Source organism: Euphorbia lathyris, chromosome 1 (assembly GCF_963576675.1).
Source record: "Euphorbia lathyris chromosome 1, ddEupLath1.1, whole genome shotgun sequence".
Lineage (NCBI taxonomy): Eukaryota > Viridiplantae > Streptophyta > Magnoliopsida > Malpighiales > Euphorbiaceae > Euphorbia > Euphorbia lathyris.
Window position 1 is genome coordinate 94,389,257 of NC_088910.1, and position 72,089 is coordinate 94,461,345.

A 72,089-nucleotide genomic window follows, 5' to 3' on the forward strand; every position below is an offset into this window, starting at 1 on the left:
GAGTCATTAGCGGCACTGGGAGCGTCATATGTCGAAATTTGGGGTGACTCAAAGTTAATCATCGAACAGGCACAAGGAAACTGGGAGGTAAGAGAAGAAAGACTACGTCCGTACCTCGATCAGCTAGAAGGGTTGGCACAAAGATTCTAAGAATGTCGTTTCTATCATATCCCTCGAGCACAGAACCAGGCGGCAGACGCTTTGGCCACTTTGGTGTCAGTTTGGGACAACCCCCGGAACCTTGCCTCGAAACCGTTGGTATTGAGGAGATCTCACAAACCATGCTACGAGGACGTGATGCTGTTAGGGGCAGATGAAAAACCGTGGTATTTTGATATCGTGAACTTCATGAAAAATGGAACATATCCGGCAGAGTCAGAACCTAGGGATCAAGCTGTGATTAGAAGGCTAGCTCGTCAGTTCGTCATCCACAACGACTTGCTTTACAAAAGGCACATTGATGGGTTACAACTAAGATGCTTGGATGCGGGAGAAGCCCGCGAGGCAATGGAATCAGTACATTCAGGAATTTGTGGAGCCCATATGGGGGGAGCAGTACTAGCTAAGAAAATTATTAGGCAAGGCTTCTATTGGCTCACCATGGAAAGAGATTGTAACGAGTATGCGAAGAAATGTCACGATTGTCAAATCCACGGCGATTGCAGTCATCTTCCGGCCATGGAATTACATGTGTTAGCACCTATTTGGCCATTCGCTGCCTGGGGCATTGACATCATCGGCGAAGTAAGGCCTAATGCTTTAAATGGACATAAGTTTATTGCAGTCACCATCGATTATTTCACCAAGTGGGTAGAAGCAGGGTCGTTTAGCAAACTGGGATCCAAGCAAATGAGAAAGTTCATTGAAAAACACTTGATCACCAGGTTTGGAGTGCCTCATCACATGATTACGGATAACGGGGTCTAGTTTCAGGGGGAAGTAAGGAATCTTTTCCGAGAATATGGCATTGAACATCACAGATCTTCTCCGTACCGGCCACAGGCTAATGGGGCAGTAGAAGCAGCTAAAAAGAACCTTAAAAGGATTCTCGTAAAGACGGTGGAATCACATCGGAACTGGCATGAGCACCTCCCACCCGCGTTGTGGGCTTATCGCACGACAATCAGAACCTCGACTGGGGCAACGCCATTCTCCTTGGTATACGGAACAGAAGCAGTCCTGCCGATTGAGATCGAAAAGCGATCGTTGAGAATCGCAGTGGAAGCAGAAATCCCCGAGACGGAATGGGTGAAGAGGCGATGTGAGCAGTTGGCTCTAGTTGACGAGAAAAGGATGGAAGCCCTTTACCACGTACAGTTATATCAAAGAAGGATGGCTCGGGCTTTCAATAAAAAAGTCAAGACCAGCCCTATCAAAGAAGGAGATTTGGTGCTGAAACAGATCCGTGTGACGCACACTGACCCGAGGGGGAAGTTCAGGCCTAACTGGGAAGGGCCATTCGTCGCGAAGAAGATACTAAGCAAAAGAGCGGTGAAGTTAACCACAATGGACGGCATGGAATTCTCCGAACCTACTAACCTGGATAGGCTTAAGAAATACTTTTCGTAAAAAAAAAAAAAAAAAAAAAAGAAAAAATTCCCGATAGGTTGAAAACCCGCAAAGGGCGACCTAGGCAACAACGAGGGAAATCCCAATGGGTGAAAACCCGAAAGGGCACTCATTTAAAAATTCCGAGATAGTAAAAGGAGAGGAGAAAAATCGCCGGGATCCGAAAACCGAAAGGCGGGTCCTGGTAACAATAGTTATGACTTGAGCAATTACAAAAACAATGTATAAGAGACTAAGTATTTCTGTTGTTTGTAAATAAATAAAGGCATGAATATATTTGATGAGAATGATTGGAATCATCATAATCTACTGAATGCATGGTAATACGAATCACGAGTTATACATTTCCTATCCTACTTTTCACAAAAAGCCTACCTACTATCCACCCCACTCCCTATACATCAGCTATACAGCGGGGAAACTCCAATAAAAGCTACAAAGCAATAATGAAAGCTACAAAGCAATACATAACGAGCCTAATACAGAGGGAAATCCCAATAGTCCTCAAAATCTCTCAAGTATGATGCCCGCTCCGCAGATAGTGCCTCCTCGGCAGCTCGCGCTCGCTCATCAGCAACTCGTGCTCTCTCATCGGCGACCCGTGCTCTCTCCTCGGCAGCGAGGCGTCCGATCTACTCATCGCGCGCCCTCTCCTCGATGGCAAGGCGACCCTCAGTCTCCCGTCGCATCATCCCTGACTAGTGGTCATTTCTCTCCTGATACACCTGACCGACCCCGGGCGTCGGCCTCCCACACCAACTCGCTCTGCCTCCGCTCGTGGGCATGCAGATCGCTCTAAAGCAAAAGAAAGGAAAAACAGAAAAAAATAAGAAGCAGCGTAGGCACGAACATAAATCATACATACATGCATACATTCCACTACACTAAAGTAAAATAATGATACATACCAGGTGATCGGTGCAGCGCAAGCTGAGGCGATCTCGTAGGTAACCAGACAGCCCCACGTAATCCGTACAAGTCTCCCTCGTGGTCAGAGAAGCGTCTGAGGGATCAAATGGGACCCTCGAGGAGAAGATAGGAGGAGCCGCCTCGAATCCCGCATAAGCTGCCCCGGACTCGTCATAGCAAATCGTGGCATAATCTCTCCCGTAGTCTGGTAGGGGCACGCCTAGGGAAGACCTCTCCGGTCGGGCAGCGCTGGAGGACTCGCCGACGTAGTAGGGCTGCTCGCACACAGGCGTCTGAGCTCGAGTACCGTCAAAGAAATCAGATAAATGGGCACTCCTCCAGGACCCCTCCTGCAAAAAAAACACACAATAAAAACCCCTAAACATCTCATGAATGAAAGGTAAAATAAGAAGGGGGTGGAACCACTTACCGGGACCTCCTCCTGACCGAAGACTGCCGCGACAGCCTCCCTCGAAAATACATCTGCCACCGGATCCACCTCCATCGCTGCCGCCGGGGCATCCCTCGTGCTCAGCAGAGTAGATAGGTAAGGCTCACGGCCCCCGGCGTGAATCCACACCGCTCTACCAACGAACCGATGGGTCAAGTCCCGACGAATGGTCGATAAGGGCATGGTCCGCACCGCGAACATAGAGACGGGGATCTCACCCGGTGTCCAGTGAGCGTCCCTAACTCCAGTGATGCCTCGATCCCCTAAATACCATGCCCGCATGCAGGGGCCGGTGAGCACACACTGCTGCTCCTGGATCATCGATACATATGTATAATCGGGGCCGAAGTCGAGGTCGTCCCACCTGAACTTAATCTAAAAAACTGCACAAAGAGAAAGTCAGAAAGACTCAAACAAAAACCGAGCATGATTAGGCAAAATCTACCTGTGTGAGGGTCAGCGAGTCGATCCAATCTAGGAGCCGTGGCACCGTCCGACTCCTTTCGGCGCTCAAGTCAAAATCCCTCCATCGAGTCATGAAAGGCGGCCTCGGTACTCTCGGTCGAGATCGAGACCGGATGGGAAGGATGTGCCTCTCATACGCCCACACCTGCGGTAAAAACAAGGACTAGGAGTGTGAAAAACGCGAAGAAGATAAGACAGGCAAGTCAAGAAGGCATCACGTACCAGCAGAGCAAAGGTGTAACCACCGAAATCCTTACGCTTCCGGCAAGTCAGATCCAAAAACTTGTAGAGAAAGGCTAAGCCTGCCCCCGCCCAATCGTAGGAAGCCGCTGCATCCAGATCGCTGAGCGCCTGAATGAGACCTGCGTGTACCTTTCTGCCCTTCGTGCGGAAAATCGTCTCACTCAGAGTATACACTAAGAAGCTGCGAACCGCCAAGTCGGTATCGTCTGTCTCGCAGAAATCTCGCCGACTCAAGAGGCTCGCTGTGGAAATAAACTTCGCTGGAGTAGATTTGGCGCATAGGCGAACTCCTGGTCCAATCAAGGCAGCGAGCCTAGCAAGGTCGACCCGTGGTCGCATCATACCGACATGGAAAGGAACGGGAGTGTTGCTCCCTCGCAACCCTGTTAGCAGCGAAAAATCTCGGGGTGAGATGGTCATCTCCCCAAAGGAAAGGTGGAAGGTGTGGGTCGAGTCAACCCAACGCTCACATAAGGCCCGTAGGCCAAAATGATCGCATACCCCGTTGGTGCGGGGCAGCGCTGCAATAAAAGGCTCGAAGCCCAACTCATGCACGTGGGCTCTCGCCGCGGCACCTAGCCTATCGTACCACGAGTGAATCTCGGCGGTGGTCCCCGAAATCTCAATGAACTAAAAAGAACAAGACAAGAAAATTTAAATACAGCTCCTAAAGCATGCAATTGATAAGAACGCGTTAAGACTAGGTATTCTTTCATAGAGACATCCGGTCAGTTAGGACCAATTTTCTGTAAAAATCTCTCATGTAGGGTCATTAACGTAGTGTTTAGTCAATTCTTTAATCCACCCTCGTCTGCGGGGACGAGGAGCATAGTTTAGGTTTTACTATTTACGTGCATTAGCTAAGTTTTTACTATTCACGTTTTACTATTCACGTGCATTAGTTAAGTTTTTACTATTCATGTGCACTATTCACGTTTTTACTATTCACGTGCATTAGTTAAGTTTTTACTATTCACGTGCATTATTCACGTTTTTACTATTCACGTGCACTATTCGCGTTTTCACTATTCACGTGCACTATTCACGTTTTACTATTCACGTGCACTATCCACGTCTTCACTATTCACGTTGTTTTTTACTATTAGCATGCATAAATTCGCAGTGTCACTATTCACATGCATATAACGCGCGTTCTTACAAAAATAAACAAGTGCTACTTGTAAATAAAGGAATTCACGTTTTCTAGCTAAAGTCCTCTAAGGCAGTCTAAGGGTTAGCATGCAAATCATGTTCGGATAGGAATGCTAAAGCCTAGAGTTCGAATCAAATAAAAGTGAGAAATTACTTACCTCGTTGCAGCATGTCCTGCTCAAATGCGTCGTAGGGTCGTGGAAGGTATCCACTCTATCCAGGTTTACGTAAACCTCATCCATGCCTCTAGTGCCATCCCATTCATCTAAATCCATCCCGAGAATAATCCAAATTGAAGTCTAGTGAGAGAAAGAAGAGAGAGAAGGTGTGGGGTTGAAATGAAACCCCACCACCTTATATAGGAAGAGGGAATGACATTCCCGTAAATACCGAAAAGGTACAATTTGACATAAAGGTAAAAAGTAAATAATTATTTACTAGATGCACAGACCTCCGATTTGCAGTCCGTTTCAGTCTGCATTTCTCCCAGACAACGACCAACATTGCCAAGATATGAACTCCAGACAACAGCTAATTTTTACAGAACAGTGACACCAGTCAAAATACAGACAACAGTCGACAGAAAAATAATCATTAGTCTATATCATTCCAGACCAAAACACGTTTCCATTAAACCTCCGAGACACTAGCTCCAGACAATGGTGTTTTAAAAGAATTCAGAATCGTTAGAAAGAACTTTTCTGCCCTTGAGCCATCTTACCTACGGTTCACGACCGAGGTAGCTTCTTAGCCCTCTTACCTACGGTTCACGACCGAGGTAGCTTTTTAGCCATCTTACCTACGGTTCACGACCGAGGTAGCTTTTTAGCCATCTTACCTACGGTTCACGACCGAGGTAGCTTTTTAGCCATCTTACCTACGATTCACGACCGAGGTAGCTCTTTAGCCATCTTACCTACGGTTCACGACCGAGGTAGCTTTTTAGCCATCTTACCTACGGTTCACGACCGAGGTAGCTTTTTAGCCATCTTACCTACGGTTCACGACCGAGGTAGCTTTTTAGCCATCTTACCTACGGTTCACAACCGAGGTAGCTTTTTAGCCATTTTACCTACGGTTCACGACCGAGGTAGCTCTTTAGCTATCTTACCTACGGTTCACGACCGAGGTAGCTCTTTAGCCATCTTACCTACGGTTCACGACCGAGGTAGCTTTTTAGCCATTTTACCTACGGTTCACGACCGATGTAGCTTTTTAGCCATCTTACCTACGGTCCACGACCGAGGTTGCTTTGAGCCATTCTTACCCATAGTCAACGTACGCTAGATTCCGAGAAAAGAACATTCATCGATGGCCACTCCGAAGATGACGATGGAAGGAATCAGCGGACGACACCGGAACGCGCAGCGCAAAGGTCAGGTATGCTTCCTCCTACTCTTTACGTGTCTTTTACTTTTATATGTTTTACATTGCATGTGTTATGTTAGCAAAAAACGTTTTCGACACACACACATCACTGTCAAAATAGAAAAGTAGGGGCAACTGTAGACACCGAGTCGGAGGACCTGTGACGAAAACCTGAAAACAAGACGGTTGAAGCGATTGATTCCGGAAGTTTTGAAAAAATATATAAAGAATAATAAGCGAAGGAAAATCGGCGGCACGGGGCGTGCGCTCGGCGTCCGTCGGACGCACCGCGAGTGGCACGCTCTCGACGTCCGAGCAATGTCCGGGTCCGGTGGCACGGTGCGCGCTCTCATGGGCCGCTGAGCTCACGCGCCCGGTAGCGCGAAGCGCGCGTTCGGCAGCCGCGACGTGTGAGCGTCCGACGGCGCGGAACGCGCGCTCGGCGGCCGCGGGGTGCGCACGCCCGACGGCGCGAGGCACGCTCCGAGGGTCGTCGGGCGGGCGCCCAACCACGTCGGGCGAACGCCCAACGACCGTTGGGCGAACGCCCGACGAAGGTTGGGCGCGGGCGCCCAACCTTGCGTTGGGCGATCGCCCTACAAATGTTGGGCGGCCGCCCAACAAGGTTGGGCGGTAGCCCAACACAAGGTTGGGCGGCCGCCCAACCCCAATGGGCGACGCCCAATTTCCTTTGGACGTCGCCCATTGGTCCGGGGACCCGTTTGCCTATAAAAGGCACGGATCCCTATGCATTTTGGAGGGAGGAGGATTTTTGGAGAGAGCTTTCTCACTCTAAACATTTTTAGAGAGAGAGAGTGAATTTTTTTGAGAAAAATATTTTTTTTCTCAAAAATTCCAAATTTCCTAAAGTTCAATTTTTACTAAAAAAATATAAAAAAACGGAAGATCGTGGTTCGTGGAATCAATCGGCTTCGACTATCAGATACCGAATTTAAGATATTATCCGAGGACTAGACTCTCTTTATTTTATTTTATTTATCTTCTTCTTCTATTTATTTTTATGTTATAGTTTTTATTTATTTAGTTATTCACTTATTTTGTCACGTTTTATTTAATTAGCGTATTTATTTAATTTTCGTTTCGTGTTGAATAAAATTCGATTTTGTGTTAAAATAAAAAACCTCGTTTTGATATCCCAATACGAACCGTGATCCGATAAAAAGGTAGTTCGGGTATCGAAAACGTTGTAATTATAAGTTTTTAATTTAAAAGAAATTTCTAAATAATGTTTTGAAATAAAAAATGTCGTTTAGAAACTTCCGTTTTCGACTATGATCCATCTTTGGTAGTTCGGAAATCCAAAACGATTGAATTAGATTTAATTTAAAGCTTTTGAATAAATCTGGAAACATTTAGGAGTGCTGCTGTAATTTACCTATTCTGTCACTAAATGCTGTTTACAGACGGATTTTCCGTCGGTAAATCTGCCAAAACGTAAAAAATGCCATTTCAGTCCCTTTTTCCTAACTTTTAAGCTTTTAATCTTTAATATATATATGTATAATTATGTAATATATGTTTTTCAAATTATTCTGGACCTTTAGCATATATAATTATTTGATAATATTTGTATACCATTTTTTATACTATTTTCTAAATATAAGTATAATTATGTATATGTATTTCCTTTTTATTAATTTAGGCTATGTTTTAAATGATAGTTATTTGATATTTTGAGAAATAATCGATAGATATTAGTATATGTTATTTTTTGGTATTTAAAACTATATTAGTTATGTATATATATATATAGTGTTGGGATATTTGGGTTATTTTGTTGATTATTGAATGAAATTATTTTTGGGTAAATGTTATTTTCTTATTCATAAGATTTACTTATTATTTTCACATTTTTTTTTGTATAAATGTATTGTACCTATTATTTTCATATACATATAGTTTCTTTTGTGTTAACTCTTATTTTCATATCTTCTTTTTTGATTTAAATGTATATATATATATATGTCTAAATTATTTTCTTTATTCTTTTGGCCCATTCATGGGTCCATGTGTCAAATGGGCTTTATTTGGGAGTGAATTTTGGTTCAAATATGTTTATTATTGTAATTATAATAAGTAGAGAATCCATTAAGGAAAGAGGGGGAAAATAAATCACAAAAAGAGAGCTTTCAATATAATTATTTAAACTAAAGTTTTTTTAGAAATTCTTAATGTAAATAAATAGAGTTTTCTTGACATTTCAAATCATTTCTCAAAACACCACGTCTTAAAACCTTAGTCCGTTCCAACGGCGGATTAAGCGCACATTATAATTAAAATCGTTTTCTTTGTGAATAATAGAGTTTTGAATCGTTTTCTTAAATGATTTGTACAAAATAAAATTGACTTGTATGTTTAACCACGTTTTCTTATCAAAGGTTTTTTATCTCAATGTTTTCAAACACTCGAGTCGTTCCAACGGCGATTCGGGTAAACTTCATCAAACGGGGTTTTAAAACGCACTTAAATCGTTCCAACGGCGATTAAGGTGCGAACCATGTAAATAAACTCGTTTTGGGGGAACAAGTTAGTGTAGAATAAACACACGGCATGACTTTTAAATACGGTTGTAAATAAATCACTTCTTTCTCCCCCATCTCTGTGTATGTATAACATAAATGAGTGATTCTTTACTAATGTGGCTTTTCAATAATATATGCTCAAAACGGTTTCAAAAAAAGAGAAAGAAAAGGGTTTCAAATGAATTTTAAACTTAAAGAAGAATACGATTAGTCCGTTATCGCCTAACATGCTGAGTAGGAGGCCGGTGGTTCATAACCGGGCGATGTCGGGGTGCCTAGTAGCCTTTCTCCGGAAAGGAGCTAGCCTTCTCGGCTCGTACCTAAGTTTCCCGAACCCACACCGGTCTCCCGCAAGGGATCGGTGTTCATTTTCCCATTCGTGGGTGGCGACTCTTCCATATCTCCGAGCTCCGGTCCTGCCGAGCAGCTTGATTCCACGATTGGTTGCTTTCGGCGCCAATCACCGCTTACGTCGCCATGAGGTTGTCCACCCCTCGGTCCGCCCGGGAGATTAGGCCGCGGCACCTCGTCTAACAGCAATCAAACAAGAGGACTCCTGATCCATAGCTAACAAAGCCTGCAAAATAGCATCAGTTAGATATTCAAATTGGAATATTTCCATATTGATGTTGGAAATATTCCAACACTCCTGGGCAAAGATGCAACCAACAAAGATATGGCAATCATGATCCACATCCACATGATAAAAAGGGCAATGAATAGGGACCGGCAACCCCTTAACTGCTAATCTGTACCTAGTAGGCAGGCAGCCCGCAGCTCACTTCCAAACAAACATTTTGATTTTTCCAGGGATATTCAATTTCCCTAACTTCTCCTAGCCCAGATTACCATTCCCCTCAACACCTTCCCCATTCAACACATGATAACCAGATTTGCAAGTATAGATCCCGTCTTTTGTGTAGTGCCACCTCCAACCATCCTCTACATCCCTAAAGGGGATCAACAAGTTACACACCTCCCTAGCATCCTCCTCCACCAAAAGATGCTCAATCTTCCCTCTATCCCACAACTTCCTCCCCGGAATGAAAAGTTCTTCAACTTTAATCTCCCTTTGCCCCATCCTAAGTCATTCCTGAACCATAAATGGTGTCCAAGTGTTCAACCAGGGATCTTTCCAAACCGAAATAAACTTCACATTCCCAATTCTCATCCTCAACCCCAACTTCAGTACTCTAATGGCCCGCCACACACTCCCCCAAACAAAACTAAGATTATTGCCTAATTTGGAAGAAAGGAAAGAAACTTTTGGAAAATATTTGGCTTTAAAAGCTTTCCCACCAAAGAATGCAGCGCAACCACTAACTTCCAACCATGTTTACCAAGTAAAGCAAGATTAATTAATTAATCAATTGATTAATTAGATTGCATAGGATAAATTATTAATTGAAACATAATGCAATTTAATTCTTTAGAGCCTTAATAATAATTGTGGAATAATTGAATTAGACCTAATTAATCCTAATTGAATTAAATATAATATGTAGGGTTATATTTATGATTAGGAATCAAGAATGGGCTAATTGAAAATTAACCACTTAACCTAAACCTAATTGGAAGAGGTATTAAGGCCTAGGTGAAAACAATTAATTTCTAAGCCTCAATCACTGAGAAAGTTCGACCCCCTATTGTTCTTGGTGTTCTTCGAGTTCTTCGTGTTCCATATCGATTTCGGCTAGCACCGGTCGGTGCACGAGACCATGGGAGATTCACTCGCCTTCGCCTTGTAGATTTCTTCAACCGTCTCTAGAAGAGACTAAACCCGTGAATTCCTATGTTCGTCTTTAAAATTATTTTAAGGTTCAATCTGTGGTAGTCTAACCCGATTCTTAACTGGATTATAGAAAATTTTAACGATAGATTTCCACTGCGCTTCGTTGATTTTCGATTATTAATCCCTAATAGTGGTATCAGAGCATAGGCTCGTTAGACTGTATGTTTTGGCCTCTGATTAAAAGGTTTAAAACTTAGATTAATCATATATATGTTTGTGTTTGATGTATTGATTTTCTGTTTTGAGAAGATTTATTAAAACAAAGTATATATGATTTTGGTTTAAATTTAAATCATCGAGGCTGATTTGATTTTATATCGAGGTCGGGGCTGATGTTTAAATTCGTGTTCTTCGTATGTATCACGAGATTATTAAAAAATAATTAAAATAATAGGGGTTGTTCAAAACATACCCTACTATAGCTGCGAGGCGACCGCCCCTGTGGGTGGTGGCTGCTGCTGCTGGGCGGCTGTCCACGATGGACAGTCATAGAGTCACGAGTTGTGGGCCTAGGGTTGGTGAATTTTGGGCTAGGTATTAGGTTTTAATTGATTTTAAAAGGTTTTAATTACCTAGAGTCAAATTTGCACCATATTAAAATGTTTATGGACTGAAAATGTTTAAATAAAGGGTAATTAATTTATTAGTCCCTATATTTTGACAAAACACACTGTTTAGTCCCTATATTTTTAAAAACACATGGTAAGGTCCTTAACCTTTTTCTTAGTGAACTGTTTAGTCCTTCCGTTTGTTTGTTAGTTTTTTTTACCGTTTATGACTTCGGAAATGACTAAATTACCCTTTATTATTTACCTTCAAACTTTAGAAGAGGAAATCCAATTTAGAAGACGACGCTATTTGTATGGAGAACAAGAAAAAGAACATACCCAATGCTTACGAATTTGAACAATTAAGAAGAAAATCAAGAAGAAGAACACTCAAAGTTGATTTCAGATGCATTAGAGTTTAAAGGAAAGGAAAATAAAGGAAAAGAAGAACGCAAATCCAAATTGACTAACAAAATCTTCATGAGAGACTAACGGCAGGGACTAAACAGTTCACCGAAAAAAACGTTAGGGACTAAACAGTTCATCGAGAAAAATGTTGGGGACTTTATCATGTGTTTTTGAAAATACAGGGACTAAACAGTGTGTTTTGTCAAAATATAGGGACTAATAAATTAATTACCCTTAAATAAATGATTAATATTGCAACACCCTTAGCTTCATATGCCAATCCTATTTTGGGTTCCGTCTAACCACCAAGCCACACAAATACATCCAGTTCTCTGAATCACGAGCCTAACACATTTGGACCAAAGCTCTAAAGAACTTTAGCTAATAAAAGGTGGGGATTTGATAACAAGCGATTAACTGAAGTGCATATCTGAACCAACGAACGTGCCTCGACTAGAGCATAATCGCTATTGACTTGTGGATCAACGGGAAAGAGCCTACAAACCACAAGATGTTAATCCCTATAATTACACCTATAATTATAAGATGACGGTTTTGTCTGCAAATCCCCTTATGCCCACTATAGGATATTATATAATGTCATCTCCACACATGTCCTGAGTCACTATTAGCGCGCAAAAACTGATAAACTGTCAAAATTACCCCTACACCTTTTAAATAAAAGGTAAATCACCACAATATCTTAGATTGCTACTATCCATCGTCTTCTTCCTCTAAAATTCTACAAAGAGCCCCTCTTTTTTAATTATTTTCCTCTCTCACTACAAGAAATTATCTTTTCCAATCACCACTCCTTATATTTTATCACATCAATAGATTATCATCTTGAGCCAACATAAGAAACATATAATTTTTTTTCTAATTTTTATTCTAATTTTTATTCAAATACCCCCAGTACACCCTTGTGGTGGGACCCCTCCCCGGACCCTCGCTCAGCGGGGACGCGTAGTGCGACCGGGCCGCCTTTTTTTTTTTTTTATTCAAATAATAGTTTTCATGTAGATAGTATATTTTCATTAAAAAATAATCCATTTTAACTTACTATAAATTATTTCTTTCAGAGTTCTTGATTAATGTTAATTTAGCAGAAAAAATAAAAAAAAACTCCTTATTTTTCATAGTAAGTTAGAGATTAATATGAATGAAAAAAATAGTAATAGATTATGTCAACCTGAATGAGCCTGAAAAATAGTAAAAGATTTGGAATAAAAAAGAAGCCCTGGTTCTCAGCCTAGAAATACTTCAACATAATACATATGACATATGACATGTGGTAAGTAAAGATTGGTTAGAGAGAAGTATAAATATTCATGAAAGCATGAGGTTTTTTCATCAATATAGCAAACAAAAAAAGAACTAATTACAATTGTTTTTGAATTAAAAAAAGTAAAGAAGATGAACAATTCTCAAGATGCTAGCTACCAGGCTGGACAAGCCAAGGGCCAAGCTCAGGTTTTTATTTATTTATTATTATTTTAACATTTCTCATTTTATTTTTTCAATAGAAATGTTATAATAATTATATATAAATATATTTATGATTTTATAGGAGAAATCAGGGCAGCTTATGGATAAGGCTGGCAATGCAGCTCAGTCTGCCAAGGAATCATGCCAAGAGGTTCTTTTTTTTCTTTTTCTTTCTAAAAATAAAATAGCATTTAATTAAATACTTGATTTTTATAGTTATTTTTATGTTTTTAACTCATTAATTAAAATTAAAATGCAGGCTGGGCAGCAAATTAAGGAAAAAGCACAGAGTGCTACTGAAACTGTAAAGGACAAAGTTGGAATTAACAATTGATTGAAGATATTATATTTTCCCTTTTCTTGTTATTATTTTTTGTTTATTTATTTTCTTGAAATTAATAAAATGGATTAATTTTTTCTTATTGTTTCTTTATAATTTCTTAATCCCAGTTTTGATTTTTTTTTTATATCAGAACTACTTGCCTTGCTTATTTCCGCATACAATTATCTATTATAAATAAGTTTAAGGTCTTGATTTGGGGTGTAACCGAGCCGAACCCTAAGTAGGCTCGGTATTGAGTCGTTAATATCTCGAGTCGAGCCTTCTCGAATCGAGCTTTGACGAGCTTTGACCGAATCTGACCGAGCTTTGACCGAGCTGAGGTTTTATCGAGCTTCTAACAAGGTTTAACGAATTTCATTATACATGTATAGAATAAGTAATGTAAAAAACAGAAAAACCTTATAACATACTCTATATGAGTTTAAAATATTTATAAAGAAAAACAATCATGTTTGTGTCATTTTTTTATGGGTTAAATCTTATTTGAGTTGTGAATTGGGATGAAAACTAATAATAACCAATGAAATATATATAGTAATTAAAAATAATTGAGCTTGCTCGCGAGCTTTCGAACCAAACTTAAGGAAATTCAGACTCAGCTTGTTAGTGCTCGAGCCGATCCCTAACTCGAGTCGAGTCCTATCGAGCCGAGCTTTGATCGAGCTTTCACCGAGCCGAGCTCGAATAGTTTGCGAACTACCAAGGCTCGTTTGCGCCCCTTGTCTTGATTCTATGTGATTGAATAGAAAAGCGATTCAGAGAAACTACTCAGAATGTTCAAATCTCTAAATATTAGAAACAGTAAAATTCACCGGTCATAAACAGTTTTGTTGACCTACTCTAATGACATGTTAAGGGTTAATCCTGCACCATCCATTTTCTAAATGGATTAACACGAAAGGATCTATTTTTGAAATAAATTGATACAAGTTGATTCGTTTAACCTGATTAACTAAAGTCAACTGCTAAATACCGCTCCCAAATTACTTATCACCACCTCTTTTGGACTTTTTTGCCCTTCTCATAATTTTGATCAAAAACTGAAAATTCTCTCTCCAAAATCATAAACCCAAACAATAATAATTGAAATTATGAAAATAATTGATGTGTGACAATCCGAACCCCGAAAATGGATGATTACGAGTCGGAAACATTAAGATTTACATGTTTTTTTTATCAAAGAACTCATGAAAATAATTGAATACTTCGGTAGAATATAGTCCTACCAATCCTGATGATTTTATGATTTAAGTTCAGGTATGTCTATTAATGATTCGGGAGAGATGTTTTTTTCCTTTGTTATATCCTTAATAGAGTACCTAAGAACTAGACAAAACACCTTATGAGTTGTGGAAAAGCTTTGTGCCTAATTTATGTTTTTTAAAGGTTTGAGGTTTTCTTGCTAAGGTTTCCTTATCGATGCTTAAAAGATCCAATATAGGATCTAAAACCTTTGATTGTCCTTTTATTAGTTATGTTCAAAATAGTCCTACTTATCATTCTATATCTTTGAGTGATTATTCTATTTGTGAATATGGAGATTCTGATTTTTTTTTTAAGAATATCTTCATTTGAAGAACGATCTTGTGTCTAATGATTTTGTGACATATTTTACTTCTTATGTTCTTATTTTTACCAACTACTTTTGGTTTTATTATGAATGAAAATGAGATTAGAAGTGAAATGAACTTTTGAGAAGTAAAAAAAGTAGAGAATAACTAGTAGTTTTTTAGATGATTTCATCATTGTCTTTATATTAGAAATCTCGATAGAATAAATGTTGAAATAATGTCATCTATCTTATAGAAGAAGATCCAAAAACATATGAAGAAACATTAACCTCTATCAATGACAATTTTTGGAAAGAGGCAACAAAAAGTGAACTTGATTCCATTATGCAAAATCATAATTGGGACTTAATAAACCTATCAAAAGGGACTAAATCTATAAAATGTAAATGGATCTTTAAAATAAATAGAATGCATGTTGGATCCCTTGAGAAGTTTAAATTTGGACTGGTTGCAGTATGTTATAGTAAAAATAAAGGAATTTGATTATTTTGATACTTATTCTCATGTTACTAAAATCTCTAGTATTAGAACTTTGATTGCTATTTGCAGCTATACGTAGTCTTGTATAGATCAAATGGATGTAAAAACTTCTTTTCTAAATGGTGATTGAGAAGAAGAGCCTTATGTTCTACAACACGAATGACGTGTTGCTCTTGGTCAAGAGAAAAAAGTATGCAAACTGAAAAAAGAGTCTATATATGACTTTAAACAAGCTTCCAAACAACAATATGAAAACATTATCAGAACTCTAGTATCTAAAGGTTGTAAATGGTTCTCATACTTGTGTTTATTGCAAATCCTTTGGATCCAATTATGTCATTATATTCTTATATGTGGATGACATGTTAATCTCGGGCACTAATATGGATATGATCAATAAGACCAAAAAAAATATCTTCTAATTTTAACATGAAAAATATGGGGAAAGCACATGTAATCCTTCACATAAAGATTAAAAGAACTAAAATGGGCCTTGCTTTAGTGTTATCACATTGTTTTAAAAAAATTCAATATATTTCATATGGTGCCTCCTAGAACACCTTATGATTATAACATATCACTTAAGAAATAAGTAATATAGTGTTTTACAAGAAGAATATGCTAAGATCATAAGAAGGCTTATGTTTTCAATGAACCATACTAGACTAGACATTGCATCTATAGTTAGTAGATTGAGTAGATGTAGTCATAATTCTAATAGTTAACATTATATTACATTTCATCGTTTACTTAAATATTTGAAAGGTATTATGATTTTGAGTTTGCACTTTAATCAATTTTCTATTATTTTAGAAGGTTTTTATGATGCAAATTGGGTATTTGAAAATGATGAATTGGGTCCTACTAGTGGCTCTGTCTTTCCCTTGGGTGGTGGAGCCATTTCGTGTCAATCGTCCCCAAAAAATGCATTGCACGTTCAACCATTGAATCTGAATTTATAGCTCTTGAATTTGCAAGTCAAGAAGCAGAATGGTTGAGAAGTTTGTTAGAAAAAAAAAACTCCATTATGGGGGAGGTGTTTTGTACCTGTTTCACTATATTATCACTCACCAATAGTCATATAAACTACTAAAAATAGTGTCTATAATGGAAAGAGAAGACACATACACATTAGACGTAATGCAACAAACAAAATCTTAAGGAATGGAGTAATTCGCTTAGAATATATGAGGTTTGAGCAGAATTTATGAGAACTTCTTACAAAAGGATTACCAAGAAGAGTTGTTCTTGAAACATCGAATGGGAGTGGGGATAAATCCCACAGATCAAGATAATGTGGTGGATGCCTTTACCGGTCATATAAAGTCATATTTATCTTTTTTTTTTGCACTATATTTCCATTCCTAAGATGTAAGAAATTACATGGTGTACCTATAACCCATTGTGTGGTGACTCATTATAATGAACTTGGTGCATTGTATGATGAGTTGTGAAAAATTCTAAATGATTTTGTTTTGAAATCACCTATGCAAGTGTGAAAGTATGTCGCTTTTTGTGAAAGACTTGGGATATTTTTCTAGAGCACTTATAAGACACAAGTTGTGTGCATGGCTGATGGGCGTAAGTTGTCTAGTGGTAAATATATGTGCATGTGTACTACTAGACGTTACTACTTAGGGGCAAGTGTACCTTGTCGTATCAAGTAATAATCTGGTTAAGACTGTGTATTGAATCTGCGGGATTTATAACCACAAGTATTAAACTACTCAGTTCTATTTGTTATCTAAGCGGTGAATACTTTAGGTTGGTTTGGGTGACGATTACGAACTATTCCTAAACTACGGTGAGACAGATTTATATAACCGAAACTCTAAAGAAGTGATACGGGTGGTGATAAGTTATAAATATAATAAACAAAGACTCTAAATATATACGATTGATTATTTACTCTTGCAAAGACGACTACGTGTAGACCGACCGACCCGTGAAGTGCTTAGACTACGTGATTCCTCCTAAAGGCGTGTCTAATACTGGGGATCAGAAACTGGGACCCGTAAGTTCCGTGGCTTGTCAATTCCTACGGTTTCCGGTGCGTCACTTCTGGTAGGGCAGCACCTATATGGTTCCCTAAAGATAACCCGAAAGGGCGTCGGTAATCGTCACTACACCATAGAATGCATATTGCAACGATGCTGATTCGTTATGTTAGGCACCCCTAATTGTTGCATTTTGGCAAAAAATGGACTAAGGCAACGATTTTGGTCAATATATTTTCGTTGGTTAATTCACGGTTGCCTTTTTTCTCAAAGGCAACGAAAACGCTCTCGAAAGCAACAACGAATATAACGTTGCATTTGTTTTCCTCAAGTGCAACGGTCGAATGACACAATTAAAAGGCAACGAAAAATGAATCCAAAAGCAACGAATTTACATTTATTAATTGCTGCCTTTAATAAGATTAGGCAACATTATTTCAAACACAGGCAACATTTTAATCCAATAGCAACACTAGTTGGGTTCAAAAGCAATGGTATTTTATAATAAGGGCAACGACTTTTTAACCATTAAAAACACTTCTGTTATACAAATGCAACGACTTTATATTTTTCTAAATCAAGGTTTTTGGTTAACTAAAGCAACACAGTTTTATAGCAAAGGCAACAAATTTAAATTTTAGCAACAATTTTACTCTACAATTTTTCTCTTATAAATGTAACAATATTTAGAACAGAAAGCAACGATATTTATAACATAAAGGCAACGCCTATTTAAATAAACATCCTCAAGCAACAACATCCAAAAGTACCTAAATATCAACATCCAAAAGTACGTACACAAGCATAAATAAATCAATCATCGCGTTCATTTGAACGAACAATAGGAAGAACACCATCCAAATTTAGACTGAGTGATGAGCTAATAGCTCATTCTTCGCTTCGTCTCGAATTTTAATTTTGAATTGCTCTATTGCATCTTCAGACATGGGGCTCTTACTCGTAGCAGCTGAAGATTCGACGCTCCTATAACCTTCTGTTTTCTTCATGGGACCCATCCTACCAACTAGCTATTCATGACCATGAGATAATGAGCCTCCGAGTACTTCATCAGTCTGCTCAATGTCTTCCCATCAGATGACAACTCTTCAATCCTTGACTGTAGAATGAAAACATGAAATCAAATAGAAGACAACCAACAAATATTATGGGCACAAGAAAACAACCGACAATAATATCAAACAAGATATAAAATAAAGTGCAGACAGTTAAACAAAAAAAATCCGATTTAAATAAAGCGCAGACAGTTAAACGAAAATGAATGCATACAATTAATATAGAGTGCTGGCAGAAATGAATGCCTAAGAAGTATGTTTAAATCATCTCATCACAAAAAATTCTGATTTAAATAAAGTGCAGACAGTTAAACAAAAAAAATTATGATTTAAATAAAGGCAGACAGTTAAACAAAAATGAATGCACACAATTAAAATAGAGTGCAGGCAGAAATGATGCCTAAGAAGTATATTTAGATCATCTCATCACACACAAATCTGATTTAAATAAAGTGTAAACAATTAAACAAAAAAATTCCGATTACATAAAGTGTAGACAGTTAAACAAAAATGGATGCAAACAGTTAAACATTTCTGCCAAGTCGTTTTCTCATAACATAATGTACAATGCTCAAATGTCCTGAAATTAAAGTATAGTTGCCAAATTGTGTAAAGTATAGAGGTCAAATTGTTAAGTCATTTTAAGATCATTTTTTTACAAGACACCTTAAGGCTAATAGTCACTCAACTTTGTTTATTGTTGCACTATAGTCACACTAAATTTCTGTGGTCGTTTCTCGCTTTCTACTTAACCCTATCTCCATTCCATAGTTAATAAAACACACCTAACAATTCAAAATCCAACACTTACCTTTGCTTATGATTAACATGATTCTCTTATCCTTTTTCATTCTCCGAAAAAGTAAAACTATAATAAATTTCCAGTCTTAAAAAACTTAATTTCCTGGTCAAGTAAATGTATATTCCCATTGAACAACAATGTTTAAGCTAATTTAAAAAGAGAGAAATGCCTCTAATTAATCACTTTTAAGTTAGATATTTTAATTGATAGAGAGGCCATTTAACTGGTTTGATCTCTTTATCTAAACCAGGAATGCAGAATACAGCCAAACTAATCCTATCCTTTCCTGAATTTGTCACCACCCTGTGTACTAGGCTCTTGAATATTCCATTTCTCATTATCTACATATTATTAACTATATATTAAACCATTTCAAAACATAAGTAAAAATAATAAGCCATTATAAATTAATAGGATAAGATGTAAAAATACCACTAACGTTTACAGACAGAGCAATTTTACTCTTAATGTCTAAAATGGTGCAATTTTACACTTAACGGTGGCAGCCAAAAGCAATTTTACCATTAACATTGGCAAGTTGAGTCAAATTCAAACATTATTATAAAACACGGATATTTTATTCCTTATTTTGTACCAATTGCACTTAAGCTAATTCTATATTTTTTGTGATTTAATAATATAATTGGAGATTAATATTTTTAAATTCGGTGAAATATTTGAATTTTTTTTATTCAACTCGTACAAAGTACAGTATATTTTTTAATTTAAAAAAATAAATAAAATCACAGTGAAGTGTAGATGACAAGATTTGTGACCGAGGAAAAAACTTGATGAATAATTTCTTCAATTAACCCAACTTGTCAATGTTAAGGGTAAAATTAGGGTATTTTTGCACCTTATCCCTAAATTAATTGATAAAGTAGTTGTTTGGATTTTCAACTATTGTGGAATTACCTCAAATTGATCACTAGCATTGATAAAAAAAAAAAGTGCTTATGGAATGATAGGAACCTTGAACCAGTGATTGCCTTTAAAAAACTGAAGACCTTCAACTTGTTTGTCTTGCAAGAGAATGGTAATTGCTGATGCATCTACATGTGGTTTCACCCTGAGAATTCGATTGGGCATCGAACATGGAGGATAATAGTAGTTAAATCTTGCGGTCATCAATGCTCCTTGTACTTCTCCATACTACTCCAAAAGGCAATTTTCCTCTAAATTTAATGAACTTTCCATGGCTTTCAAAACTATTTCATTTCTTTGCTGGGCCTTCACAAAATATTCTTCCAATGTTTCCCTGCAACAAACTTTTTATAATTAATGATCCATTTTTAGACTCATATATATGACCATAAAATGTCAATTTGATACAAGACTCAATTTGACTCAAATGTATTCTACAAGTCAAGTTTAAGGAGCAAATTGACCTTCATCCTAATGAATTAATACTCAACATTCATTTTAAACACTAAACTAAGAGAATGTTTGGTCTAACAGTTCGAATTTATTATTTGTTATTTCTGTTAACTATATACTTTCTGCTTGTTAATTATAATAAATGTATGAACAATAATGGTTCAAAAATGGAACTTTGTTGAAAAAAAAACATGTTAGCAACGGCGTCGGCTCGACTAGGTGAAACATTTGCACCGAGGAATAAGAACTTCGTGGCAAAACATTTCAATGCTAGTTAATCTATACCAAAATGGAAGAACACTGAACTGGGAAGTTTATTGAACAGAACATGTGATTGAAAGGGGATGAGGCAATATCTTTCCTTTCAAAAGTCAAAAAAGGACATTCGACCGGAATTGTTCCACAGAGATCATTATCAGATACACCACTGCAATCATATAACACGGAACTGAACCAAAAATGGAAACTGAAAAAGTAGAAAATCAAACAAATAGTAACAAGTTTTCCCTTCTTATCTCCTGTTTTAGAAAGGATCCTATAAACAGGATAGCAGTCTCCTATATTGAAGTAAAACGTACCACTCTGGAATCCTAAGATCCACGTCACTCATTTGGTCTGGGTAAAAAGGTTCAGTTCAGGCTCAAAAGCCGGACCAGATGATAATATTCAGTACATTGTCATATATGAATGAGACTCATTTCCTTTTCTCAGATTTTCATCCTTGTTCTGAAATGTACAACACATGATTACAAGAGACATGGACAAATACTTTGTCAAACTCATGATATCCCATTATCCTACTATCTTATGAACTTTCATAGGAAAATCGTCTAATTATCACACTACACATGTACTCTATCTAGAACTGTGTTGTTGAACAATGAATTGTATATTCTAGATACTGGTTTTGTTGAACATTCCTGTTAAAATTGATATCTCAAGTTTCCTTTACACTTTGCATAAAAAAAACTGTACAATGTAGGTGAAACCCATAGCTTCAGTTCAACACAAGCATCTTGTTGAACTTATTGGATATTATGAAGGTAGTCATCAACAATTACTTGTATATGACTATATCGCGAACGGAAACATAGGAAATTACCTCTATGGTAATCTAACTGCCCCTTTCCCTTTCCCTCACAGTCTATTTTCTTGAGGCGAAAAACGTTCTCATGTTTTACCTTGTTGTTAGATAGTGAAGGTTTACCTATTGGAAAGCTGGACATGAAGCAAAGGTTAACAATTACTTCAGTAGCTGCAAAAGGTATATATACACACTAGTTAATTAATGTTACTTCAAATTTTATTCCATACACTAAAATTTCAATTTCAGGCCTTGAGTATCATCACGGTATAGACCCTCCTATTCTGCACATGCATTTCAGAACAAGCAATGTTCTTTTGGGTGATAAGTTCCCAAAAGTCTCTGACCATGGAGTTCTTAATTTGGTAACGGAAGGAGATCATGCCAGTACGTCTTCAGCTGTTAATTTCTTGAATCTTCATGTAAAGGATACATATTTCACATACTGCCTAGCTTTTCAAAGTAACTAGATCCACAGTCTCTATCTGATCTATCTACTCTATTTTAGGTGGAAGCACCCTTTATGCTTCCTCTAATGACCGACTTTTGCTTCTACATTTACCAAACTTCTAGAATCATAGACAAAGGAATAATACAACTCATAAAGATATAGAATACATGTTCCCTGATACATGGCATCGCCTCAATGACAAGATCAAGAACATCAGAACACTGGATAACACGGAAGGCTCGATCAACAACATCAGAAAACATATTCAGATAGACAACGAATCCCTCCTGCAAGACTAAAGCCCATTACTAGGGAAAAACAAACTCCAAACTAGAGGAATCCAATATACTTGTCTGATAGATGGTAAGCCTCCCAACACGGGTGAAGAGTTGTTGCTCCCTCATCTATGTGTTTTCCCTTCTCAAGCCGAGTCATCCAATATAAAGCCTTCTTATGGTAGGGCCAAAGTTCACATTGAAGTGTGCTAGGAGGATTCATTTCCTAAATTATAACAAGTCTTAAGTAATTCCAAATTATGATTATCAGTTTCATAGGAAGAGCAAAAAAAATTCCCTAAAAGTAATGACCGAAGGAATAAGTCATTAGGGAATCTAAGAATGAAATTAGATGTATAGCGTAGATCTCAAATGGATGTGCAAAATATGCCCAGGTGAAAAATCTTATATGGAAAAAGAAGATTGAAACTGATAGCTGTTAACTATCAATTAAAACCCTACTGCTTAACATTAAAACATAGATCCTGAATTACCTGCATGAATCTCCAACATTTCCTCCACATTGATGGAACGATATAAGAGCTTGAAGTTTCAGTCCATGCTTTTGTACCGTCTGCACTAGATCAGCATAACCATCCAATTGAATTTTAACACTTGAGCACAACAGAAATCAACAATCATCTAAACTAAACAAATAAATGTACTCTTTGAAGAAAACATCAATAAATTTGAACTGATTCCCAATTAAAGTTTCTTGAATTCAAACATAAACTCCTAAGTCAAGTAAAAGAAATGCAATAGATAAACAGAGAGAAGGGGGAGATGAAGACCTGGAGACCAGCGAGCTAGGAGCAAGAAATTAGCTTATTTTGTCTCTGTCCTTGTTAATAGTGGATTTTTCTGTAAACAAGAAGAGCTTCATTCTCTAATTCGTTGAGCCTGATGAGAAACCTAGAAGTTGCTAATCGATTCAATAGGAAGAGGGCTATAGTGTGGAAACGCAGACAATGAGAGAAAGGGGAAAACGCAAGAGAAAGGGGTTACGACCGTGAGTGAAATTGAGATCGTGGAAAAGAGAAGGACCGGTGAGAGTGAAGGTAAGAAAAGGAGAAACAGCAGAACAGTGAGAAAGGGAAAATTACCAGTAGAATGAGAAAGGGAGAAAGAGCGGACAGTGAAAAATGTTCACTGTGAGAAAGTGAGAGTGGATGAGTGGGAAATTCAGAAAGTAATAAGTGACAAGTGAATGGGTGGGAATTGAAAATTGTATCAAATTATTGGAGGGAAGTGAAAATTGTGTGCAAGTGAAAATTGGAGGGAAGTAAAAATTGAGAGTAAAAATTGATGGTGGGAAATTGAAATATTAATTTGTAGGATTTTTAATTAATTAGAACATACTATTTTTTTGGTAGGGAATTAGAACAAACTACTAATATACTAAAGACTAAATTCTTAATATATTAATTAATTAGTATATAATATATTATTTTTAGTTGTCTTTTTATTTTTTTTTATGACTACCTAAGAAAAAGTATTACACTATTTTTAATCAATAAATTTAATTATTTACAGACTATATATATAAAGTCCTTAATTAAAGTGTTGAAATTAAATTTATCAAATTAATTAGATATAGTGATTGTATTTGTATTAAATGCAACGCTGGAATAGAAATTTTATATGGTACACCATTGCTTTATCTAATAATTGAGTTAAATAAGGTAACGACATGTCGTAAATATCATATTACTGTTGCCTTAGTTCAAATTGAACAATTAAAAATAAATCAAAAGTAACAATTCATACGTAATCGTTGCATTTGACTTACATACATTTGAGAAAAAATTTTTGCAAGACAATGCAATGGTTTACGGCAACGATTTGAGAAAATTGGTTGCTATAGGCAATCTATGGTGTAGTGCGTGTCCCCCTACACAATAATCAATTACGAATATCAAAACAAGTAATTAATATCAACACGTATAGAGAAACGGAAATTGCAAATCATATATTATAAATATGGAACGCGTAAATGTGGAATACAACCAAGCCTAGTACATAGGAAGAGTACAAGCTAATTAGCAAGTAGAAAGAGAAGAATCGGCCCTTGGAACTAGCTAACCGGACTCAATGCCGTCTCTTAGGACTTGGAGGTGGAACTCTCGAGCTTCGTGGAAGAGGATGGAACGGAACTTCGACGGAGTGACGGAATAAATGATCAAGCTCTCAAGGTGGTAGAGTTTGGTTACATAAAATCTGAATGAAGAAATGAGTGCTAATCACTCTTATTTATACACATCAAGTTCGGTGGTAAAATCATAAATACATAAGTTACAAGTAAGAATTCACATTTGCAATGCAGGTTTCACATGCCACACCCCGCGTGGATAGGAGGACGCCTCGCGTGTCTGGCATTTTACCCATTCCGTTGATAATTTCTCTTACGCGTGGATTGAATTCAGAGGAGTTGACTCAACCACGCTCCACGTAGACTGGAGTACGCCCCGCATGGTTGAGCTCCTGGAATAAATGTCACTATTTCACACCTTGCACGCCCCGCGTGCTTTGCTCTACGCCCCGCGTGGTAGGTGTTGACTGTGTGGGAACATGCAGGTTGACTGCCGTGACTTAGTGGGAATTGCTCTACGCCCCGCATGTAGTATTCCACGCCCCACGTACCTGCTGGATTGTCAATTGTACATTCTTAACCCATACCTGCAAAATACGACTTCCGAGAACCGAATTAGCTTGATGTTTTATTTTTCTGAAATTAATCAAAAGTAAAGGAAATTCATTAAAGCATAAGTTTTATTTTATTTTGTTATTTCATTGAAAACACACTTATTTTTATAATTAAACTTAACTATTAGCTCAAAATTAATCCGTAAATCATGCTAAAAGATAGGGACAAAACGTCCCTATCAATGGCCATTAAGAGCACTATATTTATTTTCATCGTGGAACAACAACATTTTCATAAGGGTTTTCTACGTGTTGTAGGGGTCTCATTTTCAGTTATTGAAGTTCAAGATTAATTCAATTCTTTAACTAAAATTATTGCCTCATTTCACTACTTATCAATTAAATCTAAAATCATTGATACTTAAGTTTAAAAGAACCTTTTCTTGCCAAGAAAAATGTCCTATTATTTTGTTTTTAAAAACAACAACGCCATTTGTTGGGGATTGTTAGAAAAATGGCGTGTCTAAAGGCGGGTTGGTTTTATGTTTTACTCCTTATCCCACATTACTAGTTCGGGAGCTTTTTACTCAAGTTTATAATGAGTTGGTTTTTAACAAGAATTTGAATTGTGTATGGCATGGCGTCAGTAAATGAGCCATATGAGTATGCATGCGCAACACCTATTTTGTTCTGGAATCAACGCGGGCCAAAGGTTTTATGAAATTCTCAATGCTTTTCCTATTTAAACTATTCTTCATCTAAAATTAATAAGAGAGAATCATTGGTGTTTTTATTGTTATAATAGTTGAAACGTTTATATTTAAACTCATAGTTAAATGCTAAAAAAATTTGCAATTTTAATTTCAAAAAACGACTGTAATTAATTTCTTCTATGTTAATTTCTTTATTCAAACTCTAGATATACTTCTCTTTTTTCATTCATTTTACATAGAAAAAAATCTTCCCCTTCTGTACTGCTTTTTCACTACAACCATTTCCATTTTGTTTTTGGGTAAACTTATTGTTGTTCCAAAGCTCTTACTTTGAGTGTATACATTGCGATCTTATTGTGTTAACCTTGGGGAGAAATTCGACATTTAAGACTTCACCTCCGTCTGTTGAAAATTACTTTCAAGGTTGTGGTAATTCCACGACCTAATATCATTTTCCAATTTCATCACTGTTTGTTTTACTCTTTCATTCAGAGTGTTCTTCCCATAAACGCTCTAATACCAAAGTCAATAACCTTGTCAAAGTTATTAAGAAACAATCCAATTTAACACTTTTAAACTGAGCATTATTTTTTAAACTAAAACTCTAAAATTTTAAGAATGAATTCGCTTTTAAAAACCTTTGTTATTATGATTTTGAAGTTCATCGATGGGTTTGTTCAATTTTTTTATATTGAGTCAGATATTCATTGAGTAGATTTTGTGATGATCTTGCCAATCTAAATACTAACAAAGCACGTTATGTAACATTTTGTTCTTGATGAGGTGGCATCGAGGTGGAAGGCCTAAGCAAGGAGCATCCCTAAACGATGGTGATTAGACATGAATGAACTTAATCCCACATAATGAAGAGGGGGTGACTGAGTTATATTTGTAAAGTGTTTTTCCAATATACTTATAAATGTATTTTAAATCCACGAGGCTCAATGAATGAGACCTCGGCTAGAATGAACAATGTGTATATGGTATTTAAACATGTTGTTACACATTATTTTTAGACTATTAAGATGATTAATGTCTTAGGATAATGTTTCCATAAAATAACAAAGATGTAAAGGAATATAGGATATTTTTAGCAAATTGAAACCGAGACCATGCCAGGGGTTTGGTGAAAATATTTGCCGATTAATCAACTGTGGAAATATATCACACAACAAGTGATTTTGATCGTAGTTTATCGCATGAAAAATAAAAGTCATCTCTAAATACTTTCTTTGATTCTGAAACATTGAATTAGCAATCAAATAAACAGGGCTAAGATTACCATACCAAAGGATCAGTGCGAGTTTCAAGGGAAACCCAATCTCACAAAGTAATATAGGGACCTAACTTAATTCAGAAACTACTGATGTAATTGAGTAATACTCAGCCTCTTTGAAAGAACGTGAAACTATGTTTGTTCTTAGACGACCAGAAAATGACATACCCACTTGTAGACTTCCTATCATCCTAACAATCTTTCCAATCTACGTCCAAGAAACATTTAACATGTAGTACCACAAACATAACACAAAATCCTCTTAACCTTACACAATTTCACCTCTGTAGGGCCATGCATTAAGTGTGACACTTTGTTAACTATAAAGCAATGTAGGGACATGTAATAATAAGGTATTGCAAAATACCAACCACTTGACGATAATTGGACAGGTCAGGCAAAGAATCCCCTTCTTTATGGTCAACTTCTCAACTCGATTTGTAGGACTCAAGACATACTTAAAACCCAACATATTCATACGTTCTAAAAAGGGCTTACATTATTTTAATTGATAACAATGAGAATATTGGGACACCACATTGCCTCTATATAAATATTTCTTCTAATAATATTTGTTTAGTAACTATACCATTCCTATTTACTATATATGTAGACTTATAATTAGTTAGAAATAAAAGGAATTCCTAACCTAATCAAAAAAGGCTTCCTAGTTTGCCTAACATTATTATTAAGGAAAGAAAACACTCTATATACCCCCTATTATATGAGAATTTTGGCTACCTTATAATTTGGTAGAGTGAGGATTTTACTAGACCCTAGCTAAAATAGCAGAGAATTTTTCTCCATTGTTCTTCATTCTTGGTTCGTGTGGATCACCATTGGAGGTGTTCTATACTTTCGTACTTTGACTGTTGATTAAAACATCTTATAAATCAAAGGTTATGCACTATAAGAGGTAAACATAAGCACACTTATTGTTTAAGATAGACTTTCTTATCAATTAACGGATATAACAGGATCCATGGGATTGGGAAAAGAAAATTTAAATTTTTTGACGTGCTTATATAGACTCTTTGCATGTTCTTTTCCCAACGTTTGTTGCACTTTAGTCTTACTAGATGACACTATAACTACTACAATCTTTTTCTCAAAGAAGCTACTAATTATCGACCTCCTAAATATTAGGCCAATATTTCATCTTCTTTCGCTTTGAAGGGCTTGATTGAACGGTTACCTTTGATCGAAAGGCCTTATTCTCTTGAACTTATTGTTGGACCTCTTGAGTTGATGGACCTTCTTGTTTTGAGACCTTTGGAAACACTATTGGCAATACAAGTGATGTAGTCAAGAAATTGATAGGTATAACTATGCTTCCAATTTTAATCTTCTGGATTACTTGTTTTGCCACCTTCTTTGCTCCCTTTTTAATTGAAGACTGACCTAGTACATTTTCTTCTATAAGGTCATAGCCTTCTTGGTGCTTTTAAGGGGCCTGTTTCGTTAAAGCATATTTTTTTTAGTTCTTATTAGAGGAAGTGGAAGCTTTTTGTGGCAGGCAAGATGATAGTGGTTGCTAAGTTCTTTAATTGGAGGAAGGAAAAATCGAGGTTGCTTTCTCTTTTAGACTTTATCACTTCTATTCTCGTGCCCCCTTCCAAGTCTTCTGTTATTATCTTTATAAACTTCTAGCTCTTGTTATTTTGTTTTTTAACCCAAAATTTATGGAGCCCTTCTCGATACTTTTCTTGAATGACTAAATCTTCTTTCTTTTGGCCTTCTATCTTTCAGCCCCTCTATGTTTCGAGGATTGTCTAAGATTGACATTGATGGTTTGGATTGAGGCTACAAAAGGAAATATTTGTTCATTTATCATCATGGCCTTGTCTAGAATTTTTGAAACTCCTATATTTGTTTGGTCTTGGACGAATTTCTCGAAGGACCAATATGAACTAGTCGAAAACCCGAGCAATGCACGGGATATGAAACTTTTATATAATTTAGATAAATAAATAAATTGACATATTTACCTTTAAGTAATTTTATATCATGCTATGAAATTTTTTTATATCATGTATATTTAAAATTAATATATATTTTTTATTGATAATTCAAATTAAATTAAATTAATTTTGAAAATAATTGATTAATTTTTTTATAGAATTTTAATTAAAGGTGAATGATTTATTTATTTCTACAAAATTCAATGATTTGTACCTTTTAATAATTTTAATACATTTTTATATTTTTTTATGATTGGAATTTTGTGAAACAATAATAATAAAATAGGAGATTAATTAAGAAATATATTAGAATATAATGAAAAAATAAAAATTGAATTAAACTACAATTAAAATTAAATATTATATTTATGATACAAAAGAATTGCAATCTATGTCAAACAAAAATTGAATTAAATTATAATTAAAATTAAATATTATATCTACGATACAAAAGAATTACAATATATGTTAAAATGGAAGCAACACCAATATATTATACTATAAAGTATTACAGTTAATACTTTTCTAATGTTGCACATGAAGAAACTTTATCAATTCAATATGTTACATATAAAAAAATAAAATTCATAAAAATTAGTCACAAATTCATCTTGATGATAATTATTTTACTTGATGGAATTTCAGGATCACCAAGTATTCAAATTCAATTATTCATTCTGCTACAATAACCCAATATATCCAATTAAATCAGCTTAAGGTGATGATTTCTCTTATTTTCATCTCGTAATATCTAATCAAGACATTCAATCAATTTGTTCTTAATTCTTTCAATGTATAGAATATCAGTCACGCTCGTAGATATCACTTATTTGACTTCATTAATATTTTCTAATAATTATATATTCTTGAATTTCGTAAGCAAGAAAGACAAACAAAAGAATAAAAAACAAAAATGAAGGGACAAAAATAACCAATCTTTAATAAAAAAAAAAGATAATTAGGAGAGAACTATTTTTTTCTCGTTTATTTTTTTTATCAATTTCTCGTTTATTTTTCAAAATAAGAGAAAATGTCAAGATATAAGCATATAAAGAGGAGAGTGGAAATATTTTTGCCCTTTAATTAAAATTTTTATTTTTTCTTAATGAACTATTAAGTCCATAAATTAATTTTAGTTAAATAGAATTAAATCGCAATTGTAACCACTCAGTACAAAAAAAAAACGTTTTACTTGTCCTATGATCATGTTTAATTTTCATATGTTAAAAACTCTTTAAATACTAACAATTTTGTACAAACCACAATATAATAGTTAAAAACTATATAAGTCAATGCTGCAAAAGCAATTATCTCAATATGCCATAATTAATTGAGTTCATATAAAGCCGAAAAATCTATCATGACTAATGAATATAATGGTGGAATACTATCTACCATGCTTTATATAGAAATTTATTTGTGACTTTTGGATTTACTTTACTTTGTGTTTTTTTTATCTTCATGTAACTCTTACTTTCTTTTATTATTTTAATTAATGGGCTAGTAATTGTATAATATATTATAAATTTAAATCTGTTATTTTTAATTAATTAAATCCTTTTAATTTTGATTTTTTTACTACGGTAACAACTCATCAAAAATGCCTCTAAAACACTTCTCATCATTTTTCTATGCTTCCGCTATTATATATAGTATAGATTAGTTGAGTGATTTTATGAGTCATGATAGTTGTTATGTGTGTTCTTTAGGATCCCTCCTTAAAAGGAAACTTATTATATGTAGACCAAGAAATGAAATTCTCCATAGGGAGAAAATTAATTATTCTCTAGTTATTGTCACATCGAAAGTAAATATGGAGCAATAATATTGCGTGACGTCTTATGATCTTCTTATGTGTTAGAAGTCTCAGTGAGTAGAAGACATACATGAACCCCCACATTCTTCAAATCTACCATGACTTTTGAATTATGGACCTCCTAAACGTAAGTTCCTAAATCTCAAAAGGTATTCATATTCACTAACTTTGATCGCCAATTCGTAAAAGTACCTAAACGGCATTTCCGAGAACTTCTTAGGCAACTCGATATCCAATCCCTTTTGGGCCATCTACATATATTGAATTAGCAATTTTACCCCTAACGTCTAAAATTGTGCAATTTTACCTTTAACATTGACATTCAAGAGCAATTTTACCATTAGCGTTGGCAAGTTTGGTTATTTGCAGACATCATTATAAAATACACATATTTTGTTCCTTATTCTGCACTCATTGAATATTCGTTGTTTCTAAAAAAAATCATACTTTTTGTGATTTAATAATTGAATTGGAGATTAATATTTTTAAATTCAGTGAAATATTTTTTTTTTGTCCAACTCGTACAAAATACAATATATTTTTTTATTTTATTTTTAATTTTTTCCATGTCTAATTTTATATTTGTGATATGTTACAAATTAGTAATAAAAATGACACACATATCGATGATCGAGAAGACAATTTGTGAATTATTTCTCAAATTGACCCGACTTATCGATGTTAGGGGTAAAATTGCTCTTGACTACCAATGTTAGGAGTAAAATTGTATCATTTTAGACGTTAGAGGCATTTTTGCACCTTATTATACCTATAATATATTTGAATTCGGTTTAATACGTTTGAATTTTTATGTTTATGAGGATTTTGATTTTTAAATTTAAAAATTAAGTTTATTAACAGATTGTGTAAAATGTAGATGGACTTGTGGATTTTACATTCATTTTATTTGATTTTATATAATAGATTAATGGGTCATGTTATTTTTTATTCATTTAATTAATCAGGTTAAACGAATCAACTCGTATCAATTTATTTAATAAATAGATCCTTTCGTGGTAATCCATTTTGAAAATGGATCGTTTCAAGATTAACCCTTAATAGGTCATCAGAGTAGGTCAACAAAACCGTTTATAATTGGTGAATTTATCTGTTTCTAATATTTAGAGATTTGAACATTCTGAGTAGTTTTTCTTAATCACTTTTCTATTCAATCACATGGAATCAAGACCTTAAACTTGTTTATAATAGATAATTGTAGGCGGAAGTAAACAAGGCAAGTAGCTCTCATAAAAAAATCAAAACTGGGATTAAGAAATTAATAAAGAAACAATAAGCAAAGATTAATCCATTTTCTTAATTTCAAGAAAATAAATAAACAAAAAATAATAACAAGAAAATGGAAAATATAATATCTTGAATCAATTGTTAATTCCAACTTTGTCCTTTACAGTTTCAGTAGCACTTTGTGCTTTTTCCTTAATTTGCTGCCCAGCCTGCATTTAATTGTAATTAATGAATTAAAAACATAAAAATAAAAAATAAAAATAAAGTATTTAATTAAATGCGAATTTATTTTCAGAAAGAAAAAGAAAAAAGAACCTCTTGGCATGATTCCTTGGCAGACTGAGCTGCATTGCCGGCCTTGTCCATAAGCTGTCCTGATTTCTCCTATAAATCATAAATATATTTATATATAATTATTATAACATTTCCACTGAAATAATAAAATCAGAAATGTTAAAATAATAATAAATAAATAAAAACCTGAGCTTGGCCCTTGGCTTGTCCAGCCTGGTAGCTAGCATCCTGAGAATTGTTCATCTTCTTATTTCTTTCTTTTTTAATTCAAAAACAATTGTAATTACTTTTTTTTGTTTGTTGTATTGATGAAAACCCTTGTGCTAACATTTATACTTCTCTCTAACCAATATTTACTTGCCACATGTCATATGTATAGTTTTGGAGCATTTCTAGGCCAAGAGCCAGGGCTTTTCTTTATTCCAAATCTTTTACTATTTTTTAGGTTTATTCAGGTTGACGCAATCTGTTACCATTTTTTCATTCATATTAACCTCTAACTTGAAAAATAGGGAGTTTTTTTTCTGCTGAATTAACATTAGTCAAGAACCCGGAAAGAAAATAATTTATAATAATTTAGAATGGATTATTTTTTAATGAAAATATACTATTTACATGAAAACTATTATTTGGATAAAAATTAGAAAAAAAAAATTTATATGTTTCTCATGTTGGGTCAAGATGATAATCTATTGATGTGATAAAATATAGGGTAAATTTCAAAAAATCCTTGTGGTTTCATGTTTTTCCAAAATAAATCATGTGGTTTGTTTTTACAACAAAAAAAAAGGATCGTGATATACGTCGTTACAAGAATTACGGAAAATGACTTAATACCATTTAACTTGATGATGTGGCAAAGGATAAAATGGTCCGAATTTCTTCTTCTTCTCCCACGCACAAGCTGCAAAATATGCTTCAATTCTATTCCCTCACATATAAGATCCTCTTCCCAAAAAGAAGCATATATTTTATCAGTATAATCAACATTCAAAAAAAGTTACTACAGAGTATAATCAACATTTAGAGATCAGAGGTTTGGTCCTCTAAATCCAAAACCAACCTTGTCAAATAACCGATGTTGTTGCTGAAGCCCTATGTATCAATATTGAAGATTGGTTTGAAGATGCCTCTCCCAAAATCCAGTCTAGATTCAAACAAATATCAAGCAAATATGTTAGAAAATTAAAACAGAAACAGAAAGATGAAAGATGAAAAGGATTCGAAGAAAGAGAAGAGGAAACCATATGCTGGTGGAGGCGCTACATTGAGAACCAGCAGACAGTGAAGGAGAAATCGTCGGCAGCTAGAATTGATAGGAGACAGAGAGATGCGTCGGATAAGGACAAAACGCCAAAGAACGGAGAGGTAGCAAAAAAAAATGAACAGATCCGGATATGCTTGTGCTTTCTCTTAAAAATCACATCTCTTGAATTCATCATCTATAATTTCCAGAAAAAGAATCAATTGAAAATGTTAGCCACCAAGTGAACTGAATTTGCTTACCGGAGAAAATCAATTTGACTGATCTTGATTTCTAGGTGTTGAGATAGCCGATTGAAATAATTGGAAAAGGGGATTTTTTGCGTGGGAGAAGAAGAAGAAATTTGGACCATTTTACCCTTTGCCACATTATCAAGTTAAATGGTGTTAAGCCATTTTCCGTAATTCTTGTAACGGCGTATACCATGATCCTTTTTTTTGTAAAAACAAACCATATGATTTATTTTGCAAAAACATGAAACCACATGGGTTTTTTTTTGGAATTTATCCTAAAATATAAAGACATGTGATTGAGAAAGACAATTTCTTGTAGTGAGACAGAAAAAGAATAAAAAAAGAGGGGTTCTTCGCAGAATTTTAGAAGAAGAAGACGATGAATAGTAACAATCTAAGATCTTGTGGTGATGTACCTTTTATTTAGAAGGTGGCAGGGGTAATTTCGATAGTTTATTAGTTTGTGTGCACTAATAGTGACTCAACACATGTGTGGAGATGACATTATATAATATCCTATAGTGGGCCTAAGGGGATTTGCAAACAAAACTGTCGTCTTGTAATTATAGGTGTAATTATATGGATTAACATCTTGCAGTTTCTAGGCTCCTTCCCGTTGATCCACAAGTCAATGGCATTTACGTTCTAGTCGAGACACGTCCTTTGGTTCAGATATGCATTATGGTTAATCGCTTGTTATCAAATCCACACCTTTTATTAGCTGAAGTTCTTTAGAGCTTTGATCCAAATGTGTTAGGCTCAAGATTCAGAGAACTAAATGTATTTGTGTGGTTTGGTGGTTAGACGGAACCCAAAGTAGGATTGGTATATGAAGCTAAGGGTGTTGCAATATTAATTGAAAATGCATGTACCTTCAAGCACATGATATCCAATTCCTTCATTTGGATAGCTGAGGAAATTGAGGAAATGTGGGTATGTGAGTTTTTACTATTAGGGCATGTGAATCTTTGTAGGCATCTACGAATTTAACAACTTCCTCTCTGAGTCATTGCGACATATTATGAAGCATGCATAAAATGAAAAGGTTCAATTCCCATTAAATGATATCATTGAATAGGTTGCTTCGAGTGGCACACCTATAATGATGTTGAGTTATGTCGTCATTTTGATTTCTTACATCTGTGGGTATATAAAAGGGGGGCGAGTTTTTGTTCTCATTTTTCCTTCCGCACTTGCTTCCTGATGCGGGGCATCTTTCTCTAGGATCGGGTTCGGACGAGGGAAGTCGGAGGAAGAATCAAGCACAAGCAACAAGCGAGTAGGGAGGCCAAAACTGTGCCACACAATAAGTGGGGAACGCTCCGCGTGGTTTATTACACGCTCCGCGTACTTGAGGGTTTGATCCAAAGAAAAGTCTAGGAGGTCATCCACGCGGGGCTTGGATCAGGCACGCTCCGCGTAGAGTTAAAACACGCTTCGAGTATAAGAAGAAATGATCCAGAGAAGAGTTCAGCAGCCAAGGCACGCCCCGCATGCCTTCATTTTAAAAGCCTACGCTCCCCGTAGATTTGGACACGCTCCGCGTATAATGAGTACTGATCCGGAGAAGAGCTCAACAGCCAAGGCACGCCTCGCGTGCCTTCAGCTTAAGGAACTTGCTCCTTACTCCAGCTTCCTCCTTATTTACAATCCTGCCACTCCTTATTTACACCTTTGCCACTCCATTATTACAACCATGCCACTCCCTATTTACCATCCATGCCACCCCTTTATTATTAACCCATTTACCCCTTATCTTTATGTTTTACTTACTTATGTAATTTGCCCTTTATGTAATTTGGCAATTAGGGTTTTTGAGATGATATAAATACATCTCTTTCTATTGTAATCTTAAAACTTTTATCAATCAAATATTAAACTTCTTCAAGAAGCTTGTTAAGGTTTTCACCTTCAACAATGGGGATTTCATATACCTATGGATTTAGTCCATGAAACTTGGGATTCACTCCTTCTAGTTTAGCTAGAGAAGAAATATCTTTGTAAGTTTACGATTAAAACTTTCAGATAAAACCGATCTGTATCAGTTGGTATCAGAGTCAATCGTTTTCCTTGAACGGAGACTTCTTTTGACAATGATTCAATCGAGTTATTCACAAGCATTTAAGGAACGTCTTGAAGCCGAGATAATGGAGATGAAGCTCCAATATGTTGAGATGATAAGAAAGACAAGAGAGAACTTGGAGCAAGGAGAAATGGAAAGACTCCAAAGGGGAACCCGAAATAGCCGGAGACGACAACGTCGAGCCCAACGGAAAAGAGATGGAGAAACCACTATTTCACCTTCTAAGGATTCAACCCAAATCTGTCCTCTATTGCACAAGGAAGAGGTAAATCCAAAGCTTTCAACTCTTGATGTGGAAGTTATGGGTATGCTTATTAATAGTGAGGAATTGGTTGGTTGTAATGTTGAAGTAGATTTAAGTTCTCATTGTGGATTTATTGTTAATGAAACTGTTGATGAGGATTTAAATGTATGTGTGGATGAGGAGGAAGGGATGCTTATATATGAGAACATGGGGAATGTTGAATTTGTGTGTGGTAATTTTGAGGAAACCCATGTTGAGAAGGGTACTCCCCAAGTGTTTGATGAAATGCCCCTTAGGCATAGCCACATATGTATGCTTAAGGACATTAAGGATATTTGTCTTCAAGAGTGGGAGAAGGAGTTTGGGCTTATTAATCTCTTTAAGGAGAAAGATGAAATTAGTTTATGTGTGGAGATTGATGGCTATGGTGATGGAAGAGATGTTGGTGGTTCTACCATGTTGGGTTGTAGCATGTCTTTTGAGTCGGACGACTTGGCACGTGAATTAGTCGGTTCGAATTATGAAGGGGAGTGTGAGGAAACGAGAGGTCGTGGGAAAAGACGGATCGTGGATGAAGATGGAAATAAATTTGAATATAACCATGAAGAAGAGGAGTTAGAAGAGGAGATTGATGGAGAGGAGGACCAATCCGAGAATGAGCTAGAAATAAATGGGGAACGTGATTATTCTGAAGGCGAATTCGAGGATGAGGTTAGAGAGAGAGAGCATGCTTCCGAATATGAAATTGATAACCCGCGAAGCCCAAAACGGGTTATATTCATTTCGCAAGCCCAGCCCAACCCATATTAAAGCCCCATGGGCTAAAATGGGACGGGACCCGAATGAAGGAAGCGGGCGCAGCGAGTAAACCGCCCCGAATTCCTAAACGGAGCGCCAAGACTCCCACTCAGAACCACGTTCGTTGCCATGAAAACCACGAAAGGGACAGGGCCTAAAAAGGGGTAACCGCCCTCAGAACGTGGCCCACTAAGGAGTAACCGCCCTCGGCGGTTACCCAAAAAAACACCTATAAAAGGCCCTAAGAATAAGGGAGGAGGTACGTTCACATTTTTTTTCCACAAAGCTATTGCTAAATTATAGACTCATTCTGACAAAAACTGACTTGATCGTCGGAGAGTTTTCCCGGAGATCCTGTCTCCGGTTTTGTTTTGCAGGTAACTCCGGCAAAGGATATCAAAGCGGATCCAGCAAGTTATCATTGGTGCGGTGAAGGTGGACCTTTTTTACCAACATTTGGTTAAAGGTACACGAAGAACATGTCAGAACCATCACGAGCGACCGGCGTTACCACTAGATCAACCAGTATGAACTCCAGGGGACCACGGATCGCAAATTCGCAACCTGCAAGTGCACAGCCTGTGGTGCCTAGCTCATCGGGTCCTTCGGGACAATTGAGTCCCTTATTGGAAGTCCAAGTTCAAGCTGAGATGGAAATGTCCAATAGTGATTTTGTGCAGATGGCAGGACAAGTCTTGGCTTCGAACATGAGCCAGGCGGCTGGAGATCGAATGATTAATTTACTAACGGCCCTCACCGAACACAATACCGCCGTGGCGGCTGCTCCTCAAGAACCTGTGGTTATCTCAACGCAATCACCGACTATTCCTGTCATACCTGTCCTTCTGCAGCCATCTCAGGAGCCCAATCAAGTGGGCCAGAGTAGTCGCACAAACCCACACAGCCACCCGAGCAACTACTCGCACCCAGATCTCATTACGACGATACATCCGACCTGGCAGCCATCCCAACCATTGCCAGGAGTACAAGGCACTCTTCCGCAACAGCAAGTGGAACCTTTTCCTCACAGACATTCAGAGTTGATGACTCCTGGGCGGGAGCACACATGGAACTTTGATCCTATAACGGGACAGCGGTTAGTCCCCCAACAAGCACACGTCTCAACACCGATGGGCGGGTGGATGCCACCCAGAATTCACCAGCAGCGGATGGAAGAAGTCCGGCGAATACCCGATATTGACTTAGAAGATCAATTACGAAGCATGATGGAGCGAATGGGGTACTCGCCTAGGCCGAGAGCAGAGGTCCAGAGCGATTCACCTTTTGCCCCTTCGTTGCGGGAATTCATTCCAGATCACAGAATCAAAGCACCTGCCATACCAAAATACTATGGGGATCCAAATTCTGACCCTGAGGCTCATGTCAGGAACTACCGAGAGTTAATGGATGTTGTAGGGGCAAGCGGAAGCATAATTTGCAGGTTATTCTCGACAACTTTGGGCGGTGCGGCATCTGATTGGTTTCGATCTTTACCGGCAGAATCTATTCACAATTGGCAACAATATAGTCGGGATTTCTGTGCGAAGTTCGTGGGCTGTAAAGCGGCGGATGTGACAGATAGGCGGCTGAAGGAGATCAAACAGAGAAACTATAATTCCCTAAGGGAATTTGTTGTCGCCTTTAACGATATCCTGGTGCGATTGCAGAACCCGGATATCGTGAGTATTCGCAACATCATGGCGGATGGAACCACAGATTGGAGCATGCGGGAAGAAATCATCCGTAACAAACCACGCACTGTAGCCGAGCTCATGAAGATAGCAAAGGAATTCATGGAAGTGGATGATGTCAACAGGGAACATAGGGCCCAAACTCGGCGAGAAAGAGATGCCGCAAGAACCACTTCGGACAGTCGGCGTCAGACCCAGTCCAAAAGCAATTTTGTTCGAAGAGGTGATCGTCCCTTTCAAGGTGGAGGACATCACACACCACTAAACACGACTCGCCAAGAGGTGTTACTTTGGATCGAAAAGAGCCCCTTGAAGAAGGATGTGCGGTTCCCCGAGGTGAAAGGCCGAACCAGTTTGGGGCGCTATCCCAGTAAGTATTGCAGGTTCCACAGGTTGAATGGCCATGACACAGATGATTGCTACGAACTGAAGAAGGAAATAGAAAAACTGATCGAGAGAGGCAAGCTGAGTCAATTTGTAAGAAAAGAAACAGCTGATGAGAAAACAACGCTCCCGCATGAGGGAGAAACACGGCCAGAAAAGAAGCAGAAGAAAGGGGTGATAAACGTGATAGCAGGCGGAATCTACGAGCCTCCTACAAAAAGAACTCGCCGTGAACGGCGAAAGAGCAACACACATAGGGGGGATGCCCTCAATTACTCCTTTGCGAGAATCACGGAGCCACATGCGGTTCCCCTGGTGATCACGATGGCCGTTGAAGGATGGGACGTCAAGCGGGTCCTTATCGACACAGGCAGTTCTTGCAACGTCATTACCCGGACAGCATTCAACAAGTTGGGAATCAACGACGAGCGGGTGGAACACACCTTTATGGATGTAACTGGTTTTGGGGGTCAATCCTCCCAAACAAGTGGGCAGGTGGTGTTGGAGGCAGAAACGGGCGATAAGAATCTAAAATGGCGAGGTGATTTAGAATTCGCAATTGTTGATCTCCCACTGGCCTACAACATAATTCTGGGACGGCCATTCCTGTCGGAGACGGAGTCGCTCATCTCAATGAAGCATTTGACGTTACATTTGCCAACACACCAAGGGCGAGTCATAGTTGAAGGTGATCAACTTGTATCTCAACAGGCCTATACATTATCACTTGAACCAAAACCGGAAGAGGGGGATAAAGTCGAAGAGAAGCTGCCGGCGGAAGCATTGGGAGAAACGGAACTATTCGCCATCTCGAATGACAAGAACGTGCAAATAGCGGCTGGACTCTCAGAAGAAACAAAGAAAGCCATTACCGAGGTATTGACCCAATGTGAGTCGGCATTTGCCTCCCCAAATGAAGTGCTAAAAGGAATAAGCCCAGACGTAGTAACCCATCGGTTGAATGTAGACAAAGGGGCAACCCCAGTGCGGCAAAAGAAGAGGGGACATGCTCCTGAGCGGCAAAAGGCGATTGAAAAAGCAGTGGCGGACTTGCTAAGGTCGGATGCGATTCGAGAAGTCACCTATCCGGAATGGCTAGCCAATGTGGTGCTAGTCAAAAAGCCAAATGGAACGTACAGAATGTGCGTCGACTTCAAAGATCTGAACAAGGCATGTCCGAATGATATGTATCCGCTTCCTAACATTGATATATTGGTAGATGGAACTGCAGGATATGAAGCCTTATCATTCACCGACGTGAAATCCAGTTACCATCAGATACCCATGGAGAAGGCGGATGAAATCAAAACATCGTTCATAACTCACCAGACGACTTATTGCTTCAAGGTGATGCCCTTCGGATTGAAAAACGCGGGAGCAACATACCAGAGGATGATGAATAAGATATTTTCAGACAAATCCGGCGAGAACTTCTCGATCTATGTTGATGACATGATCATCAAAAGCAAGAAAATGCAAGACCACCCGCGGGATATCAAAGAAATCCTAGAAGTGTTGATCAAATATGGCCTCAAATTGAACCCAGAGAAATGCACATTCGGAGCAAGAGCGGGAAAGTTCCTGGGTTTCATTGTTAGCGGCAAAGGGGTTGAGGCGATTCCTGAGAAGGTTAAAGCAGTAATGGAGATGAAGACGCCAAGGAACATAAGGGAAGTACAGAGACTGAACGGGCGGTTGGTGGCATTAGGGCGATTCATATCATGCTCAGCTAGGCGATGTCTACCTTTCTACAATGCCATCAAAAAATCCAAGTCCTTTGAATGGACGTCGGATTGTCAAGATGCATTTGAGGGGATAAAGCGATTACTATGTTATCCGCCCTTAATGAGCAGGCCGGAAGACGGAGAAGATTTGTTTCTTTATGTATCCGTCACCAGCATGGCGATATGCACTGTGATGGTACGAGAAGAAAAAGGGCAATAATATCCAGTGTACTACGTGAGAAAAGTCCTGAAGGATGCAGAACTCCGGTATTCGAAGTTGGACAAAATGGCCCTCGCAGTGATAACCACGGCGGCTAGATTGAAACCATACTTTCAGGCGCATACTATCATTGTGAGAACTGGCATCCCAATGCGAAAGGTACTGCAGAAACCTGACGCGTCCGGCCGGTTGATGGAATGGTCAATTCGCCTGGGCGAATTCGATATCCTCTATGAAGGAAGACCAGCGCTAAAGAGCCAAGTGCTCGCCGACTTCGTGAACGAATTCACCTGGGATGATGATGAATGTCCAAAGGCACAAAAAGAAGAGTGGAGCATGTACACAGATGGGGCCTTATCTGCAGACGGAGCTGGGCTAGGAGTCGTCATCAAGGGCCCGAAGGTTATTCGCCTGTGCTATGCAGCAAAATTAACTTTCAAAACTACCAATAATGCCGCAGAGTATGAAGCAATGATATGCGGATTGAAGTTGCTCAATGAACTCATCCCAGAAAGAGTGGTAATCTACAACGATTCCAAACTCATGATAAACCAGATCACAAAAAATTATCTGGTGAAACAGGAGGAGCTCGTAAAATACCATCAGGTAGTCGGCCGATTGACACAAGAGTTAACACACAAGCGAGTCGTTTGGGAGATGGTGCATGTTCCGCGAGGCCAAAATGCAAAAGCTGACGAATTGGCAAAGGCAGCGGCAAGTAGAGAACCATGGAGTCAAAAAGCATGCAGCTTGGAAATAAAATCGGCACCAGCATTCGAGGTTGATCAGATTATGATCATCGAGGAACTGGAAGACGATGAAGATTGGCGGATGCCAATCCGTCAATATCTGGAGCAGGGAGATTTGCCGGTTGATAAGAGCTTAGCCAGAAAAATAATTGGGCAGTCGGTACGATACTCAATGCGGGATGGAACTTTGTATCGGAAATCGTACACATGTCCATGGTTGAAATGCGTTAGTCGCAATGAAGGAGACTATGTGCTGCGAGAGCTACACGAAGGAATTTGTGGCACGCATGAAGCTTCGGCGGCATTGGCAAGAAAGGTCAAACTGCTGGGATACTACTGGCCCAAGGTGGTGGAAGATTCCCAGAAGATGGTTGCGGAATGTCACAACTGTCAAATCCATGCAAATGAAAAGCATGTTCCCGGAGCTGAACAAATCACTATAATGACGGCGTGGCCATTCGCAACATGGGGAATTGATATAGTGGGTCCATTCCCAGAAACAACAAAGAAAAGGAAGTATTTGATAGTTGCAGTGGACCACTTCAGCAAATGGGTAGAAGCGGAGGCAGTAACCGCACAAACACCTGAGCGAATGATCGAGTTCTTACGAGAGAACATTATCATGCGATTTGGGATCCCGCAAAAGCTTATAACCGACAATGGCACCCAGTTCAACTGTGCCAAGTTCAAAACATACTGCGAAAGCATGGGAATCAAGAATCATTTTTCTTCTGTAAACCATCCCCAATCAAATGGTATGACAGAAGTTACCAACAGGGCCATGGTTCAAGGCATCAAGAAGCGGCTAGGTGACAAAAAAACAGGTTGGGCGGATGAGATACCCCATATGTTGTGGGCATACAGAACCTCTGTAAAGGCAGCAACAGGCGAAACACCTTTCTCGCTAGTTTATGGAGCCGAAGCAGTCCTACCTGTTGAAATCAAGTCGCCCACAGATCGGACAATTTATTATTGCGACACACAAAATCCTATCAACATCAGAGATGCTTTGGATTCTGTGGAGGAACGAAGAGAGAAAGCTTACATGCGAATGGCAATGTACCGCAATAGAATCAAGAAATACCATGACAGAAGAATACGAAGAGTAATAATCAACGAAAACGACTTGGTCTTGAAAAAAGCGGATAAAATACAATCCAGAGATGGCAAAGGCAAGCTGGGCGTCAACTGGATCGGACCATACAAAGTATCCAAGAAGCTGGGACCAGCCACTTTTGAAATAGAAGAAATGAGCGGAAAGAAGCTCCCGCGCACCTGGAATCTAGAGAATCTACGCCTATATAGAAAGGCCGAGTAGTTCGAGGAAATGACGAGTACTCTTTTTCCTTTTATGAGTTTTTCCCACTGGGTTTTCTGATAAAAGGTTTTAATGAGGCTTCGATCCCGCACAATTGGTGTACATATGTAATAAACTTTTTCTCGTCATCAATAAAAGTTATTACATTCACTCAGTATGTTACAACAAAATGCGGATTCTTTACAAAAACACATAAATGTGTTGCCTCTTAAAGAAAGGCGGATGCATGATTACGCATCACTCGCAAAAAACCTTAGGGTTAAAATCAAAAACACATAAATGTGTTGCCTCTTAAAGAAAGGCGGATGCATGATTACGCATCACTCGCAAAACCTTATGATCAAAACTTATGACTATTTTCGAAAGAATAATTATAAGTTAAGGCATAAAATTAAGCGAATAAACGAGTACTCAAAATTGCAAAAAGGGTCTGGCCACCCTAGCTATGAAGAAACACAAATATGGAGTCGGCAAAAAGACAAAGGGCACATATAAAGGGCAAAAAAGTGACAATCACACACATATGAAAAGCAACAACCGAAAGAAAATATATATATCAGAACGGTTTGTTACATGGTTTTTACATACAAAAGTCCAAATATAAGTTAAGCTATGCTACAGCTTCCTCTCCTTCGCCCCTAATGCACTCCTGGACTGCGGCGACTCCCTCATCTCCTCCGATAGGAGGATCTACTTTAAGCGAATCCTCAACCCTTGAATCGGTAACCGCTTCAGTAACCTCTTCGGCGAGAGGTACCTCTTGCACAGGCTGAGAAACGGCTTGGGGTGCCTCTCCTTCCGCGGGCTGAATAGGGATCTCACAGCCAATCGGAGGATCCTGAAGACTCTTCCAATCTAAGAAGAGTACCTCATCCATATCAGCATCCTCGGCTTCCAGCTTATCCCACTCCCCTGTTAAATCCTTTTCAGGGATGGGAACTTTGGGGCGGTTAAGTACTAGACCCTGATGCCCGTGCTCATAAGCCGCATGAATCCGCTCCCCATACCAGTAGATGCGGGCGCCATCTTCAGCCAAAATCTCCTCAACCCTCTTCTTTTGGGCCTTCTTGAAAGCAGCTAGGTCGTCGAGGGCTTTTTGCAGTTCATCGGACTTGGCCTGAAGGGATTTAAGGGCCTCCTCCTTCTCGCCCACGGCCTTCTGACAGGTGCCCTCCAGGACCTTCACCTTCCCTTGGACATCATCATAAAGCGACTTCTGAGTCGCCAATTCCGTACCAAGACTTTCCAACTCCTTGGCTCGCTCTGCATCCCTTCGGAGAATGCCCTCAGCGAAATTGATAATCTGCATATAACACGTCTCACAAATAAAAATGGGCGAATAGAAATATGCGGTTACAATGAACACAAGATATTTGAAAGCGAAAGGACAAAGCAATAATATACTTCTACAGAACGCTTCTCGATCCCTTCCACAACAGTAGGGAGCGATACTTGCTCGCGCACACGGGAGGCAGAGGGAAGTCGCCCGAGGACATTGCATATGGAAGATACAATATCCTTGCAAGAGAAATTCACGGCCAGGCCGAAAGTCCTAGTCCACCATCCGCTAATATCGGGGATTGGCTGCAAAAGCATAAAGAAAAATATCAAGAGAATGGCAGATAGCTCATGAGGAAAAAGTAGCAATACGAGAGGGAGTAGATCAAGATACCTCGTGAATGGGGGTACTGCTCTTTCCTTTAGATGAGGCGGATACAGGTGCACCGCCAACAGTAAGGGACATAGAAGTGTTCTTCTTTTTAGAACGAGAAGACTCTGTATCCGCACTTATCTTCCGCTTCCTGGTTAAAGGAAGATCCTCAGAGGCAGAAGCGGGACCTTGTGAAGCGGAAGCCCTAACCGGGGAATCCGCCCCAATAGAAGGAATCGTCCCTCCAGAAGGATCCGCCCCTACAACGGAAGCGGTTTCTGTCATCCGCTTCTTTCTTCTCGCCAGGGCTTTGGCCTCCCGATCTGCAGCGATTTGAGATAAAGGATCACCCCTGCAAAGGGTTAAAAGAAACCATCAACTTGGAAATAAAAAGTACCTTGCACAAAAACGCGATAAGGAATATAGACAACACGATCCCCCTCGCGGTATGCAATCGCTACTCGGCTCCTTAGCATATGAAAGGCCTGATCGTATGTCCATACAAAAGGTGGAGTGCTCTTCAGGAACTTGATAACGGCGGATTCTTCCTGGCTGGGATACCCGAAGTTCAAACTCTTTACGTTGGGTCGGCTCCAGCAATGAAGGAAGTTCAGGTTCTCCTCATTAAACTTGATGAAAAAGTAAGATCGATCCCACTCGCGGATCTTGTTTAGCTTCTCGTCAAAACCATAGTATCCGCTCTGGCGGATGAAAGTGAAATACCCCGCCGAGCTTTTGAAATGGTGGAGCTTGGAGAAGATTTTGGGCGAAAAGGGAACCTCCAAACAATCCGCCAAGAATTTGTCCAGAGTCAAATCGGCCCAGCCGTTAGGATGCAATTGCCCGGGCGCGATTCCGTAACCGCCTAGGACGAAAGCAATCTCATCCGCCAGCGGATAAGTGAAACCGCAGATAATCTGGGCCACGAAAATAGTGAAGTACCCCTTTGGGTAATCGCCCGGTCCCCTATCCTCCCCAGGAATGATAATCTCGAGACCTCGGAGCCAAGGATAATGCTCCCGCAAATCATCGATTGTCTCCTGACAAACCAGACTTCCCGACCTGTCCTTCTTTGGTAACAAACGAGGGGTTGGGACGGAAGGCGGAATCAACTTTTTGGGGTCAAAACCTAAACCCTCGTCGGTTGTATTCGCCAGATGAAGGAAGTCGGTGGGATGAGAATTACACCCAGGAGAGCTGGTCGAAGCTTCCTCAACCATCTCTTCAACCTCGTTAGAGACCTCGCGGACATAATCGTTGTCAAACGGCGCGAAGTCGAGGTCTGACATGATCGATAAAAGGAAAACAGAAGCAAAAAGCTGAACAAGGAACAAATGTGAAAAGAAAAACTTACATGAAAAAGACAACACAGTGAAGTGACGGGATTAAGAGGTCAACGCCGGAAAAGAAGTAACGGAATTAAAAGGTCGACGCCGGAGAAAACGAAAGAGGGGAAATGCACAAGTTCAAAACTTTGAAATAATCGGACAAAGACGAAGCGTCCCCTATAAAAAGACCCTAAAAGGGCTCTTACTAGACCAAGGGGGAGGCATGTGATAACCCGCGAAGCCCAAAATGGGTTATATTCATTTCGCAAGCCCAGCCCAGCCCATATTAAAGCCCCATGGGCTAAAATGGGACGGGACCCGAATGAAGGAAGCGGGCGCAGCGAGTAAACCGCCCCGAATTCCTAAACGGAGCGCCAAGACTCCCACTCAGAACCACGTTCGTTGCCATGAAAACCACGAAAGGGACAGGGCCTAAAAAGGGGTAACCGCCCTCAGAACGTGGCCCACTAAGGAGTAACCGCCCTCGGCGGTTACCCAAAAAAACACCTATAAAAAGGCCCTAAGAATAAGGGAGGAGGTACGTTCACATTTTTTCCCACAAAGCTATTGCTAAATTATAGACTCATTCTGACAAAAACTGACTTGATCGTCGGAGAGTTTTCCCGGAGATCCTGTCTCCGGTTTTGTTTTGCAGGTAACTCCGGCAAAGGATATCAAAGCGGATCCAGCAAGTTATCAGAAATATATGAGGATGGTGAACTTTGTCATAGGGCATATGAGTTTGATTATGATGAAGATGGTAGAGTTTACCATGAGGAGGATGAACGTCGAAGCATTGAGTGGAACCAATATGGGGCCGCTTATGAGGAAGACGAAGATGGGGTCTACTATGATGAGAATGGGCGTCCGTGTGTTGAGTGGGATCGACACGGGGCTCCTTATGAAGATAATGAGGGTAGATCCTATTGTGATGATGAGTTGGAGGATGTTGAACAGAACTACAATGAAGATGTCTATGAGTATGATGGAGGACGGTTCCGTCATGATGATGAGTTGGGAAATGTAGAGTGGAACCAAAGCGAAGAAGCTTATGATGATGAAGATCGGTTCCGAGATGACTATGAGTCAAGAAATGTTGGGTGGAACCGAAACAAGGACACTTATGAGTCTGATGAAGGTCGGTTCCGAGATGACTATGAGTCGGGAAATGTAAAGTGGGACCGAAATGAAGATGCTTGTGATGGTGAAGAAAATCGGTTCCAAGATGAGGAAGAGTCGGGAAGTGTTGAGTATGAAGACACATATAAAGTTGATGATGATGGCAATGATCATAATGTGTATTTGGTGACTAGGGTGCCAATGCCTAGTGAAGAGGAGCCTAGCCAACGTCATCGATTATTTAGAACTCGATGCTTAGTTCTTGGGAAGAAGTGTGAGATGGTGATCGACGGAGGAAGCCAAGTGAATATCATTAGTTGGTCCGCCGTAAGTAAGTTTGGGTTGGTTCCCGAGCCACATCCTAGACCTTACCGCCTTGGTTGGGTCAACGAGGTGGAGAAGCTTCAAGTTACTCATTGGTGTAAAGTTCCTTTCACTATTGGAGCTTATGGGGATGATGCTATGTGTGATGTTGTGGAGATGGGTGCTTGTGATGTGCTACTTGGTAGGCCATGGCAATTTGATTGTGATGCCTCACATGCGGGAAGAAGCAACACCTACACCATTCGCAAAGGCGGAATCCGATATGTCCTTACACCTTTGAAGAGTTCTCCTAGTAAGAAAATGGAGACCCCTTTGGAAGATTGTCCAACTCAGGAGTTGAATGTGAATGGGTGCATTGGTGGAACGGTTGAGACATTGAATCATCTTGACTTGGGTTCCATGGATGAGCTAGCTAGCCACTCTCCTAGTGAAGTCAAATCCAAAGAGGAGAATGAGGTTGAGAAGGGGGGTAGCGAAGTTGGAAGTGAGGAAGTTGAGCCGATGTCCGAGGGTGACAAGCACATGTCTTCCAACGAGCCACCTAAAGGGCTTCCACCTTTCAGGAAGCTACCACATAACATAACATGGGATCCGGGAGATAGTGCACCTAGCTCTATATATGGTGAGTTGAACTCAAAAGAGGAGGATAAAGGTTGCTACATGATGCCTATTGATAACATCGTGATATTAATCCGAGGACTAAAAGGGATATTCACCTCAGGAACGCCGCGTAGTGATCCCCAAAGGGGAGCTGGCTGGCGGATCTCCACGGATCTGTTCTGAGAGATCCGCTGGCGGACCTATGAGGCAAATCTCTTCATTCACCTGATTCGCCACTATAAACGGTTGGCCGCCGACTCGGCCATAAAGATCATTAATGAGTAATCAATTAGCTAACTGCCAGGTTAGAGATAACTCGTAACCGCCATTAATAGAGCATTAATGGAGACCTTCTAGTTACCTGAAGGTTACAACTTCACAGCTATATATAGCCTAATTCCCTAGGTTATCAAGGTACACATTCTTACAACCTTTGTCAATTCAGTTTGTTTCCTTGAATCATCTTACTAACTTTGGCATCGGAGCTTCCCCCCGTCGAACCCAACGACGCCCCCACAGGGACGGACGTTGACCAGAATTTCGCTACTTGTTATCAATTGGTGTGGTGATCGTGGAATCCTTGACCAAACAAAGGGTTTTTCATTCACACTAAAAAACTATGACAAACGGAGATCAAAATCCCTCCTCAGGGATTGAAACACCATTAGTTACACCATCTAGTGCTGGCCGCACTGATTCTACTGCTCCTGCAACGCACGTCGAAAATAGTATGCCTCCAGATGCTTTCATCAATATGTGTGCCCAAGCAATTGGAGAATGGTTTGGAACCGAGACAGGGAATCGCCTGCGGTCATTTATGATCCTCCCTCCACATTGGAGCATGGCGTCCACATCGGCCGTATCATCTTGGCCTTTGTTGAGCTTTGGACCGGGCGCCCAAAGTTCTTCATTCCTCCAAGCTCACAACACGGATTCTATGATAACCACCACAACATCGACTGGCGAACGGCAAATCAATCGTGAGTTATTTCATGATGGCGCTGAAGGAAGTCAAAGAAATAATTCATCCTTACCGAGTGGATCCGCGAGACCTGGATTAAATCTAGACGGACCCAATATCCCCAGGCGTACACGAACGAATCTTCCCCCTGGCGGATCCAAAGGGCGAACACATAAAAAGCACAGAAAGGAGAAAGGCAGGCAGTCCAGGTCACCTTCGCCCCGACGACCGAGATCCTCCCATCATGGTAGATCGCCCCTATCTACTGGTCGTGGACGGAGTAAAAGGCCAAAAGAGACACCCCATCCAAGTGGACCACCACCACCACCTTCGGGAACTGTTGGACACATCCCGTTAGGAAGCTAGGGAGGGGGAAACGGGCCGGCTCCCCCTGGTGGAGGAGGCAGAGGTGGAGGTGGCAGAGGAGGAGGTAGTGGAGGAGGTGGCGGATGCGGTAATGGGGGAGGGCGTTCGCCATCAGATCCATCATTTGATTCAAGTTCTTTTTCTTCTTCTCCAAGCAGATTGCCACGAAGAGGTCGTCCCAGGGCGGATCCAGAAAATTTTGATGATAGGGTTAGGGCCTTGGTGCTCCGTATGAATGAAGAAAATGCTAGGCATAACCCGTTCGCCAATAGGGATTCGCCTTTCGCAGCTTGGATTGAGGCGGAGGAAACAGACAGAGCTTTTAAAATTCCCAATCTTGCAATATACACAGGAAGTGACAATCCAGAAGCTCATGTTAGAAAATATCGAATACTACTTAGGCTCAACTGTGCCACCGAGCCCGTGCTCTGCAAAATGTTTATTACCACGCTGGGGGGCCCAGCCTATTTGTGGTTTCAATCTTTACCTCCAGGTTCGATAAACAGCTTTGATCAATTGAGCAGGGAATTTTGCGCTAAGTTCGCCGGCTGTATTCCTCCAGTAGTGAAATCTGGGAAGCTTTTTGAGTTAAAGCAGAAAGCGAATGAATCCCTTCGGGAGTATGTGGACACTTTCAACCAGTTGTGCATACAAATCGTTGACGTGGACATCTCCGTAGCTGTGGAATGTTTCGTAAGAAATACCACCTGTAAGAGTTTGCAGGAAGATCTCATTCGAAAGAAACCCACCAGCATGGCAGAGTTGATGGAGCGTTGTAAAGATTTCATAGAAGTGGATGACATTCGCCGAGGTTCACCATCATCGCCGAAAAGGGACAAAGGCGAATCTCGTCCCCGAGATAGAGACAGGGACAAGCGTCAGGACTCTTCCTCTAGAAACCGGTGAAGAGATTCTAAGAGCAAATCAACGTTTGTCACCTCCTTCACACCTCTCAATGCTTTTAAAAGTGAAGTTCTTATGTGGATCGAGAACAGTCAACACAAACGGAGCATTTCATACCCCGAACCGAAGGGAGGGGAGTACACCAATAATGGTAAAAATCCTAAAAACTATTGTAAATATCACAGGAAAAATGGCCACGACACTGACGCATGCTGGGAGTTAGCTCGAGAGATCGAGCGTCTCATAGAGAGGGGCAAATTGGATCGGTTCATCCAAACTGAAGGCAAAAAAGGAGATGGTGATAGACTCAAGGAGGACCCAAAAATGAAAGGAAAGGGTACCATCAATGTCATAGCAGGCGGACCTGGATACCAGCCAATGCTAAAAAAGGCAAGGACTGCCGCCCTTGACAGGACGTCGTTAAATCGCCCCTTTTCCGATGTAGGTCCTGAGATATCTCCCCATGCGGATGCACTGGTTGTCACAATGATGGTGGAAGGCTGGGAGATGAAAAGAGTAATGATTGATACTGGGAGTTCATGCAATGTCATCACCAGAGGAGCTTTCGCCAAACTCATGATTGATCCCGTTCAAGTAGAACCAACTGTGGTCGATATCTTGGGAGTGACGGGACATACTATCCAAACAAAAGGCCAAGTCACTCTGGATTGTGAGCTTACAGACGATGATCAAGTCTGGAAGGGTGATCTGGAATTTTCTATCTTGGATGGTCAGTTAGCTTACAATATCATCCTCGGACGGCCCTTTATCTCCGAAGTTGCAGCCCTTATCTCCATACGCCACTTAATACTTTACATTCCCACGGCCAAGGGAGGTGTAATGATCAGAGGTAGCCAAAAGGTGGCCCAGGAGACATATTCGGCATCACTAATGATTCGCCCACAATCTAAAGAGGAAGATGAAGAGGAACGCGTCACAATGGCCTTGGGCGAGACCGAAATGTACCTTATGGCGGATGAAAAGCAGGTGCGAATGGCTAAAGGGCTCAAATGCGAAATTAAAAATGCAATCACCAAAGTGCTCTGTGAGGCGGAAGATGTCTTCGCATGGAAGGATGAAATTCTCCCAGGAATCAGTCCAGACGTGATCACTCACAAGCTCAACATTCATAAAGATGCAGTTCCCGTGGCTCAGAAGCGGAGAAATCATGGCTCGGAAAGACAGAAGGTGATAAAAAAAGAGATCACCAAGCTCCAGCGGGCGGACGCCATTGAGGAAGTGCTTTACACACAGTGGTTGGCGAACGTCGTTTTGGTGAAAAAAGCAGGCGGATCTTACCGCATGTGCATCGACTTTACGGATCTCAACAAAGCTTGCCCCAAACACAACTATCCTTTACCATGTATTGACATGCTTGTAGACGGAACCGCCGGTCACGCCATGTACTCCTTTACTGATGTGAAGTCAAGTTATCATCAGATCCCCATGGAGCCCTCAGATAGAATCAAGGCCTCGTTCGTATCACACCAAGCCACTTATTGTTTCAAAGTTATGCCCTTTGGGCTTAAGAACGCAGGTGCAACTTATCAGAGGATGATGAACAAGATATTCGCAGATAGTAAAGGGGATAACTATTCTGTCTATGTGGATGACATGATCATCAAAAGTACGACCATAGAAAAGCATGTGGATGATATAAAGGAGGTACTGGACGTACTCCAACGCCACAACATTAAGCTGAACCCGGAGAAGTGCACTTTTGGTGCGACGTATGGAAAATTCTTAGGGTTCATGATCAGCGAAAAAGGAGTTAGCCCAAATCCTGATAAGGTTAAGGCTGTCCTAGAAATGCAAGCACCACGGAATATCAGAGAAGTACAACGCCTTAATGGGCGTATCATAGCCTTGGGCAGGTTTATCTCTTGTTCAGCTCGCAGATGTCAGCCCTTTTACGAGGTCATTAAGAAGCAAAAGGCATTCGAGTGGAATGAGGATTGTGAAAGAGCCTTCGAAGGAATCAAGCGGTTCCTCACGGAGCCACCCATGATGAGTCGACCTTTGAAAGGAGAGGACCTCTACATGTATGTATCAGTTACGGATAAAGCCGTATGCACGGTCTTGAGTACTCTTTTTCCTTTAATAAGCTTTTTTCCCATGTGGTTTTTCTTATTAAAGGTTTTAACGAGGCTCACCTATAAGACCTACTTGCTGTAATAAAGCATTTCTCCCATTAATAAACATCATTTGTTCTATTATCTATATTCTTTTTAAAGTTTATTGCAGCAATATCAATATTCCAGTCTTAAAAAGAAAGGGGGCATCCAACGCTCTCCACATTTACAACGTATCGCTATCTTATAGTTACTTTCTTTTCACCTTAAAGACATAAGAACATCAATCTTATGGGCGGTTCCGTCTCTAAGCGGATCCCAATCTCCAATAGAGTTAAAACGATCCTTGGACGCAAAGTCTTTACACTCTCTTATCCTTCCCAGAGAAGGATTCACAAGTCCTACGGGCGGATAACTTCACCTCAAAGATAGGTAGCAAATTGATCCCCTGGGCAGCTTTACTTCCTCTAGAAGGAATAGAACAGCTTCTAACCTTCACAAAGGTTCATACAATGGAGTATGGCTGGCCACCTACTCCAAATCCTAGATGCCTATATATATTTCCTTACGCAAACGTAAAAGCTCCCATAAAGGATTAAAGAAAATTGTACTTAAAAGTGTTTTTACAATGTCATAAATAAAAACAAACTAAGTAACAATGGGAGCATCATCCTTCGCGCTTTCCTTGCTCACGGCGCTTGCTTGGGGATCTTCCTTCTCCACATCCACAGATACGCCAGCCGGAGATACCTCCTTATCCACAAAGGATGTGGGGCCAAGGGGAAGAGTCTAGTCAAGGATCGGACCCTCATCCGCCTTAGGGGGCACCTCCTCAAGCTCATCTAATGTGACAGTAGTGGACGACTTGGTTTCCTCCATGGGCCCCTTCATCCATCTCCGAACATAATCACGGAGGTACTCCTTAGCATCTGACATTTTGTCGAATTTCGCCACATCCTCTGGTTCGGGGACGGTGAATTGCGGATCTGTGAAATTAGTCTCAGGATGCGCCAGCGAGAAGTACGCCATGAGCATTTCGCCGTAATAAAAGGCTTGCTCACCCGCCATATATTCAGCTTCTCCAAGAGCGTCCTCGTGGCTTTTGGAATCAGACACTATCTTTGCCTTTAACTTCTCAATTTCTGCGTCCCTAAAAACCAAGGCGGCTGTGGCGGAAGCAAGGTTGGCATTAGCGGAAGCGAGGTTTGCATTAACAGAAGCGATATTCGCATTGGCTTCCGCTACCTCTTTCTCTAACTTCTCGATGGTTGCCTTATCCGCCACGTTTTGGAGGAGTTCTGTTTCCATGGTGCGTATACGAGAATACAACTGTCAAAAACAAACAATTCAGTCAAAAAGCAAAAGGGAATGAAGGACCAATATTTTTCGCAAAACGAAATCCTTGCTAAAGGAACTCACCATGAGGAGCTCCGTTTTCCCCTTTTGCGCATGAATGGAACCAGGAATCTAGTTATGGTTCCTCTGCACTTCGCCCACCTGACCCAAGGCCTCATCCAAATCGTTTAGAATGGATTCATTCTCGAAAGAACCTTGGGGTCCAAATTTGGCGGACCAGTATCCACCAATATCGGGCTTCGCCGTCTACACAAACGTTCGAGGGTCAGAACTCAAGTCCAAAACTTGATGAACAAATAAAGATCAAAGGTAACCTACCTGTGCAATCTCCCCAGCAGGCTTGACGGACCTCAGGGCATCCGCCATAAGCTTAAGACCTCCAGTGGTGTTAGGCTTCCTCCTCTTTAGTGGCGGCTCAACCACTGTTTCTGCAGGACGTTTTCCAGTATCCGCTTGAGGATTCGCCGCTTGATCTTTCTTGCGTGCTTCAGCCTCCAGAAACTTCTTACGCTTCTCTGCAAGAGCGTGATTGGTCTTAGATAAACCCCTGCCAAAGAAAACATTAAAGTAATCAAAGTTCACGAAGAAATGAAAGGTACCTTGGTCAAATTGCGTAATCTTTGAGTAAATGAATTGATCCCCTTCCCGGCGAATCAATGGAATATCACTCATCATGAAAGCTAAGGCATCAGCATATGTCCATGCATCCGCCTTGATCTGCTTCATGAGCTCCGCCACCTTCTCATCACTATCCGTTAAAATTCGCATATCGCCCGCCATATGTAACGGCCTGGGATTCCAAAATGAAGGAAAACCCAGTGGTTCGCCATCTTTTATCTTCACGTAGAATAATCTCTCATCCCAGCAATGAACATTGGACATTTTGTCACTAAAGGGCGAATACACTCCGAATTTGGCGAACGAAAGATAGGATTCGGACTTCCGTTTTGATGGTTTGTGAAAAGCTCTAAAGATACGACCTGTATATACCACTCCTAAATTTGAGGCGAGGTAGCAGTCTAAAGCGATATCCAACCAGCAGTTGGGATGTAGCTGGCTAACCATGATGTCAAAGTAGAAGAGGATGTCCGCCATCATCTTTGGAAGAGGAAGTCGGAATCCTCTCTCCATGTGACTACAGTATACTGTAAGGAAACCGCTAGGCGGACAGGAAGGACGTTGATGAGATGCGGCAAGCTGAGTCTCATAGTTCTTGATCCAGGGGAAGCGATTCGCCAGATCCACTAGATCCGCGGCGCTCATACGAGACGGAGTAGACTCCGCTCGGGGATTCTTTTTCTTAGGAGGAATTGAAGAAGAGGCCATTGTCCCTGGAAACCACCTAGATGCACCGGCCGGAACGGCGCCGGAGACAGAAGTAAAAAGAGTCGGGCTCCTAGTGGAACGAGTTTGGTAATGATTACGCGCCGAGTTACTAAACCCAGCTAAATCAGAGTTAATCGTGCCCTCGGAAGAAGAAGAGTTCTCCGATGACGAAGTAGTCCAAGTAAAGTCGACTTATATTTCGGGAGAAGAGGTTGAATTAAAAAGTTCTGAAGTTGATCTAGAAGATGAAGACGAACTTCTAAACATCCAGAGAAAAGTTAAACAAAAGAAAATAAACTTACATGAGAAATCGGAAGCTTGGTGCGAAACTCTAAGAAATTCCTCGAAAAAGCTTCAAGCAATAGAGAAAAAACGAAGAAGTGAAGAAGAAAGGGAAAGCGAGAGAGGAAGAAGAAAGTTTTCTCCATCCTAGGACAGTGTGTCCACTACACGTGTCATTCATCCATTGGCATTGAACAGTGTGCGCATTAATGCAGGTGTTTATGACGGCGCGCGGAAGATCAAAAGCCCTAAAGGACTTTAAGGGCATTTTGGGGGGGCTTCTGATAACATCGTGATATTAACCCGAGGACTAAAAGGGATATTCACCTCAGGAATGCCGCGTAGTGATCCCCAAAGGGGAGCTGGCAGGCGGATCTCCACGGATCTGTTCTGAGAGATCCGCTGGCGGACCTATGAGGCGAATCTCTTCATTCACCTGATTCACCACTATAAACGGCTGGCCGCCGACTCGGCCATAAAGATCATTAATGAGTAATCAATTAGCTAACTGCCAGGTTAGAGATAACTCGTAACCGCCATTAATAGAGCATTAATGGAGACCTTCTAGTTACCTGAAGGTTACAACTTCACAGCTATATATAGCCTAATTCCCTAGGTTATCAAGGTACACATTCTTACAACCTTTGTCAATTCAGTTTGTTTCCTTGAATCATCTTACTGACTTTGGCATCAGAGCTTCCCCCCGCCGAACCCAACGACGCCCCCACAGGGACGGACGTTGACCAGAATTTCGCTACCTGTTATCACCTATTGATAGCACCAAGACGCCTATCACATGCCACATGCAAAGGAATCAAGTCTCTTACTTGGTAAAATCTGAACTTATTCTTTTGTGCTTTGTTGAAATATTTGTGTTGGAATGTTGGATGTGCATGTTGAGGGAGGACCTTTCATATGGTGAACCCATGAGTGGTGATCTTGTCATGAGGAATGGGAGTTTTATGATGAGGGAGGATCTTTCCTATGATGAGCCCATGAGGGGTGATCTTGTCATGAGGAATGGGAGTTTTATGTTGAGGGAGGATCTTTCCTATGATGAGCCCATGAGAGGTGATCTTGTTTTGAGGAGTGTGAGCTTCATGTTGAGGGAGAACATTCCCTATGGTGAGCCCATGAGAGATGATCTTGTCGTGAGGAATGTGGACTCTATGTTAAGTGAGAACCTTCCCTATGATAAGCCTATGAGAGACAAGCTTGTTGTGAGAAATGTGAGCTTTATGTTGAGGGAGAACATTTCCTATGATGGGACCATGAGGGTTGATCTTGTTGTGGTCTTTGGGGATTGTTTGTTGAGGGGGAATGGCTCCCCGTGGAATCTAGAGAGGATAGAAGGAGGTCAAGACTTGGTAAATTCGGAACTAACTATGTTGTGCTTTATTGACATGTATGTGTGTGGGTATATATTGTGCTTGTTGAGGAAGCATCAACCTTATGAGGAGTCAATGAGAAGCGATCTTGTGATGAAGAGAGTGGGGTTTATGAAGTCTTTGATGAATGGGGATAACCGCCCGAGAGATGTTGAGAAGGTAGAAGAAATTCAAGACTTAGGGATTGATGGCCAAGTTAGTAAAGTGGCAAGTCTTGAAGTTCTGAGATTGTTAACCCAAGGTGAGGGAGGAGCTACTAGGTGTGTGCTTGGGTTCACTATGATGTGGGTTGACAAATGTCACCGAGATATTCCGTTTGATGTGGGCTATGGGCAAGGAGAGAATGAGCATTATAGCCGAGTTAGTGGAATGAGTGATAGCCAAGTCCGGGCATATTCAATTCAAAGTCATGTTTGAGTTGTGAAGAGTACTCAAGGGATCGCTCCAATTTGGGTTGATATATGGCACCGGGACATGTCATTTGAGTTTGGCTATGAGCGAGTGGAGATTGAGCCTAGCATCCGGGTTGATGGCGTGAGGTACATTGAGGTTCGGGCATATTCGACTCAAGATCATGTTGGGGTTTTGAAGAATATTTATGAGATTTATTCTAATTGGGTTGATACGTGTCGTCGGGGCATTCAATTCGAGGTAGGCCAAGAGTGGAAGAAGATTATGTTGATTCCTCAAGTTCGTGATGGGGAGATCAAGAGGGTCCATGGGTGGTCTGTGCAACCAAATGAGGGACGTTGGAATATCACCCAAGCAGTTATAGGGAAGTGGTTTGACAAGCTTCGCCAAGACATACCATTCGATGTTGGTAGAGCATCCGAGATTGGTGGAGATTAGGAGATGAGTACCACGAAAAATGAAGTCCGGGGTGAGGCACTTGTGGAGATATGGGGAAAAGCTCGTGAGGAGAAGGTGAATCCGACAATATGTGGAGTGGACTCCATGAATTCATCTCGAACAACACTTTGGTTCGATTTGAGGACTTGGGTTCATTCACAACGAACACATCTCATCAATATATGGCAAGCAACTTGGGGTCAAGTTCTTTTTAAGAGAGAGTGTATGATGCGGGGCATCTTTCCCTAGGATCGGGTCCGGACGAGGGAAGTCGGAGGAAGAATCAAGCACAAGCAACAAGCGAGTAGGGAGGCCAAAACTGTACCACACAATAAGTGGGGCACGCTCCGCGTGGTTTATTACATGCTCTGCGTACTTGAGGGTTTGATCCAAAGAAAAGTCCAGGAGGTCATCCACGCGGGGCTTGGATCAGGCACGCTCCGCGTAGAGTTAAAACACGATCCACGTATAAGAAGAAATGATCCAGAGAAGATCTCAGCAGCCAAGGCACGCCCCGTGTAGAATTAGGCACGCCCCGTGTGCCTTCATTTTAAAAGCCTACGCTCCGCGTAGATTTGGGCACGCTCCGCGTATAATGAGTACAGATCCGGATAAGAGCTCAACAGCCAGGCACGCGCCGCGTATAATTAAGCACGCCCCGCGTGCCTTCAGCTTAAGGAACTTGCTCCTTACTCTAGCTTCCTCCTTATTTACAATCCTGCCACTCCTTATTTACACCTTTGCCACTCCCTTATTACAACCATGTCACTCCCTATTTACCATCCATGCCACCCCTTTATAATTAACCCATTTACCCATTATATTTATGTTTTACTTAGTTATGTAATTTGCCCTTTATGTAATTTGGCAATTAGGGTTTTTGAGATGATATAAATACATCTCTCTCTATTGTAATCTTAAAACTTTTATCAATCAAATATTAAACTTCTTCAAGAAGCTTGTTAAGGTTTTCACCTTTAACAATGGGGATTTCGTATTCCTATGGATTTAGTCCATGAAACTCGGGATCCACTCCTTCTAGTTTAGCTAGAGAAGAAATATCTTTGTAAGTTTACGATTAAAACTTTCAGATAAAACCGATCTGTATCACTTCCTCTCAAAATTCTCAGATTTTCTTCAAAGTTTCTACTAATTTCCTTCAATCAGTAAGTGTCATTCTCCCTTTTCTTTTTCTTTGGTGTATGGAAACCTTGACCGTAAAGAACTCCTATAAATAACGAACATATGAGCTTGCTAAGGATCCATCTTCTAACAATTTTGAAGAAATGGCTCTTAAAAAACAAGCTCCCACCAATGAAACAAACCACGCCAAGAAGTCAAATCCCCATGTTTGACCCTCTACCTTAATTACTAAGGAACTACTTGGTTTGGCAGATACATACCTAAAAGATGGAGGTGTTCTTACCATTAGGACCATCACTTCGACTCTAGAATAAATGGGCGCCTAAGACTCTTCACTCTGCTACTAGAGTGGGGTATGAGGCTCTCAGACACTGTTGTGGACATCCTCTACGAGTTTAATATGAGTCCTAGCCAAATTTCACCCAATGTTTATTTGAAGTTGTTGACCCTTGCTATCTATTAGGGGATTAATCATCGAAAATCAACGAAGCACAACAGAATGCTATCGTTAAGATTTTCTATAATCTAATTAAGAACCGTGTTAGACTACCACATATTGAACCTCTAAACAATTTTAAAGATGAAGATAGGAACTCATGGGTTTAGTCTCTTCTAGAGACATCTGAAGAAATCCACAAGTCGTGTGAATCTCTAACGGTCTCATGCACCAACCATTTAAGAACTGAACTGGTGCTAGCCGAAATCAATATGGAAGATGAAGAACGCGAAGAACACCAAGAACAATAGGGGCCGAATTTTCTTAGTGATGGATGGAGGCTTAGAAATTAATTATTTTAACATAGGCCTTAAATACCTGTTCAAATTAGGTTTAGGTTAAGTGGTTAATTTCCAATTAGCCCCTTTCTTATCCTTAATCATAAATATACCCTACAGATTATATTTAATTCAATTAGGATCAATTAGGTCTAATTCAATTAGTCCACAATTATTATTAAAGCCCTAAAGAAATAAATGCATTATGATTCAATTAATAATTTATCCTATCCAATCTAATTAATCAATTGATTAATTAATTACATTTGGAATTTTAATTTTTTTTATAAAAATTGGGACGATGCAGAGACCTGTGACATCCCGACTAGGTTGGTGTTGAAATACCTTTCCACATGATTTTGATTTGACAAAATTATTTAAGTTAATCCATGATTAAGGGGCAATTAAATTTAAGTGCTTTGATTTAATTGTACTAATATGTTTGTTCAATGTTAAGTATAAATATAAATGGGAAAAGAAATAAAAAGTAAGACAAGACGAAGACAACATAAGAAAACAGCACAAGCTGAGTGGAGTATAACTCAGCGTGACAGAAGATAAGTCATCTTCAGAACAGAAGCTTAAAGATCAAGCTAATCAACGAAGCTGAGTGGAACGCAACTCAGTATTAAAAGTAGAGAAGTCTTCTTGAGAACTTTGTCTTGCAGAATGAAGCTGACCATGGAAGCTGAGTAAAAGAGAATTCAGTACTTGTATTAGCAATAATCGTAGACAACGGTTATCAAAGACAAGCTGAGTGATCTTCAGGACAACGCGAATGATCCGTTTGCTAAAAGACAAGATCCGACAACTGTCTGCACCAATAATAGAAACCTTGGAATTACGCAAAAGCCAATTTCAAGAAGCATGGGTCAACTGTTCCTTTGCTAAAAGCCAAACTGGCACAAAAAGATGAAACCTACGAGAAGAAGACAAACCTGACGCCTGAATTCAGACGATAGGATTGCCCTGCAAATCTGAAGCTGACCAGAGCCTTGTCTCAAAAAGGAGCCGTTTGGATTCAATGGACAAATCCAGAATTCAAATGACCAAGTCTTCAGAATACAACTATAAAAGGACAAGTATACTTCTTCTTTGCCGATGGTGAAAAACAAAAAGAGAACAAAAGCATACATACAAAAAGCACATCAATACAAGAAAGAGATCTTACACCAAATTTCTATTCATGTGTAAAAGCTAGATTGATTTTGTAATCATCTAAAGTGTTCTTCATCTGAAAAGAACAAATCTGTATCAATTGTAATAGTTGAGAGAGTGGTGCTGAGTACTCGGTTTGGTACTCAGTGGTAGAGAAAATCTAAGTGCTGGGTTGTAGCGCTTAGTGGAGTTGAGTAGACGAATAGAGGACGGTACTCTTGCATATTCAACTTCCCTGTAAACGATTTGTGCTCTACCTTTAAAGAGCTCAGTATTGGATTTAAAAAGCCCGGGGGGATTCTAGGGACTGGACGTAGGCGGAGAGGCCGAACCAGAATAAGTCGCGCTAAGTAAATTCTAACTCTCTTTCAATATATATATCTGTATGTGTTGCTTGCCATATTTACTCAGTATATAAATTGCTTAAGCTTACACTGAGTAAATCAGAGTGCTGAGTTGGAAGCTGACTATAAAAGTGTCATTTCCCAACTCACAAGTAAAACAGTTCTAGTCAGTATTTGACTACAGCTGTCTTATGCCTCACTCGGCCACGCTGACCAAAGCTGAGTTGCGAAACTCAAAGAATTAAATTAAGTCAGCGTAATTAAAGCGAAAAAGTTACATTAGTTCCTAACCCCCCCTGGAACTAATCATAAGGGACCAACAAGTGGTATCAGAACCTGATAAGCTCACTACTCAAAGATATAACTATCTTGAGCTGATCCCGATAAATGGCTGAGAACAACACTCGTTTCCTTCCAGGGAACCAAACAACACAGATACTCCCTAAGGGATTATCAATTAGTCGGCCTCCCCTATTCTTTGGATCTAATTATACGTTCTGGAAGAATAGGATGAAGAACTTTATTCAAGCCATAAACATGAGTGCATGGCTTGCAATAGTTCAAGGCCCATATGTGCCTTATAAAACTGTTGACAATGAGAAAATTGTCAAGAGTGAAACTGAGTGGTCAGAAGATGACCTTAAGAAACTACAAAACAATGCTTCGGCTATCAATATGCTTCACTGTGTGTTAGATGCTGCAGAATACAATAATATTTCAGGTTACGAGTCAGCACAAGAGATTTGGAAAAAGCTTGAAGTAACCTACGAAGGTACAAGCAAGGTCAAGGAATCAAAGGTGAACCAACATATGAGATTATACGAGCTGTTCGAGATGAACGACAATGAGGAAATCTCTAGAATGAACGCTAGATTCACCAACATCATAAATGAGCTAAAGAGGCTCGGCAAGAACTTCACTGAAGAAGAGCAGGTGAAGAAAATCATGAGAAGCTTACCCAAGAGCTGGCAAGCTAAGAAAACTGCCACGGAGGAAGCTCAAGACTTGACCACATATAAATACGACGAGCTGATCGGATCTCTGCTGACTCATGAGATCTCTATAAAAAACTTCGAAGCAAAAGAAAAGTCAGAAGACAAGAAACAAAAATCATTTGTCATGAAAGCTGACTCAACCGAAGCTGACTCATCAGATGATGAGGAAATGGCCATGTTCACAAGGAAGATGAAGAAGATGTTCAGAAAAAATGAAAAGAACAGCAAGAGGCCATTCAAAAAAGGCGATAGGTACAAAGCTGAGTCCAGTGACAAATACAAAAAGGACAGCTCCAAGCCTGTCACATGCTTTGAGTGCCATCAAACTGGACACATTAAGTCAAGCTGCCCTAATCTGAAGAAAGAAAAGAAGGGAAGCAAGAAGGCAATGGTGGCCACATGGAGTGACAGCGATGAGTCAACATCATCTGAAGCTGATGCCACCGAGTCGGCAAACATATGCTTCATGGCCGATGACGCTGCTGACCACACTCGATCTGAGCAAGCTGAACTCTCTGAAGAATCTGAATAGGAGGAGTACTCAAATGAGGTAACATCCTTACACTTGCTTAGAAATGAAATGATTAACGCCCTGAGTGATTTATATACACTGACTAAAAAGTGTAACAAGAAAATAAAGGCACTCAGCAGGCGATGTGACGAGATTGAAGAGGTTAAACTTAGTGACCTTCGATATCTTCTCCAAGACAACTCAACTTTGCATAGCAACATGGAAATTATGCACAAGTTTGTCTCGGAAGTCCAATCAGATTCAAAGAAACTGAAAAAGGATGTCACAAACCTTCAGAACCAAATAAAAGGTTCAAACAAATCCCATGCTGTGTACTCAGGTACTGGTCAGCGCAGACAGTTCACTCAGTGTGACTGTTATGGAAAAAGGGGGACACACAACAGATGTGTGTTGGTATAACAAGCGGATTGTCCAATGTGACTTCTGCGGAAAGAAAGGACATACCACTAAGGTATGTTGGCATGCTCAGCACAATGGTGCTAACCAAAAACAAAGTCACCCTAAAAGGGTAACTTATTGTGACTTTTGTGGTAAACAAGGCCACACCATAACAGTATGCCGTCACAAGTTAAAACATGATTTTGCACCTGTTTATGCTAACAAACGAAGACCCAAAAAGAATTGGGTACCTAAAGATGAATGATTCAAAATGCAGGTGAGTCTGAGGTGCGTGGAGAAGTCAAAGCTTTGGTATATTGACAGCGCATGCTCGAGGCATATGACTGGTGATGAAACTCAGTTCATCACACTTGAGCTTAAACGAGGTGGAAACATAAGCTTTGGAGATAATAAAAAGGGTAAGATAGTCGGTTCAGGCACTATCAGAGGTAACCCTACTATTGAGTCAGTCTCCTTAGTAAAAGGGCTCAAATACAATCTATTGAGCGTAGCTCAGCTGTGTGACAGCGGTAGACAGGTTGTATTTGATGCTACTCAGTGTCGGATACTCGAGGGAAAAACTAACAATTTGATTTTAACTGCCCATCGCGTTGACAATGTATATATGTTGAGTTTAGAAAAACAGTTTTCCAAAAATATATGCTTAGTATCTAAAGAGGATAACTCCTAGCTATGGCATTGGAGACTTGGTCATGTAAGCATGGACCTCCTTGCCAAATTAGCTAGAAAGCAACTAGTTGAGGGATTGCCCAAATTGAAATTTGAAAAAGATCAATTATGTAATGCTTGTCAGCAAGGTAAACAAACTAAAAAGTCTTTTCAAAGTAAAAACATTGTCTCAACCAAGAGACCATTGGAATTTCTACATTTGGACCTTTTCGGACCTGTCCAGCCACTCAGCTTGGGCGGTAAGAAATTCTCCTTAGTCATTGTAGACGATTTCTCTCGGTATACTTGGATCATCTTGCTGAGTAGCAAGGATGAAACTTTTGAGATGTTCACAACATTGATTAAGAAGCTTGAAAATGACAAAGACCTAAAAGTAGCTCATATTAGAAGTGACAATGGCGGAGAATTCAAAAACCAACAGTTTGATGAATTCTGCGAAGTCAGTGGCATTAACCATAACTTCTCTGCTCCTAGAACACCTCAACAAAATGGGGTTGTTGAAAGGAAGAACAGAACAATAGTTGAAATCGCCAGGACAATACTGAGCGAAAATAGGCTTCCAAAGTATTTCTGGGGTGAAGATGTCCACACAGCATGCTACATACTGAATAGGGCTTTAGTTAGACATATACTCAAGAAAACCCCTTATGAACTTTGGAAAGGACGAAAGCCCAACATTGGCTACTTTCGTGCTTTTGGGTGTAAGTGTTTTATACTCAATACAAAAGATAACCCTGCTAAATTTGATGCTAAAGCTGACGAAGCGATCTTTTTAGGGTACTCAACTAACAGTAAAGCATATAGGGTGTATAATAAACGAACTCAAGTTGTAGAAGAGTCTGTCCATATAGAATTCGATGAAACTGACCCTGCAGGAAAGATAACTCAGCCCATCGAAGATGAACCAAGCTCAGCTTCCGCTGACCAAACAAGAGCCGCTGAGTCATCAGTACAAGGGCTGACCAAAGGTAAAAACGAAACCGAAATTACCTTTGCTGACTAATCTACTCCTGCAGATATTGTAGAAACACCTATTCCAGACAACTCAATATTACCCAAAGAAATTAAAATTCCAAGAGGACATTCAGAGAAGTCCATTCTTGATGCCGCTGACAACAAGCTGATGACAAGAGATCGGCTTAGAAAGTATCTAGACAATGTTGCATTCGTCTCAGTGCAGGAGCCAAAGAACTTCTCAAAAGCTAAGCACGACGAGCATTGGATCAATGCTATGCAAGAGGAGCTTGATCAATTCAAAAGAAATGAGGTATGGGATTTAGTACCAAAACCTAGGAATCAAAAGACCATAGGAACTAAGTGGGTCTTTAGAAATAAACTAGATGAGCAAGGCAATGTGGTCATAAACAAAGCCCGACTTGTAGCCCAAGGCTATAGTTAGTAAGAGGGCATTGACTATGGTGAGACCTTTGCTCCTGTTGCTAAGTTAGAGGCTATACATATATTGTGTGTATATGCTAGCTATATGAACTTTAAATTATATCAAATGGATGTTAAAAGTGCCTTTCTTAATGGCTTTATAAACGAAGAGGTATATGTTAGTCAGCCTCCAGGGTTTGAAGATCCAAAACTTCCAAACCACGTTTATAAACTCAAGAAGGCCTTATATGGGCTGAAACAAGCTCCAAGAGCTTGGTATGAGAGGTTGACCAACTTTCTGCTGACCAGGAATTATGTCAGAGGCAAAGCTGACACAACTTTGTTCATTAAGAAAAAGGGTAAAAATACCCTGCTGGCACAAATTTACGTAGATGACATAATCTTTGGTGCTACTGACGAATCTATATGCAAAGAATTTAGTAAACAGATGCAAACTGAGTTCGAGATGTCTATGATGGGTGAACTCAACTTCTTCCTTGGTTTACAAATCAAGCAAGGGAAGAACGACATCTTCATTAGTTAGTCCAAGTACGCCAAAGAAATGTTAAAGAAATTTGATATGAGAGAATGTAAGCCCATATCAACCCCAATGGGTACTGACACTGCCCTTTGCGCTGACGAGAAAGGTAAGTCAGTAGATAGCAAGCTATATCGAGGTATGATAGGCTCTCTAATTTATCTTACTACTAGCAGACCTGACATTCAGTACTCAGTATGTTATTGCGAAAGATATCAAGCTAACCCCAGAGAATCTCATCTTATAGCTGTAAATAGAATTTTCAGATATTTGCAGAGCTCAGTTAATGCAGGTTTATGGTATCCAAATGCAAATGACTTCACACTCATTGGATACACTGACGCTGACTATGGACGAGATAAGCTAGAACGTAAAAGCACTTCAGGAGGATGTCACTTCCTAGGAGGCTGTCTAGTATCTTGGTTCAGTAAGAAGCAATCGTCAGTGGCCCTGTCTACAACTGAAGCTGAGTACATAGCTGCTGGAAGCTGTGTGGCCCAATTTCTGTGGATTAAGCAACAGCTTGAGGATTATGGAGTTAAAACAGAAACAATTGAAGTCAAATGCGATAACAAAAACGTTATTGACCTATCTAAGAATCCAATCCAACACAGCAGGATGAAACATGTCAGCATAAGGCATCACTTCATCAGAGATCATGTACTCAAGGGTGAGATTAAGCTGACCTACGTACCAACAGATGAACAACTTGCGGATATTGATAGGGGTCAAAAACCCCTATCTTTGGGTACGGTTTTAGGACGGGTTTTAGCGTTATTTAGTTAATAAGCGAGCAATTCTCGCATTTAAATGCTTTTGTGTGAGTTAGTTAGAAATTGGAAACATTTTATTTACTTTTCGTTGTTTAGGCTCGTTTTATGATCAATTTAGGCAAATACGGCCAACATGGCATGCATATTATAATTCCGTTACCTTTTGAAGCTAATTGATCCGTCAAAAGTCGCACCAAACGAAGCGTTTGCTCAAATAAACGTTTGGCGGGTCAATTTAGCCCTTGGACTAATGTTTTTTGGAGTTTATGTGCGTGTGCAGGTTAAAACATGATCAATTTCAGGCAAAAATCGAGTCTCGGGGAACCCCGGCAGTCGCTCGGCGAATAGAGCATCGGCGAGCAGCCCGGGCGCTGCTCGGCGAGCAGCCCAGGCACCACCCAGGCACTGTGCCTGCTCGCCGAGCAGGACGCCAGAGGCCTGCTCGCCGAGCAGGGCGCTGCTCGTCGCGAGTAGCCCTGCTCGCCGAGCAGCTCGCCCTGCTCGGCGAGCAGACCTGCGGGAATTGGTCAAAAAGGCCAATTCCACCCCCACGAAGCCACGATGGACCCCACGACTTCCTACACCAATAAGGACACGAAAATAGGTCAAAAAGAGGGCCGAGCCACGCCTATAAATAGAGTTTTTCCAATGTAAATTAGATATCTTTCAATTTTGTAAATTATCTTAGCTTTCCCCTTGTAATTCCTCTCCATCTCCTCCATCTTCTTCGACTTCCATTGAAGCTCCTTCAAAGCTTTTTCTCGAGGAATTATCAAGGTCCGTCCTTAAGATTAAGTCGCCGGCTGCAGAGTAAACAGGTTTCCTGAAAGGGATTTTTGTATCTCCTTTTATCTTTCCTTGTTTGTACTCTTTGATACAGTTGCCGAACTTGACTTATTGTATCTTGTGATATTTATCTTCGCCTTTAATAATAATTTAGCTCTTGTTTTGTTCTATGATTATTTGTCTAATCTCTGTCTTACGCTTTATTCAATTGGTTTAACTCATTCAAAAGCCCCAAAATCTAGTAGGCACATATTGCGAGCTGAATCTGACCTAGTCAGAGCCTAGGAGATTGACGACCTCTTAGTTGATTAAGCGCCAATTTACTGAGCCTTAGACCTAGTTTCGGCCTTAGGGAATCACGCGCTAGGAACTTCAGGAGGGTAAGTAGGGTTAATCGCCTTGAATACAAGTGACTCAGATTGGGTTTTTATTCAATAGACTTAATAATCTATCTTCATTATTATCGTTCATACCATGTTCCTTCGGATAATTGCATTAGTGAAAGATCAATTAGGAGTAGTTTAACTTAATTAGGGGTAGAGTAACTTAATTAGGCATAGAATAACTTAGTTAGAATCAGATAACTTAGCTAGGATTAGTATAATTCAACCTAGGAGTAAATTAACTTAAGCAAAACAAACTCAAAACCCCCCTAAGCCTAGATAACACCTGAAACCGATAGCTCGATACTTGCAGAAATAAATCCTGTGGACGATAACCTGGACTTTCCAGAAATTTATTACTTGATAATGACGGGGTACACTTATCCCTTAGTGAGTTCTCATCTTTAACTTAGGTGAGGACGCATCAAGTTTTTGGCGCCGTTGCCGGGGATTTATTTCTTCTGCAATATCGAACCAAAGGTCGATTTGTTAGTTTAGGCATTCATTGTAAATATCCTTTGTTTATAATCGTTTATACTTGTTTATATATAATCGTTTATACTTTTCTTTTTGTGAATATTTGTTTTTAATTTTTATTGTTATTTCTAATGATTCTTCTTTTTTGAGAAAATGGCTAGAAACAATGGAAATAAGGAATCTATTACGCATTTGCTTAACTTTCTATCTACTCACGAAGATCAAACTGACGATTTGTATGCCTCAATTAAAAATTTATGCATACAAAAAGGGATCCTAGTTGATTCAACCGCGGACGAATCAATTAAAGAACCCAATTTGGTAGGTCAGGTTGATAAGGTAATATCTTTTCCCATTAACAATGAAGAACTGATCCCTAATTATGAGAAACCAAAAGTTTCAATATTAATTGAGGAATCAGTTGAAATTGAGCCTCTAGAGAAGAATCCAAAAATAGAAGAGTTCGGTTTTGCTCCATGTCCAGAAGATTTCATTCTCTTCGATCTACCTAGAGAATCAAAAAGGGAGCAAACTAAACTTTTTCATAATTTATTTAAATTTGATCCTTTGTTTTTATTAAAATTCCTTGAAACTGATAATCCGTTTTGCAGGTACGGATTATTTATTCAGGAATTTGAATTCCTAAGGCGAATGTCAGCATACACCTAGGCGGGAATTCTATGTCGAGCTCACCGACTATAACGTAGCACTTCTTGGGAGGCAACCCAAGTTTTAATAAAACTTTTCAGGTTTATTTTATTTAGATTATACATTGATCTTTTAGTTTAGTCTTTTTAGTTTTCTTTTACGTTTTTTTTAAAAAAATGTTCGTTTAAAAAAAAAAAATAAATAAATAAATTTTTTTTTTAGTTGTTTAGCTTTCTTTTATTTTATTTTATTTTTATTTTTATTTTAAAGTTTTCAGGTTTAAAATAAAATTTAAAAAAAATATATTTTTTTGGCCCAAGAGGCCCTGCTCGCCTCGAGCTGGGCGCTGGCGCCCAGCACACCGCTGGGCACTACGTCCAGCCCGCCGCTGGGCGCTGGCGCGTAGCCTGCCACTGGGCACTGCGTCCAGCCCGCCGTTGGGCACTACTCCCAGCCCGCCGCTGGGCACTGCTGCTCAGCCGCGATAAGCAAACTGTTCGAGATTTTTTTTTAAAATCCCGAATGGAGCTGAAAAATAATAATAATAAATAAATAAATAAATAAAAAATTTGCACCGCAAATCATCAAATTTTTGGCGATTGCGATAAAATCCGTAAGTTTTCTTCTCCACCCTAACTTTTTGCACTTGTACTTTATGATTTGTGATGCAATGTTGGAACTTATTGCATTTTTTTAGTGTGAGGAGGAGGGGTAGACAAACTTACAAAAATTGTATAATTTTTAAATTTTTGTTGCGTCGTGTCTAGTTTAGTTTAGCGTTTTCGGGTTTTATTTATGTTCTCGCATGTTTAGGATCTAAAACCGTGAACCTCCTTCGAATCTAAACTTCGTTAGTTGCCCTTGAGGGCTGAGAACCGAATCTAAGATTGCATGACAACTAGTTTAGGTGTAGGACACAATCCTTGTATCTGTAAGAGCATGAGCTAAAGTTTGCATTTAGACCCTACTTTTGAAGAAATGCTAAAATCATTACTTAGGTAGATAACTTAAGAATTGAAGACATGTGATGTTGAACTTGAGTTTGGGGAAAACTAGTAAACACAAAATTGAAACCCACAGAATTGTGAATTGAATTTGAGCCTAAGAGCGAACATCAAAAAACTCTTTTTCTTGACATTTTTGTGTGAATGCTTTGACTTGTGGAAAGATTACAGATTTTGCACCTAATACTGTGTTGAACCTACATGCAATGATTTGAAATGATAAACGATGAATCAGCCTCATTAGAATTAACCCTTTTTCTTTACCTTATTTTCTCTTTTTCATCCACTCTAGGAAGCCCCTTTGAGCCTATATTTTTGTAGTTGATAGATTTTTCTTTCGTTCTAACCTATTTTTTCAAACCACAACTTGGTTTGCTACTTAACCCAAGTTTTTGCAAAGCTCAAATTGAGCCTTTGCTTTCTCCTAGCGCTTTTTCTTTGTTTATGGCATTATAGTAGCAAGCCAAAAGGCTAAGAAGTGAATGAGCATCACTATCCCAAAAAAAAAGGAGAAAAGGGAAAAAGAGAAAAACAGAAAAAGAAAAGGAAAGAAAAGAGACGAACAAAAAGGGGAGAACTTCATTCCCGTGTTCTTAAAATAAAAAACGTCTCAAGAAAACATCCCAAAAAGAGAATAGTGAATAAATAAAAAGCTCAGTCACTTCATACTCGCTAAAGCCATTTTAACTTTGTTTTTCTAGCGCTAGAACTATTAACCCTTGTTGTACCTTTAACCCTCTAACCACATTACAACCCCAATTAGAGGCTGTTTTTGATATCATCAGAGTCATATAGCATAGTAGAGGAACTCGGATGAACGTGCAAAATCAACGCAATCCTAAGCAAGAACATAAGCCGAGAGTAAACACTTTAGCCACCAAAATTGTGTGAATGAGTGAACTACCTATGGTGAGGTGTTCTACTTAGCGATCCCCTCAAGCTCGTTTAATTGAACATGTGTCCTTTTGCTTAAAACTATGACCTATGATAATTGAAATGCGGCTTTTGGATATCGTATCTACTTTGTATTTCCGAATGCATGTAATTACAGATGCTCGAAATTGTGTCAGACACCTAGTCAAAATCGGGAGGTTTTCTAGCTTGCTTGTGATTACGGTTTAGTTTTTTAGTTTACTTGGGGACAAGTAAAGTTTTAAGTGCGAGGAGGTTTGATAGGGGTCAAAAACCCCTATCTTTGGGTACGGTTTTAGGACGGGTTTTAGCGTTATTTAGTTAATAAGCGAGCAATTCTCGCATTTAAATGCTTTTGTGTGAGTTAGTTAGAAATAGGAAACGTTTTATTTACTTTTCGTTGTTTAGGCTCGTTTTATGATCAATTTAGGCAAATACGGCCAAAATGGCATGCATATTATAATTCCGCTATCTTTTGAAGCTAATTGATCCGTCAAAAGTCGCACCAAACGAAGCGTTTGCTCAAATAAGCGATTGGCGGGTCAATTTAGCCCTTGGACTAATGTTGTTTGGAGTTTATGTGCGTGTGCAGGTTAAAACATGATCAATTTCAGGCAAAAATCGAGTCTCGGGGACCCCCGGCAGTCGCTCGGCGAATAGAGCATCGGCGCGCAGCCCGGGCGCTGCTCGGCGAGCAGCCCAGGCATTGCCCAGGCACCGCCCAGGCACTGCCCAGGCACTGCCCAGGCACCGCCCAGGCACTGTGCCTGCTCGCCGAGCAGGCCACCAGAGGCCTGCTCGGGCGAGCAGGATGCCTACTCACCGAGCAGGCCGCCAGAGGCCTGCTCGCCGAGCAGGGCGCTGCTCGTCACGAATAGCCCTGCTCTCCGAGCAGCTCGCCCTGATCGGCGAGCAGACCTGCGGGAATTGGTCAAAAAGACCAATTCCGCCCCCCACGAAGCCACAATGGACCCCACGACTTCCTACACCAATAAGGACACGAAAATAGGTCAAAAAGAGGGCCGAGCCACGCCTATAAATAGAGTTTTTCCAATGTAAATTAGATATCTTTCAATTTTGTAAATTATCTTAGCTTTCCACTTGTAATTCCTCTCCATCTCCTCCATCTTCTTCGACTTCCATTGAAGCTCCTTCAAAGCTTTTTCTCGAGGAATTATCAAGGTCCGTCCTTAAGATTAAGTCGCCGGCTGCAGAGTAAACAGGTTCCCTGAAAGGGATTTTGTATCTCCTTTTATCTTTCCTTGTTTGTACTCTTTGATACAGTTGCCGAACTTGACTTATTGTATCTTGTGACATTTATCTTCGCCTTTAATAATAATTTAGCTCTTGTTTTATTCTATGATTATTTGTCTAATCTCTGTCTTACGCTTTATTCAATTGGTTTAACTCATTCAAAAGCCCCAAAATCTAGTAGGCACATATTGCGAGCTGAATCTGACCTAGTCAGAGCCTAGGAGATTGACGACCTCTTAGTTGATTAAGCGCCAATTTACTGAGCCTTAGACCTAGTTTCGGCCTTAGGGAATCACGCGCTAGGAACTTCAGGAGGGTAAGTAGGGTTAATCGCCTTGAATACAAGTGACTCA

The 72,089-nt window shown here is 39.7% G+C and overlaps 2 protein-coding genes and 1 long non-coding RNA gene across 3 annotated transcripts; 1 reads left to right on the top strand and 2 right to left on the bottom strand.

Moving 5' to 3' along the window:
- Positions 1-12,800: 12,800 nt before the first annotated feature.
- LOC136211588 (stress-induced protein KIN2-like) lies at positions 12,801-13,290 on the top strand. Its single transcript, XM_066002726.1, has 3 exons — positions 12,801-12,921; positions 13,019-13,087; positions 13,196-13,290. The coding sequence occupies exons 1-3, from the start codon at positions 12,865-12,867 to the stop codon at positions 13,268-13,270; spliced, it is 201 nt and encodes a 66-aa protein (XP_065858798.1). The 5' UTR covers positions 12,801-12,864; the 3' UTR covers positions 13,271-13,290.
- Positions 13,291-18,057: 4,767 nt separating this feature from the next.
- On the bottom strand, positions 18,058-23,525 carry LOC136211604 (uncharacterized). Its single transcript, XR_010678806.1, has 4 exons — positions 23,181-23,525; positions 22,884-22,963; positions 20,175-20,460; positions 18,058-18,444 (listed from the first exon to the last, which is right to left on the bottom strand). It is a non-coding gene; the product is annotated as an uncharacterized lncRNA (long non-coding RNA).
- An 8,541-nt stretch (positions 23,526-32,066) lies between these two features.
- On the bottom strand, positions 32,067-33,955 carry LOC136211615 (stress-induced protein KIN2-like). Its single transcript, XM_066002728.1, has 5 exons — positions 33,582-33,955; positions 33,401-33,484; positions 32,524-33,285; positions 32,359-32,427; positions 32,067-32,252 (listed from the first exon to the last, which is right to left on the bottom strand). The coding sequence occupies exons 3-5, from the start codon at positions 32,578-32,580 to the stop codon at positions 32,178-32,180; spliced, it is 201 nt and encodes a 66-aa protein (XP_065858800.1). The 5' UTR covers positions 32,581-33,285; positions 33,401-33,484; positions 33,582-33,955; the 3' UTR covers positions 32,067-32,177.
- Between the last annotated feature and the right edge of the window lie 38,134 nt (positions 33,956-72,089).

What these genes read in the sequence shown, in the direction of transcription:
- LOC136211588 (XM_066002726.1), top strand. Translation starts at nt 12,865, where the DNA reads ATGAACAATTCTCAAGATGCTAGCTACCAGGCTGGACAAGCCAAGGGC. An exon ending in AAGCCAAGGGCCAAGCTCAG is followed by an intron (nt 12,922 to 13,018) that starts GTTTTTATTTAT and finishes ATGATTTTATAG; the next exon opens with GAGAAATCAGGGCAGCTTAT. An exon ending in CCAAGGAATCATGCCAAGAG is followed by an intron (nt 13,088 to 13,195) that starts GTTCTTTTTTTT and finishes ATTAAAATGCAG; the next exon opens with GCTGGGCAGCAAATTAAGGA.
- LOC136211615 (XM_066002728.1), bottom strand. Translation starts at nt 32,580, where the DNA reads ATGAACAATTCTCAGGATGCTAGCTACCAGGCTGGACAAGCCAAGGGC. An exon ending in AAGCCAAGGGCCAAGCTCAG is followed by an intron (nt 32,428 to 32,523) that starts GTTTTTATTTAT and finishes TATGATTTATAG; the next exon opens with GAGAAATCAGGACAGCTTAT. An exon ending in CCAAGGAATCATGCCAAGAG is followed by an intron (nt 32,253 to 32,358) that starts GTTCTTTTTTCT and finishes AATTAAATGCAG; the next exon opens with GCTGGGCAGCAAATTAAGGA.